Source organism: Panthera tigris, chromosome C1 (genome assembly GCF_018350195.1).
Source record: "Panthera tigris isolate Pti1 chromosome C1, P.tigris_Pti1_mat1.1, whole genome shotgun sequence".
NCBI lineage: Eukaryota > Metazoa > Chordata > Mammalia > Carnivora > Felidae > Panthera > Panthera tigris.
The window spans coordinates 122,167,840-122,239,928 of record NC_056667.1 but is presented as its reverse complement, the minus strand read 5'-3'; the positions used below and the strand labels follow the sequence as shown (position 1 = coordinate 122,239,928).

Genomic DNA, 72,089 nt, shown 5'->3' with positions numbered 1-72,089 from the left:
CCTGACAGAGGCATGGATTTTATGTGTTTTTTGTATTTGTTATATAAGTGATAACAGCAGATAATTTGGTTATTGAAATTATAGCTGTATATGTGGCAAAATATCACTTCAAAAGAAGGCTCTTAATATTTTGTCTATTCTTTTTTAACTGAGGATTTGGTATACTGGCCAATATACATGGGATATTTATCTTTGACATTAAGATCTGAAAAGATTATTTGAGCACTTAGGGAAAAATGTATACTTGAAGAAATAAAAGAACTTGTTGGATGCTGAAAAACAGCAAAAATATTTTTGCTGAAGGATATAATAAATTTTGCAAATTAATATAAAGTAAATTATTACATAATTTTTATCCTACAGACTAAAAACAAAAAATTTGTTGTGGCCCAGTTAGATTAAGGAATCACTTAAAATCTGTACAAAAATCCAAACTTTAATGACCTGGAAATATAATCCATCAGCATGTCTGTTGAATTGGTTTTCTCAGTCTGTCCACTTCTCTGCAACTTGACTTCTATTAATCTAACCCAAATTACCATTATCTCTCTCTTAAAGTCACTGCAAGAAATAATCTTGGTTAGTGTTCTTCTAGCATCATTTCTCAACTCAGCAGCCAAAGTGATCAATTAAAGATGTAAATCCAATCCTTTCATTCCCCTGCTCAGACTTTCCACTGGCTTTTCATTACCCAGAAAAGTTAAATCCAACCCCTTATTATCCTAACAGGTCTTGCTACCTGTGGTGCTATCCCCACCACCTTGAGCCCCACCACTCTCCAGCGTGTTCTCTTCAACACTCCTGGTCACCTTGCTTCCCCTACCTGGAAAGCTCCTTCTCTAGACCATGGAAGGTCGTGTTCCCTCACTTCCCTGTATTCTCAGTTCAAGTTCCATCTCCCCTCAGAGATCTCCTGGACATACACTGTCTTAGCACATTTCTTTGCAGAAATTTTCAGTATCTGATATTTAATTAATTAATTAATTAATTGTCTTACTTCTCACTACATGCAATCTCTGCAAAAGCAGGGCCTTACCCATCTTATTCACCAGTCTTTCCTCAGTTCCTAGAATAGTGTCTGGTACTCTGTGTGTTCTCAATGCATATTTTTGAATGAGAGAATGAATGAATGGCCTTAAATATATTCCCGGAAACTTGAGGATTTTTTCTCCACCTGAGTACAATACAGCCTGGTCATAACTCAAATCACTAGAATATATACTCTCTTCTCTAATATGTTGATTTGAATTCTTAACTGGGAAACACTTTTATCCAATTGAGAGTGGCTAACTATAAAATAAAAAGGGGTGATATGAAAACTTTTGTGATATTAAAATCAATAACATTTGTTTATTTTTGGTGAAATGATGACTGAGAGTTATTCTCAATGTGTTGTAGATTTCCCATGACAACAATTACCCTGTGAACATGATACCCCTGATGTGTTTTGATTTTGAAGCTTCACATTGGGAGTCATGATCATCTATTGGATTCAGGGTTTATTATCCCACATTATTTGGTAGACTGATAGGATCAAAATTGTGGCCAAGATTCCATCTGCACACCACCCAAGGTGCAACCCCATCCTACATGCAGATGCACCTCCAATAGCCTATTAGTTTTTTTCTTGTCCATATTGATAACTTAGGAACTTAGGCTTTGAGATAGCTGCCTGTTCTTTCTTTTATTTTTTTTTTTCAAGGTTGAGGCCATCTTTCTTTTTTTTTTTATTTATTTTTTATTTATTTTTTATTTATTTTTATTTTTTATTTTTTAATATATGAAATTTACTGTCAAACTGGTTTCCATACAACACCCAGTGCTCATCCCAAAAGGTGCCCTCCTCAATACCCATCACCCACCCACCCTCCCTCCCAACCCCCATCAACCCTCAGTTTGTTCTCAGTTTTTAACAGTCTCTTATGCTTTGGCTCTCTCCCACTCTAACCTCTTCTTTTTTTTTTTTTTCTTCTCCTTCCCCTCCCCCATGGGTTTCTGTTATGTTTCTCAGGATCCACATAAGAGTGAAACCATATGGTATCTGTCTTTCTCTGTATGGTTTATTTCACTTAACATCACACTCTCCAGTTCCATCCACGTTGCTACAAAAGACCATATTTCATTTTTTCTCATTGCCACGTAGTATTCCATTGTGTATATAAACCACAATTTCTTTATCCATTCATCAGTTGATGGACATTTAGGCTCTTTCCATAATTTGGCTATTGTTGAGAGTGCTGCTATAAACATTGGGGTACATGTGCCCCTATGCATCAGTACTCCTGTATCCCTTGGATAAATTCCTAGCAGTGCTATTGCTGGGTCATAGGGTAGGTCTATTTTTAATTTTCTGAGGAACCTCCACACTGCTTTCCAGAGCGGCTGCACCAATTTGCATTCCCACCAACAGTGCAAGAGGGTTCCTGTTTCTCCACATCCTCTCCAGCATCTATAGTCTCCTGATTTCTTCATTTTGGCCACTCTGACTGGCGTGAGGTGGTATCTGAGTGTGGTTTTGATTTGTATTTCCCTGATAAGGAGCGACGTTGAACATCTTTTCATGTGCCTGTTGGCCATCCGGATGTCTTCTTTAGAGAAGTGTCTATTCATGTTTTCTGCCCATTTCTTCACTGGGTTATTTGTTTTTTGGGTGTGGAGTTTGATGAGCTCTTTATAGATTTTGGATACTAGCCCTTTGTCCGATATGTCATTTGCAAATATCTTTTCCCATTCCGTTGGTTGCCTTTTAGTTTTGTTGGTTGTTTCCTTTGCTGTGCAGAAGCTTTTTATCTTCATAAGGTCCCAGTAATTCACTTTTGCTTTTAATTCCCTTGCCTTTGGGGATGTGCCGAGTAAGAGATTGCTACGGCTGAGGTCAGAGAGGTCTTTTCCTGCTTTCTCCTCTAAGGTTTTGATGGTTTCCTGTCTCACATTCAGGTCCTTTATCCATTTTGAATTTATTTTTGTGAATGGTGTGAGAAAGTGGTCTAGTTTCAACCTTCTGCATGTTGCTGTCCAGTTCTCCCAGCACCATTTGTTAAAGAGACTGTCTTTTTTCCATTGGATGTTCTTTCCTGCTTTGTCAAAGATGAGTTGGCCATACGTTTGTGGGTCTAGTTCTGGGGTTTCTATTCTATTCCATTGGTCTATGTGCCTGTTTTTATGCCAATACCATGCTGTCTTGATGATTACAGCTTTGTAGTAGAGGCTAAAGTCTGGGATTATGATGCCTCCTGCTTTGGTCTTCTTCTTCAAAATTACTTTGGCTATTCGGGGCCTTTTGTGGTTCCATATGAATTTTAGGATTGCTTGTTCTAGTTTCGAGAAGAATGCTGGTGCAATTTTGATTAGGATTGCATTGAATGTGTAGATAGCTTTGGGTAGTATTGACATTTTGACAATATTTATTCTTCCAATCCATGAGCAGGGAATGTCTTCCCATTTCTTTATATCTTCTTCAATTACCTGCATAAGCTTTCTATAGTTTTCAGCATACAGATCTTTTACATCTTTGGTTAGATTTATTCCTAGGTATTTTATGCTTCTTGGTGCAATTGTGAATGGGATCAGTTTCTTTATTTGTCTTTCTGTTGCTTCATTGTTAGTGTATAAGAATGCAACGGATTTCTGTACATTGATTTTGTATCCTGCAACTTTGCTGAATTCATGTATCAGTTCTAGCAGACTTTTGGTGGAGTCTATTGGATTTTCCATGTATAATATCATGTCATCTGCAAAAAGCGAAAGCTTGACTTCATCTTTGCCAATTTTGATGCCTTTGATTTCCTTTTGTTGTCTGATTGCTGATGCTAGAACTTCCAGCACTATGTTAAACAACAGCGGTGAGAGTGGGCATCCCTGGCGTGTTCCTGATCTCAGGGAAAAAGCTCTCAGTTTTTCCCCGTTGAGGATGATGTTAGCTGTGGGCTTTTCATAAATGGCTTTTATGATCTTTAAGTATGTTCCTTCTATCCCGACTTTCTCAAGGGTTTTTATTAAGAAAGGGTGCTGGATTTTGTCAAAGGCCTTTTCTGCATCGATTGACAGGATCATATGGTTCTTCTCTTTTTTTTTTGTTAATGTGATGTATCACGTTGATCGATTTGCGAATGTTGAACCAGCCCTGCATCCCAGGAATGAGTCCCACTTGATCATGGTGAATAATTCTTTTTATATGCTGTTGAATTCGATTTGCTAGTATCTTATTGAGAATTTTTGCATCCATATTCATCAGAGATATTGGCCTGTAGTTCTCTTTTTTTACTGGGTCTCTGTCTGGTTTAGGAATCAAAGTAATACTGGCTTCATAGAATGAGTCTGGAAGTTTTCCTTCCCTTTCTATTTATTGGAACAGCTTGAGAAGGATAGGTATTATCTCTGCTTTAAACGTCTGGTAGAATTCCCCTGGGAAGCCATCTGGTCCTGGACTCTTATTTGTTGGGAGATTTTTGATAACCGATTCAATTTCTTCACTGGTTATGGGTCTGTTCAAGCTTTCTATTTCCTCATGATTGAGTTTTGGAAGAGTGTGGGTGTTTAGGAATTTGTCCATTTCTTCCAGGTTGTCCAATTTGTTGGCATATAATTTTTCATAGTATTCCCTGATAATTGTTTGTATCTCTGAGGGATTGGTTGTAATAATTCCATTTTCATTCATGATTTTATCTATTTGGGTCATCTCCCTTTTCTTTTTGAGAAGCCTGGCTAGAGGTTTGTCAATTTTGTTTATTTTTTCAAAAAAGCAACTCTTGGTTTCGTTGATCTGCTCTACAGTTTTTTTAGATTCTATATTGTTTATTTCTGCTCTGATCTTTATTATTTCTCTTCTTCTGCTGGGTTTAGGCTGCCTTTGCTGTTCTGCTTCTATTTCCTTTAGGTGTGCTGTTAGATTTTGTATTTGGGATTTTTCTTGTTTCTTGAGATAGGCCTGGATTGCAATGTATTTTCCTCTCAGGACTGCCTTTGCTGCGTCCCAAAGCGTTTGGATTGTTGTATTTTCATTTTCATTTGTTTCCATATATTTTTTAATTTCTTCTCTAATTGCCTGGTTGACCCACTCATTCGTTAGTAGGGTGTTCTTTAACCTCCATGCTTTTGGAGGTTTTCCAGACTTTTTCCTGTGGTTGATTTCAAGCTTCATAGCATTGTGGTCTGAAAGTATGCATGGTATGATTTCAATTCTTGTATACTTATGAAGGGCTGTTTTGTGACCCAGTATATGATCTATCTTGGAGAATGTTCCATGTGCACTCGAGAAGAAAGTATATTCTGTTGCTTTGGGATGCAGAGTTCTAAATATATCTGTCAAGTCCATCTGATCCAATGTATCATTCAGGGCCCTTTTTTCTTTATTGACTGTGTGTCTAGATGATCTATCCATTTCTGTAAGTGGGGTGTTAAAGTCCCCTGCAATGACCACATTCTTATCAATAAGGTTGCTTATGTTTATGAGTAATTGTTTTATATATCTGGGGGCTCCGGTATTTGGCGCATAGATATTTATAATTGTTAGCTCTTCCTGATGGATAGACCCTGTAATTATTATATAATGCCCTTCTTCATCTCTTGTTACAGCCTTTAATTTAAAGTCTAGTTTGTCTGATATAAGTATGGCTACTCCAGCTTTCTTTTGGCTTCCAGTAGCATGATAAATAGTTCTCCATCCCCTCACTCTCAATCTAAAGGTGTCCTCAGATCTAAAATGAGTCTCTTGTAGACAGCAAATAGATGGGTCTTGTTTTTTTTATCCATTCTGATACCCTATGTCTTTTGGTTGGCGCATTTAATCCGTTTACATTCAGTGTTATTATAGAAAGATATGGGTTTAGAGTCATTGTGATGTCTGTATGTTTTATGCTTGTAGTGATGTCTCTGGTACTTTGTCTCACAGGATCCCCCTTAGGATCTCTTGTAGGGCTGGTTTCGTGGTGACGAATTCCTTCAGTTTTTGTTTGTTTGGGAAGACCTTTATCTCTCCTTCTATTCTAAATGACAGACTTGCTGGATAAAGGATTCTCGGCTGCATATTTTTCCTGTTTAGCACACTGAAGATATCGTGCCAATCCTTTCTGGCCTGCCAAGTTTCAAAGGAGAGATCAGTCACGAGTCTTATAGGTCTCCCTTTATATGTGAGGGCACGTTTATCCCTTGCTGCTTTCAGAATTTTCTCTTTATCCTTGTATTTTGCCAGTTTCACTATGATATGTCGTGCAGAAGATCGATTCAAGTTACGTCTGAAGGGAGCTCTCTGTGCCTCTTGGATTTCAATGCCTTTTTCCTTCCCCAGGTCAGGGAAGTTCTCAGCTATAATTTCTTCAAGTACCCCTTCAGCAACTTTCCCTCTCTCTTCCTCCTCTGGGATACCAATTATGCGTATATTATTTCTTTTTAGTGTATCACTTAGTTCTCTAATTTTCCCCTCATACTCCTGGATTTTTTTTATCTCTCTTTCTTTCAGCTTCCTCCTTCTCCATAACTTTATCTTCTAGTTCACCTATTCTCTCCTCTGCCTCTTCAATCCGAGCCGTCGTGGTTTCCATTTTGTTTTGCATTTCGTTTAAAGCGTTTTTCAGCTCCTCATGACTGTTCCTTAGTCCCTTGATCTCTGTTGCAAGAGATTCTCTGCTGTCCTGTATACTGTTTTCAAGCCCAGCGATTAATTTTATGACTATTATTCTAAATTCACTTTCTGTTATATTATTTAAATCCTTTTTGATCAGTTCATTAGCTGTTGTTATTTCCTGGAGATTCTTCTGAGGGGAATTCTTCCGTTTGGTCATTTTGGATAGTCCCTGGAGTGGTGAGGACCTGCAGGGCACTTCCCCTGTGCTGTGGTGTATAACTGGAGTTGGTGGGCGGGGCCGCAGTCCGACCTGATGTCTGCCCCAAGCCCACCGCTGGGGCCACAGTCAGACTGGTGTGTGCCTTCTCTTCCCCTCTCCTAGGGGCGGGATTCACTGTGGGGTGGCGTGGCCCATCTGGGCTACTTGCACACTGCCAGGCTTGTGGTGCTGGGGATCTGGCGTATTAGCTGGGGTGGGTAGGCAAGGTGCACGGGGGCAGGAGGGGCAGGCTTAGCTCGCTTCTCCTTAGGTGATCCACTTCAGGAGGGGCCCTGTGGCAGCGGGAGGGAGTCAGATCCGCTGCCGGAGGTTTGGCTCCGTAGAAGCACAGAGTTGGTGTTTGCGTGGAGCGAGCAAGTTCCCTGGCAGGAACTGGTTCCCTTTGGGATTTTGGCTGGGGGATGTGCGGGGGAGATGGCGCTGGGGAGCACCTTTGTTCCCCACCAAACTGAGCTCTGTCGTCCGGGGGCTCAGCAGCTCTCCCTCCCTTTGTCCTCCAGCCTTCCCGCTTTCTGAGTAGAGCTGTTAGCTTATGACCTCCCAGACGCTAAGTAGCGCTTGCTGTCGGAACACAGTCCCTCAGGCCCCTCCGCTTTTGCCAGCCAGACTCGGGGGCTCTGCTTGGCCGGCGAGCCGCCCCTCCGCCCCGGCTCCCTCCCGCCAGTCCGTGGAGCACGCACCGCCTCGCCGCCCTTCCTACCCTCTTCCGTGGGCCTCTCGTCTGCGCTTGGCTCTGGAGACTCCGTTCTGCTAATCCTCTGGTGGTTTTCTGGGTTCTTTAGGCAGGTGTAGGTGGAATCTAAGTGATCAGCAGGCCGCGCGGTGAGCCCAGCATCCTCCTACGCCGCCATCTTCCCTCCCTTCCACGTTGAGGCCATCTTTCTAGGACCTTTTTCATACTCTTTGACCAACATTCAAGTTACACCCATTTATTTCCAAAAATTTCCCTCATATGTGTTTCCACACCTGGGACAGTTGGTGGCTTTTACAACTGATGGTTCTCATTTAGTACTGAGGATGTTGGTTGGATATCCCTAAAATACTGAGTGTCTTGGTTCTTAGAAGTTCTAGGAACTCTGTTATATAAGGCAGAAGCACAGATTCTTTGTGAAGAATGAATGACAAATGAAGTAAATAAAAGAAATCTAATATAAGTTCTAGGAAAGGTCTATATTTATATCATCACATTGATGGGTTTATACCAACTGCATTTATTTGGACCTAAACTTATTCTTTAAGATTTCCCCTCAAATTCACTGAGTAAAAAATTCTCCATCTCTGAATGGTGTTGTTTACATGGTCATTTGGACCTGTGATTTCAGTTGGGTGTCCTCTATATAAATTCATGTCAATAGTATTCCACTATGCTGGGTTCATTTCATATCCCTGAGTCTCATAGGATTTATAAAATCTCTTGAATATTTCTAAGAGATTCACTGACATTAAATCATATTTATACTATTGGTAACCAAACCATATGGTACAGAAAAGTAATGAACTGACAGATAGATGAAACAAAACACAGATTCTAGAAAAGATCCCAAGAATATTTGGGAGTTTAGCTTTTAAGGAGTGGAGAAAAGGTGAATTATTCAATAAATAATTATTTAATAATTTATGTTGAAATAAGTGGCTAAGCATTGAAAAAGCTGAGACCTTAAAATAGTTCTAGATGAATCAATAACTTAAATGTAAAAATCACAACGTATAAATACTAGATGAAAATATGGATATTTTGGTTATTTTGAGGCTGAAGAAGGGCTTTTAAAGTATAAACCACAAAAGACAAAGATGACAGATTTGACTACTTAGATGATAAACTTTCATATGGAAAAAATCTCATGAAACAAAGTTTGAAGAATGAAAAAATGGGGAAAGTATTTGCAATGTGGATCAGGATTAATTTCTATAAAATATTAAAAAACCACAATTCTTATAAAGCATTAAGAAAAAGATTACTATCTTCCTAGAAAAAAGTGTATAAAGGACAAACAGGTAATTTACAACAGGATAAATAAAATGGCCAATAAATACAGAAAATATGTTTACTATTCCGGATAGTCTAAAAAAACAACAATAGCTTCCCCCCACCATGTGTTAGATTTGCATATAAAAAAGATTGATAACACAATATGAAGATAGAATACAGAGAAATGGACACTCTCATACACTGTTAGTAGAGTACAAATTAGTACAATATTTCTCAGGGGCTGTTTGTCAGAAGGCACCAAAAGAGAAAATTTGAAGCCTTTATGAAATAGGAATGGTTGTAAGAAAATAATGAGCCAAATGTCAAAAGATAAATGTTTAATAATGATCATTATAGCACTGCTTATAATAGTATCAAAGAAAATACGAAGTTTCAAGTTCAGTGTCCATGAATAAAGAAACAATTAAATTAGATGTAGTACATATGTTTATTGAAGAATAGTACACAGCTATTAATAAGGATACTAGGTGACAGTAAATGACATAGAATAATAGCTATATAACATTGAATGAAAAAGTTAGCTGCCTGATGACATGTATGATATGATACCATTTATTTAAAAAGTATGAACATACACATATGTGTGACCAATATGACACATTTTATGAGCTTATGGTTCAAAATAAGATGTTACATTTCCTTATAAATTCTCAAATTAAAAGGCCCAAGTCTCCAGTTGGCCTCTAACCAGGAGGCCTTTTCCTCTTGCTGGGGTTTCCTTTCCCTTGATGGCCTCAGGAAGTTACCAAGGTTCTTCTTCTCACCCACAGGGTCAGTTACAAGACTACTTCTGACTCATAGCCATGTTCCTTTGAGGCTGAAGATGCCCGCAAATATAACTAAAAACTGATTCCTTTGTGATTTAAGTTTATTTATTTTGAGAGAGAGAAAGAGATCACTAGTGCATACATGCAAGTAGAGAAGGGGAGAGAAAGAGGGAGAGAGAGAGAGACCCCAAGTAGGCTACACGCTATTAGTGCAGAGCCTGACTTGGGGCTTGATCTCACAAGCTGTGAGCTGAGCTGAGATCAAAAGTCTGACACTTAATGACTGAGCCACCCAAGTACCCTAAAACTGAATCCTTTGGATATGGCCACCAGTTATGAAGCCAAAGACTTGGGGGTTGCAGCTTTTTTCTGGATGGTTGACATTGTCAGATCCACAGCTAAAAAACATAATTCCATTCAAGTCTGATGTGACCAAGACTGAATCTCTAGCTCTAGTCACTTCTCCTGGCCCTAGAGAAAATTCTTTCAAGAAAGCACAAGTGAACCTCTGGGTAAGTAAAAGAGGAATATTACCAATTATTCAGCTCTGGACAGCTTCTCAACCTGAGCCCCCACAGCCACTTGTAGAGCAAGCCAGGTGTGGTGGGTTCTAGTGTCTACCAGTTGCTAGCCCAATCCCTGGTGCCTGAAAGCACCAGGTCTTGTTTTTGTCTATCCCCACAGGGATTTCTTTACAGTGGTCTTGTTGACCACACTGGATCAACCCAATAGGTTTCTGTATCTTTCAATCTTAATGAAAAGTGTCAAGCTTTGAAATTTTGTCTCCAGAAAGCTCTATTCATAGCATTTTTCTTCACATATCTCAATAGTGATCAAACTATGGGTACTAGTAGTATGTTTGGCAAAGAAAAATTATAACTAAAGTTTTGATTGACACCTATACCCTCCAATGGGAGAGCAGGGCGTTGGGGACAGAGTGAAAAAGAAAGAGTTATTTAGAGATACATTTTCACCCAAAATTCTATTGTATTTTTTCTAGGTGATAAGATTTCCATTGATTTTTTTGTAGTATTTCCCCTTCAGTTTAGTTTAAAAAATGATCATGTATAACATTTAAAAAATAAAGATAAACTATATGCAATTTCTCAAACCTCTTCATGCATATTCTTTCTACCAGAGCTTAGGCAGTCATTCAATGTTTCTAGGCTTCGCATATATGAAGTGGAAGGGTATGATTATTTGTCTATAGTTCAAAAAATGTCCCATTTCCCTAAGAGAAATAATTGACAACAGTACCAATATGGCAGGACATTCAGAGATGGACCATATTTTGAAGTGTTCACTTTACAGAGGAGGGGACAGAGCTCCAGAGAAGGTGAGCAGCTTCCTTAAGGTAATACAAGTTACCAGGTTAGAATTAGGACCACACCCAAGTCTTCTGGCACCCCCAGTAGGTGACACTGCATTCCATCTTTCTCTGTGCCTATGTATTTTTCACTTTAAAAAATAAGTAGTTTACAAGATCGTCTTCAAGGTCTATCTCTGCCTTAAAAGTCAATGACCCTTGAAAAATTTAATGATCTAGAAGACGCATGAGACAACTTGGAATATGTTGGCATCACTAGTTCTTATTGACTTAAATGATCACATTTAGTCTGACCTACTTCAGAATAAGATCTTTTGTTTAGCAGTTACAGAGATTTATTTCTTTTTTTTTCCTAGTTAAAACGCATTGGAAAAAATGAGGCCAGTCCCTCACTATTCAAGGGAGCTCTTATTTCCCTCTATTGCCTATTAGACTGAGGAAGGTTGTAGGATTTTCCATTGCTATCACTTAGGATATATTTGTAGAGCATATTTTACCTAGATTGCTTCAACAAACTCTTCAACCCTCCCAGCAGTCATTAGCTTATTCTGATCTTTTGCTTGACTTGTTCTATTCTACCCTCCCTACCTGAGACCACATGCAACTGAGATGGCTTGATATGTCTGGCCACTCTTTATTGGTTTCACTCAGATGCTCTCCAGGGAATTCTTTTCACAATGATCTGTTGGGGGCATTCTTTTGGTCTGTAGATTTCAACTAAAGTCATTCAAACTCTGTTTCATCTTAATAGTGGATTTCTCTCAAACATGCACATCATTATAATACTAATATCATCCAAACTTTTCAAAAATGAAAGCTTTCAAAACTTACAGTGTTAGGATTGGAGATTGGAGGGCAGTGCTCAGGAGGAAACACATGGTGTGGCTGGGACAGTTGGTCACCCTATCAGAACTCAGATGTAGCGAAATTCGGATACCAATCCTATGTTCTACCCTCCTCCATCATTCTCTCCTCCCTCTCTCCCTTCTTCCTTCCCTTAACTTTTTTACTAATTTAAAAAATTCAAACTGCATGAGAATAACAGGAATAAATGTGAAATCAAACTTCAGAGGGTCCTCCATACTCCTTTCTTCGGTTGTAGCCACTAGCATTCTGATATGTATCTTAGCAACAGATTTCCTATTTATGTCATCTATATATATGTATAAATGTATATAGAGGTTTTCCTTTTTGTATTAAAGTAAATTGTGATACACGTAGAAATCTATGACTTTTTTTTTTCATTTAATAAGCCTTGGATTTTTTGATAACTAGATATAGATATACTTCATTCTTTTTAATCCATCCATGATACAGGTATACTATATTTAGCCATTTCCCTAATAATGGATATGCAGTCTTTTTTCAGTTTCCTTTATAAAAAATAATGCTACAGTAATTTCCATTAAGCACATATGCAAGTCCTTCCTTACAATTGTGCTGGGTCAAGTTTATGTGCCTCATCAGGTTTGCTTGGCTATAGTTTTCAGCTGGACGCTGCTCAGTGACCTTCTAGCTAGCTTGGCACTAACTGTATTCTTACACATCAGTGCCAAACAGGGGATATTATGGACGTGATGGATAATTACTCTCCCTTTTTCCACTTGATGGATTGTTGCCAGGTACAGTGCTTTCACATGCCCTCTCAGGAGATGTGTGGTGTGACGGAGCAACCAGCCTTTTTGGTAAGGCTGTGCTGTGGCCAAATTCATAATATATCACTCTTTATTTGCTTTCCTCCCTTCTTCATCTCATTTCCTTTATTCCCTATTCAAGCTTCCTTGAGATTGTACCCCTGATAAATCAGTATATGTATATTTTGTCTCAGGCTTTTCTTCTAGAAAACTTGGGTTTAAAAAAATATATATTGTAAAAAAATAGAATTACTGGGCCAAAGGTATGTGGATTTGTGCTCATTTCATTACACCACCCTACTTTAAATTAAAAAAAAATGTTTATTATTTTTGAAAGAGAGAGTGTGGTCTGGGTAGGTGCAGAGAGAGAGGGAGACACAGAATCTAAAGCAGGCTCCAGTCTCTGAGCTGTCAGCACAAAGCCTGATTCGGGGCTTGGACTCATGAGCTATGAGACCATGACCTGAGTCGAAGTCAGACTCTTAACTGACTGAGCCACCCAGGTGCCCCTATACCACCCTACTTTATAATCAGATATATCAATCACAAATATACAAGTGTTTTTGTTTTCATTTTTCATTAATTCATAAGATTTCCATCATAAAAAGAATTATATTATTGTTACATATTGTGAAATAGTATATTATTACTTTTTTGAGCATTCGGTGGTGATAAAGAGATTCTCTTTGCATCTTCAGGTATAATGTTACATGAAATCCTTAATTTTGTAGCTAAATAAAAACAAAGTTTGAATTAGTTCTTTATTCTTCTCTGAATTATACCATAGAACATTACTGCTCCCCAAAGAAGCCATCTTTCAGAAAATATGAAGTACCTTAAAAGAACATCATGAGGATGCTCTGTGTTATATTCCTGTTGCTGGAAAGATATTTGGTAGTGTACACTTTCATAAACTGGTGATGGAAAGAACTTGGTTAGTCTTTGCCCAAGTTTTAGTACACTGTGCACTGATAAGAAGGATGTTTTTCATCTTACTTAGTGTCCCAGAGTGGAGTGGGTATAAGCAAGGGTATAAGCAAGTGGTTAGAATCTGAAATATCTAGAATCTCTCAAAACCTGGACATCTGAGGCCGATCTCTGGCTTGCCAACTCACCATTGTGTTCTTAGCACCATCTCCAGCGATTCTGACTGAAATCCACATTTGTAGCTTCTGGCAACTTCCTGGCAACAAGGAGTATGGTGCTTACTCCACCAAATTGTTTACATGGTCTCGAAGGGGCTAGCAGTCCCTCTATGAATATATTTTCAAATGAGCATATATGATTCAGAGTATTTCACTTTCTGTGTGAATTTTGGGAGCATCAGATAATCCTTAAGTTAGGGACCCGGATCTAGAGTATGACAGGCTGGGTCAGACACATTCCTCATACACTCATCCTGTATCATTGTTTGCCATTCCTATGGAGATCGGTTCATAAAGAAAATTTCTATTGTGCCATAAAGGCCAATTTTATAACCTCTCATCCATTCCCTCTATGGCTGCTTTTTGGAGTTGGCCTCACAGTTGGGACTCTGAAACTTAGCTGGGCAGGGGCTGGAAGGAAGAGCCTGGATATCTGGGAGTGTCTCCAAGGGATGCTTATTTAGATGAGGAGAGTGGACATTACATTAGATGAATAAATGGAAATTATATTGGATTTCCATAATTGCTTAAACTGGGAAAATTGATTATGTGCTGCTTTGGTTGATTCTCGAAACCAGTGCACTCAGCCAACTATGAGTGGGGGATCTCAACACAGATGTGGGAGGAAGGGAAATTTTTAATGGAGTGTAAATATGTCAAGAATGCTTATAGTTGCCAGCAAGCCAGATACACCTGTGTTGGCTTAGAATGAGATCTGCATGGATTTGCAAAATGGGAAGGAACCTCATTTGAATTCTAACCAGACTTAAAGACTCTGAGGAAGCCAGGCCAATTTTATCCTATAATTGGGAAAACTAGGGCTCTCTTCAGCAGTTACCGATGAAGCACACTGCTTGCATTGCTTTATTGAGAAAACAGGAGCATTTATCTAACTGCTATCATCCTGGAAACTGTGTCTTGCATCCAGAGAGTTGTCACTTCTCAAATTGCAGTTTCCTGCTGGTGACTTAGCCAGCCAGGTCATATAGCAAAGGAGAAAAACTAAAAGAGCAAAATACGCTTTCCATGATTCAGCATTCTCTCTGACCACTTCTTGTTTCTGAAATAAACAGAAACTTTATAGTAAAATCTGAAGAAAATGCCTTTATTTTTTCTCAAAATAATTCATGTACATGGTTACAGAAAACAGAATGGAATGGAAGGGCTTATAATGGAAAACAACATTTTTCACTGAGGTATTAGCATTTGTGACTATTCTGGAATAATTATATATGATGTATAACTTGAATGTATGTACTTTTGGCATTCTATTTTAGGGAATGTGATAAATTAAAGATGACTGACACTGGTATAGGGGTCTATATCTATACATCTTTCTTTTAAATCTGGGTGGGTTCTATGACTGCTCTGAAGAAGTAAATATGGTAGAAATTATTCTGTACTGGTTTTAGGGCCCACATCATAAGAGATTATAATCTTATATTTCCTGTATCTTAGCATAATTTTCTTGGAACTCAGTTTTCATACTGTGAGAAAACTCAATCATTCCAGTGCAGACACCCATGTAGAAAAGAACTAAGGCCCCCAATGGGTGGTTCTAGATGAACTTCCAGCTAGCATTGACTTGCCGTGGTGTGAATGAACTACCTTGGATGTGAATACTTTACCTGCACATGAACTGCCCCAGCTAATAACATGTGGAGAGAAAGAATTGCCTAGCCACAAAATTGGGAGATATAAGAGAGGTGGCTTTTTCGAGCCATTGGATTTGGGGTAATTTGTTTTGCAGCAGTAGATGGCCAGAACAGGAGTCTTGGTATAGTAGAAAAGTATAGATCTCAGGGACTTAGAGATTTGGTTTCAAATTCTCACTTCAACATTTAATAGGTTTGTGACTTTGGCAATAGCTATTAAGCACCTCTCAGCCTTTGTTTCCTTATCTGTAAAATGGCAATAATAATATATCTTTTAGAGACTGTGCTGAGAATCAGAGATAAAATATGTAAAGCGGCTATAAAATTTCCTAGAAAATGATAATAACTCAACATAGAAGCAATTATCTGTTATTCATCAAATAGTTAATCCACTTCTTTGTACCTTCTTTTGCTTAAGCAGTTCTTCCAGATCAGGATATAGCTAAAGGGAATATAATTTTTGAAAATCAATTTGGCAGTCTGATTAAAAGCTTTAAAGTGTTTATATATTTTTCATTAAGTAGTTCCAATTTATGACCCTATTCTAAGGAAATATTCCTAAATACTGGCTATAATATATCCATCTATAAAATAAGATGCTTATGTAATTTTCTGATCTCTGCACAGCACTTAAAGAAATTAATCCTGTGTATACATTTTTTTTTTCAAGGAAGTTTCTGGACTGGAATGGCTGAACATCTCTCCTCAAGGTAACACCACCCCCAACATACTCATTTAGAAAATGTCAATAACTATTAGGAAAGTTAAAAACATATAAAATATTTTAGTAAGAAGTGTAGCACAGATCCTGGAAAGACTGCTTGGAGGAGGTAGAGTTCAAGGTGAGTCATGCAGCTTAAAAAGCTGCTTAAAAGAAGCTTTTAAGAAGTGCCTCTCATTCAACAAATATTTATTGAATACCAATAAAGTGCTAGACTGTGGGTAAAATCTTAGGTGAACAGATGAAACCAGAGCTTCTGCCCTTTCCTGGAGAATCTGGTGAGTGGCCATTTTGGGTATTCAACCCTGGTTCTCATAATTTCTATAAATGTCTTCACCTTGATGTCTGTCTTGTCACAGTCTTTCTACTCAGAATAAACTCTCAATTTTTCCAGTCAAAGCATTCTGCATGACTCAGCATGAACTCTATCTCCTGCAAACAGTCTTTCTAGGATCTGTGCTACACACTTTCTAGTTCATATGTGTTCCCATAGTGCTGACTTCTTGCAGTACTCAATGTCTATGCATCTATGGCTTGTCTATGTGGTTAGGTAACTTTTTAAATGTCTGTGTGCTATTTTCACTAGATTGAAAATTCTTCATCTCTGCATCTTGAACATAATGTTTATGTACATATGAAATATCTAGGTTTCTTAAAATACAGATTCTGATTCAGTAAGTTTGGGATGAAATCCTAGATACTTCATAGGTAACAAGCTTTCAGGTGATAGTCTTTGCTATTGGACCTCAGACCACACTTTGGGTAACAAGTAGCAGAGTTGTAGAGGGTAGTTACCATCGTATTGCTGTTTCTCTAGCACTTTGAACAGTGCCTTGGATATTAATACATCAAAGGTATTAAATAAATATGTATGGTTGTGTGGGATTAAGGGAAAGAATACAGACCTTGGAATAATACTGATCTAGGTTACCATATCAGTTCCACTACTCAATACTCTGAACAACCATGGGCATTGTACTTATTTATAAAACAACATTGCAGGGTTTTTGTAAAGTCAAAATTAAATTATGCATTTTAAAGCACTTGGAATAATAATAGTGTATAGCAAGGGACTGATTAAAGATAGTTCCTCTTAATGGAGGACATTTGACCTTTTCTAGGCTTAAAGAGATTTTTTCAGTGGTCTTTTTCCTGGTATTGTACCAAAAGAAATATCTTAAGCATAAAGAAGACACTAACATAAGTTTTGGTGTGATTTTTAAAGATTGTTGCATGTCTGTTTATCAGTGCTGACATATATCCTAAGAGATACAGGGAAAGAAATCATGTAAAGTGAAAATGTGCCAGGTGGGCTACCACATGTTGCTTCTAGTCCCTCACAATGTCAAGCTGCCTCAAAGACAATCAGACCTGATCAGTAACACCAAAAGAGACAACGTCACTGTCAGTTCCTGTTACACAGGTTTCTACACAGTCTGCTTGGTACAGATAATGTCTAGGTATTCTCCACATGAAGCCCTGGCAAAGGCTCTCAATAGGATGACTCAGAGGGTGAACATGAGGAGGGTTGGCATGAAGCGTTCAGTGCTCAACTAATTGCATTGGAAAAGGAATTGCATGCTGAAGAAATCCCTATGCTATGCTTCCTGAGTCAGCTTCCCTTATTCACTGGCAGAGGAAATGGTTGCAATGTTTCTCAGATTCTTAGTTTGTATTTTGTTTTTTTTAAATGTTTATTTATTTATTTTTGAGACACAGAGAGAATAGGATCAGAGAGTGAGGGAGAGAGATAATCCGAAGCAGGTTCAGCACTGTCAGCGCTGAGCCTGATTCAAGTCTTGAACCCAAGAACTGTGAGATCATGACCTGAGCTGAAATCTAGAGTCGGACACTTAGCCGACTGAGCCACCCAGGTGTCCCTCTTAGTTTGTATTTCAAGTGAGAAAGTCAGTTGTCTTTCTTGCATGAACTGCATTTCAGAGCAGGAAAATAATTGGTAAAGGAGAGTTATTTATTTATTTTTTTAAAAGAATCCTAGGTGAAAAATTAGAAGAAATGATAGAAATAGAAAACCACATTTACAAACCTTAATGGATCTAGATGGTGGACATCAAAAGTTGCTAAAACCATTAGATAAGAAACATTAGATGAAAAACTTTGTAATAGATGGATCAGCCTGTCATGACCTGAGTCCACTAATTAAATCTTTGCATCACTAAGAGGGGCAAACAGAACATTACCTTTATTTTGGTGTAAGGCGAGAGGAAGTATACAGAAACATTATTTAATATTGTTAACAAAAGAAATAAGCCATATCTGATCCAGCCTCTAGGTCTAACTCCCAGTTTAGAGAAAATATGGAGAATATAGGCCATGTTAAATGACATAACAAGAATTTAATCAGCCAAATACAGATATTCTATAAGACAAATGATTTAGTTTTTTTCAAAAATGAAATAGCACAAGAGAGAGAGAGAATTGTTATATATTAAGAGAGACTTATGGTACATATACTCTAAAAGCAATGTGTAGACATTGTTTGGATCCTTATCCAGCAAACCAACTTTTAAAAAATGTTTTAAATAAGGGAACATTGAACTTGGACAAGTTGTTAAGATATTACAAAGAAATTACAGGTATCCCCCACTTATCAAAAGTTTGCATTACACTACTTTGCTTTTACAAAAAACCTACATTAGTACCTGTTTTCTATCACCTAAAGAAATCCAAAAAGCATCTTAGCTTTTACGAAAAAAGGTGAAAAGCAAAAGTAGTGGTCAGCATTTGTTCTGCAGTGAGCTGTTGTTAGTGTGCACCTAAAGCAGTGAGAGTGGCCCTGCTCAGCTCCTTCCTAGGAACGACACTCAGCATCTCAGCATCAAGCTGCCAGAGTTTTGAACTGTGTGAGCATCTGTGCTTTATCTTGATTTATTCTGTGCATCTGATAGCAAGATGTGTCCTTATGCTATCAGAAAAACCTAAGGGATTATGTTTTGGGTCTAGGAATGCTCAAAAAAATTCCATATAAATTAATAGTAATTGCTTCTTTGCTTTAACCTGTTTCAGTTTACAAAGGTTTTCTTCAGTATGCTCTAGTTTCCAATAGCAGAGGAAACCTGTATTGTTAATTTCACAATAATATTATTGGAGTCATATTTAAAAAATAGTTTTTAATGTTTATTTATTTTTGAGAGAGAGAGAGAGAGAGAGAGAGAGAGAGAGAGAGAGAGAGAGAGAACACAAGTGGGAGAGGGGCAGAGAGAGAGGGAGACACAGAATCTGAAGCAGGCTCCAGGCTCTGGGCCTGGCTCAGGGCTCAAACTCACTGACTGAGAGATCATCACCTGAGCTGAAGTTGGATACTCAACAGACTGAGCCACCCAGGTGCCCCTGGAGTCATATTTTTTACAAAACAAAACAAAACAAAACAAAACAAAACAAAACAAAACAAAACAAAACAAAACAAAAACCCTTACCTGTTGAAATGCCTAAGGAAGTATTTATTGATAGAAGATTTCCATCTTTACTAGGGATCACTAATATACAAATTCATGAAAATAAAATACTTCATTGGTTATATTAGTAAAAATTAAAGTATTTGTGTTGCCATGTGGTAGAAATAATGGAAGTAGATAAAAGCTCATGTTCTTTGTGGGAGTTTAAATAGTAGAACCATTTTGGGGAGCAATTTGTCAATATTTAGTGAAGTTGAGGTTGCATGTCCTCTATTTCAGGAATTCCAAGAATTTTCAGAATTTCCTTTCCAGCTTTGGGTCAGGTCACTTAGGCCTGGACTTCCACTTAGGGTTGAAGCTCTGCCTTCTGCTATGGGTCTTGCCGGACTTGGTTCCTGATTTAGATTCAGGGTCAGATCTCTGCCATGTTTTTAGTTTTTTTTTTTTATCAATAAATTTTATTTTTTAGAGCAATTTTAGATTTACAGAAATAGTACTGAGCCCATATACCACTCCTCACATAGTTACTATTTTAAATAGCCTATGTTAGTATAGTATAGTAAATTTGTTATAATTAGTGAGGCAATACTGACACATTGTTATTGACTGAAATTCATAGTTTATCCACATTTCTTTAGTTTTAACCAAGGGTCTGCTTTGTCTTGCAAGGTCCTATCTGGGATACCATATTACATTTAGTTGTCCTGTCTCTTTAGGCTCTTGGCTGTGACAGTTTCATAACTTCCCCTAGCTTCAGTGTCCTTGACAGTTTTAAGGAGTTCTGGTTGGGTGTATTACAGGATGCACTTTTACTGGAATTTTTCTCTTTTCTTTTTTTTTATGATTAGATTGAGGTTATTGATTCTGGAGAAGGAGTTCACAGAAATAAAGTGACATTTTCACTGTTGCTTAAATTGTTACAGCTTTGGCTGTTGGGAGCTCTTTCACTTGTCTATTGTTGTGCCTCCTAGGGGTGATTGGATATTTCGTTTTCTTTCTTTCTTTGAGCACTTTCTTACTTTCTGGGTTGTAAGAGGCTCCAGGCTCATCTTACATATTTCCTGTCTTAGTGCTAGAATCTGCCATTTCTACAATACACCTCATCCCTTCTTGGAAAATGGTTTTAGAAACCAAGATCTGGGTACTAGGTGTGCTCATTTCTACTGTGGTGTCATTTCTTGTAGGCCCTGTTAACTGACAGAGCAAAAATATATGTGTGCATACTAACCAAATATTTATTCATATATGTATAAATATTTTTAAATATAATGAAGTATATCTTAGGTTAAACCTTAGTTCTTTTGGAGGTCTCCAACTCAAATCCATTACCACACAGGTCATGCTAGCTAGTTCCTCTGGCTGATAGGCAACCTTCTACTCCTTCTTCTAAGAAAACTGGCTCCCACCATCCACCATCTCTTTGATGTTCATTTTCATTGGACATCCACAGCCAACTCAGAATTAATAGCCCATATCTTGTGGGACACAAGGTAACTAGAGTGCAGTGCTTGTGTTCAATTCCTTTTGCCTTTAGTCTTACAGACTCTACTCATTTCCAAATTTACTTTGGTCAACACATTTCCCCCTAAGCCTTTTCAATGTTTGTTTCATGTATTTTTAATACAATTTTTTTAGATTTTTTAGATCTCTAGATCTCAAGATCTAGATCTTTAGATCTTTAGATCTCTAGAATTAGATTCTCTTGTCATGGTCTGCATGGATTCTTGGGATGCCCCAACCACCTAAATGAATTGTTAAAATTTGCTTTAATTAAGGCTCATTTTTTGTGTTGTAAAGTTTTGTGGATTTTGATAAATGCATAATGTCATGAGCTGTCATTACAGTATTATACAAAATATTTTCACCACCATAAAAATGCTGTTTCACTGACTTATCTCTTCCTCCCTTCCTCTAAACCCTTAGCAACAACTGAACATTTCATTGCCCCTATATTAGTTTTGCCTTTTCTGGAATGTCGTATAATTGGAATCCTATAGTATGCAGCCTTTTCTCTCTGGCCTCCTTGCCTTAGAAATATGCATTTAAGTCTCCTCCATGTCTTTGTTGCCAGAAAGTTTGTTTCTTTTTATCACTGACTAGTGAGTGTACCATGGCTTATTTATATATTCACCTATTGAAGGATATGTTGGTTGTTTCCAGTTTTGGGGGAGTATAAACAGAACTGCTATAAACTTTTTTGTTTAGGTTTTGTGTAGACATGTTTTTAGCTCATTTGGGTAAGCACGACTGCAGAGTTACGTGGCAAGACTGTAATTATCTTTGTAAGAAACTGCCATCTTTTTCTAAAGTGACTGTAGCATTTTACATACCTACCTGCAATTAATGAGAGTTCCTAGTATTTTGCATCCTTTCCAACATTGCATATTTTTCTTTTTTTGTATTTTAGTTATTCTAATAAGCATATGCAGGTACTGCATTTTAATTTTCCATTTCTTAATGATAAATGATGTTGAGAATTTTATGTGCTTATTTGCCATCTGTGTATCCTCCTGTGTTTGTTCATATCTTCTGCTCATTTTAAAATAGAATTATTATTATTTTTTATTATTGAATATTAAGAGTTCTTTGTATAGTCAGTGTTTTGCCAATATTTTATCCTAGTCTATGGCTTATCTTTTTTGTCGCTAAGCACCGATTTTATTTACTTCTGGGGCTCCATGATGGATGATACAATTACGTGATATTTTTTAATAGCAATGGCAAAGCCTAGAGAGAATATACCCAATCTTGCAATCTCATTAGAAACCCCAGATTATGTCAATTTTGCTAACATTACACCGAGCAAAGAAAGTCATGTGGTCAAATTCTGCATTAATGAAAAGGGGCAGCACACTACACAGGCAGAGGATGGGCGAGAATAAATACTTGTTGACAATAGTATAATCTGTTATACCAGCCATGAACCTTTAATGGCTCTCTGCTTCCTCATTCTGTGTTTTATTAAAAAAATAATGTTTATTTATTTTTGAGAGAGAGAGAGAGAAAGAGAGAGTGTGAGCGGGGGGGGGGGGGAGCAGAAAGAGAGGGAGACACAGAATCTGAAGAAGGCTCCAGGCTCTGAGCTGTCAACACAGAGCCTACAGAGCCCAATGCGGGGATTGAACCCGTGAACCACAAGATCATAACCTGTGCTGAATTCGGGTGTTTAACCGATTAAGCCACCCAGGTGCCCCATGTGTTTTATTTAATGATGAGTAATTCCTCATTCTGTCCAGAACACCCTAATGTGAGAAAGCAACAAAATCTTTACTTATTTATTTTGCACAATTTTCATTCCTAGACATTGTTCTGTTTGATTTCTTTCTCTCTTCTGAGTGTTTTAAGTGTTTACTTTGTTTTATCTGTTCAACTGATTGTAGGAAGCAGCTGCAAGGAAAAAAACCTCCCTAGCCACACCAGAACCTGGCACCTTGAGAAGACAGCATGGCTGTGATTTCTTTCTTTGTCCTCTTAACCCCATAGAAGAGCAAGACTTCAATGCCAATGCCAATAGTCTCTCAAACCCCTGGCTTGCTGTCCTAAATAAGGGAATTCTACTTTGGGCTCTACAAGGTCTTGCTTATATAACACAGAAATTTTTCTGTCATGTGGGAACAAAAATATTTTTGAGTATTTCATATCTTTGATAAAAACTTAACATATGGGTTATGCATATTTTCTAACTTCAGTGAGGATGGATTTACCTCCTTTCCAACTCTCTTGTTCTCTCCCTCTCTCACTGTTTTGTTTTTGCTTGATAGTAGACATATCTTTATTTCGCTATTTCTAACTAGATGTCTCCCTGTTTAAGCTTTATTAATCTATGTTTCTTCTAGATTTGGGGAGTATAAAGAAAAATTCTACACAAGAAACTTGGAAAAACATCAAAGCACAGAGATAAATGAGTAAGTAAGCCCATTACCTTCTACCTAGAGATAACAGTGCATATATAGCATCATACCTTAGTGGTCTCATAAGTCATAAAAATCCCTGTAGGAAGGAAGTCTGCTTAGTTTAATTTAACCATATATTTAGTTGTTCACCTGATGACAAGAAAAATGCAAAATATAGCCAGATACAAAAATGATAAGTTAATTGATAAATCAAGAAATATCAGTCTAAGCCTATTAGAGATATGAAAATTGCTAAAAGAAAACAATGAAAAAACAGTTAAGGAAGACAAAAATGGTTGCTTCAGGTAGAGGAAAGGGAGAGGTCAGGTAGGACTTTTTTTTTATCCTAAACTTTTCTGTGTTATTTGATTTTATAACCAAGTAAATTGGTTACTTTGATGAGATAAAAATAATTCATTAAAAGTAAGAATTCAAAATAAATTATTACTGAAAATAGGTATAGTTTTGTATGTATGTGCAAATCCTTTACATTTTTTGAAATACTTCTGTTATCATAGACTTCCGCTTTTAAACATTACATTAAGTTTTATAATAGAAATTAATAAGGAAGAATGCCTGAACCTCTATTTTTGTTCTATATTTAAACAACAGCATTTCTTGACATCTCTTGATATGTTGTGCCTTGTTTCCCTAATTGTTTCTGATTCTCTGGGTTCTAGATCACATCACTTAGGTCTTAGGCCCTTGGTTATGTTAGCTTCAGTACATAAATTTGCCATTTTTGACCATATACATTTCCTTTTCTGTTTCTCATAGAATCTGTCTGGGAAACATGGAAAGACTTCTTCATACCTCATGGATGCCCATGTCTCCAGATTTCTAACACTAGGTTTTCCAGGGTCTTTTGCCACTTCTCTTGGCAGCCCACAGAGATGTACTTTCTGGCTATACTCCTCATCTCCCAGGGGAGGACTCCTGATATTGAAAGGAAAAGAGAACTGGTGTAAGTGATACACTTTCCAGGTCCAGATATCCAGCAAGTTTTGAGCCTCCTTAGACCAAACTTCCTTCATTTACACATGCAGTGTGTCAAACTGTGTTATTAGGAAGGTCTGTGGGGAATCTAAAGTGCTCAGACTCTGTGAAAAGGTGGGAACAACATCATCTATGTCATCCACTCTGAATTACCCAAACAGTGATGCAGATTATTTAAGGCCTGTATGTCACATCTCTGTTTGAAAAGGGTTGTTGGGATCACACAGATGCATTTCTACAGAGTCCTTGGAATGAGAGGGGAAAGTGGACATGGATGTCATTGGAAAGGGAAAATGCAGAAGCAAGATGGTTGGGTTACCATCACTTTCTGAAATATAAAGATGTAGGAGTGCTTGGGTGTTGCTGGAGTTGGAGAAATAAATGGGAAGTTTATCCCACAAATCCAATCTCTTTAAATATCTGGAGAGACTCCAAGATTCCTGGGGGCGGGGAGTATAACCCAACTACTTGCTTAACCTGCCCTTCATTCCAGGAGCTCCATAATTAGAGCCAGGCATGAATAATGAGGAGCTCTGCAAGGGTTACATCAATCATAAAAGGAAGATAAATTCAATACCCCACCCTCTGCAAAAGCCTGTAGCAACAGGCTGAGGCTGTGTCTCGATAGGTTTAGAGTATTTATTCCTTTGATAAGTTATTCCAAATTCAAAGAGATCTAAAAGCAAAGCGAGGCAAAACAAAGCAAAATTCTTGGCATTTGTGTTTTATTTGTTTTGTACACTTTACTATCTTATTTGTTCCTTTCAGAAATCATCTGAGGTAGGCACAACAATGATTATTATTCCCATTTAGTGGATGGGGTGGTTGAGGCACAGAGTGTGTGGCTTGCCTGAGACCATGCAGCAATTTTCATAGAGGTAGGATCAGAGGCCATGATTCCAGACCCTTAGGCAGTTTCTCCTGTCTGCCCTCATTGCGTCCCTCACTTTGATTCACTGATGTGGCTCAAAGCAGCCAGTATATATTAGGTGCCTGTCATAGACCACAGCAGAGAGTAGGTGCCCCATAGTTGTAGTTGCTCCTTTATTTTTAGCCACTTTTCTTTACAAGCTCGGCTCTCTGGAATGCACGCCTTCAGAGGGAGGAATTTTTCTCAATGATGCCCACAGTGAGACAGAATTTTAAAAAATGGACTTGCTAGGCACTTTATGTAGGACAACGTATACTATGGAGCATGCAGAATTTTGTGTTTGAGGCTAGCAAAGCTAACCCTATTCTTATTTTGCCAACCTTTTGCTCTTCGGTTTCACTTCTTCCTACTTCACTAATGCTCTCACCAAATATATGCAAACAAGATATGACTATTGGCATTAACATGAGCAAAATGTAAGTTGTGTCTTCCTAAGTAAATGAGAGGATTCCAGCCAGCATTTGCATTGCTTGAACCTTATTGTTATTTTTCCATCAACTTCCAAATGTGCATCCTCCACATGTATGCCATAGATTTGTTTTATTTCATTTTTTTCTCAATTATTTTATGTTGGCTTTGAGGCTCAGAAGTCGTAACAGTATTGCATGATTAATTTTGTTCCTCTATTACAATGGAGTTTTCATGAAATTAACTATGCTGTTTTCTTCCTAGTAATGTCCTCTGATGAATATTTTATTTTTGTCAATTGCCGTGTGGTCAGCCTTGCTTGGTATTTTATGGTACTTTTTCAAATAACAAGATGTTCCTGAGACCTTTCAGACCCTCTGCTGCAGCAGAACAGAGCTTTGTGTCTTCATGGGAAATCCAGAGGTCAGCTAAAGAAGCTCTTCCCTTAAGAGCACAGAAAATGCCCGATTTGGGGGGCCCACAGAGTGAGAACAAGATTCACCTGACCTCCCAAAGGCAGCACATTAGAAATTGCCATAGCATCAGCAGAGAGAAGGGGAAGCAAAAGCATCCCACAGTCATGGAGATGTGATTCCAGGCCAACAGAGGTCTATGTCCTGAGACTACAAAGAACTGCAAGGGTTTCCTATTTATTCTCCCATGCGCATAAATATGGCTATAGAATATTTGCTATAGAATCTCCCCTGGCAACTCCAAGGGCTGTGTATCTGCCTCTTTTTCTGAGTGGGTACAAGTTCAGCAAAAAGAAAGACCGCATTGAAGGAGTGACAAGTACAGTGCAAAGAGAAAGGAAAACAGATGGAGCAGCTACTAATTGCCACTGTCCTTGGTACTTTAAAAGTATGATCTCATTTAATTGTCAAAGTCCCCTTGCAATGGGGATATGATCCCCAGTGTACAAATGAGACCTCTGGCACTCAGGGAGGTTGAGCAACTTGTCTAAGGAGCCCAGTATGTGGCATTCAATCATTTGTTGAATCAATAAGGAATGAATGAATGCTACACAGCCAATACTGGGAATTGATAAAGGGAGCTCATCTTCCCTCTGATTTATAGGAATCAATACTCCCTGTAGCAGAGGGGAAGACTTAGCAGACTGGGAAGGGGAGCTTATTAAATGAAATTATTGGCACGAATGGCTGGCAAGATGAGAGGGTGCTGTGCCTCTGATTTCCCAGTTATGCACTCTGTAGTGTGTCATCTATGAAATCCAGAGGTCATGGCTCTTCCCACCTTCCTTCCCACCCCAACCCTGCTTGGTCTGTGTGCCTCTGGGAGCTCGAAGCACTCAGCTGTGATACCTAATGTGATCCAGTTGTACATATTATGTGTCTGGCCAAGAACTGGGCACAGGAATCGAGGTCCTAAGTGTTTTCTGCCTTGGGGCATCTAGAAGTGTGGTAAAGAGCTGGGAACTGTAGAGCTAGGTGACAAGCATGGGTGTCATATTTAAATGACATGGGCTGTGCCCAGCAGGCAGGCCTGCTCAGAAGCCCTCATTTCCTTTTCCGGCCCTGTTTCTACTAAACCTTGTGGTTTTCCAAATTGTGTTGAGAGCAAATCCCACATCCCTTTTGAAATGATTTGATTTCTGCACTTAAAACTTCTACTATCGTGCCAATGGTCTGGAGGGCAAACCACTGAGAAAGCTTCTTCCTCGCGAATTAAATGCTCTGGGGCAGGGAAAAAGAGAGTGTGAGGTTGTCGTGCCTGGTTGAAAGCAGGCAGGTATCTCCAGCATCCATATCAAAGCCTTCTGTGCCCATGGTGACGTTAATAATAAATGATGAGTTTCTTGCAGATTTTCAACTAAGCAACATTGCTTTTCCTGTGGTTAGGTCAGTTCTAGTGTGTTTGGCTCTAGTATTTCAGACATCTCTTGCCAAACAAATGCAAAAGAATTAGCATGCAATGTGGTAGTTCAATCTAACAAAATAGTTTTTAAATGAATCTTCGTTATAAGAAGCTTTTGGGGGGCTACTAATCTAGGTAACTGCTGGGGTGGTCTTGAGTTCTTTCATCTGATGTGGACAGGCCCATTGGATGGAAATGGTTGACAGAAGTTGGGATGGATGCCCCAATGGGGACCCCAAGTAGAGGTTGGGTGGGCTTCACCTCTCTGCTAGAGCAGAGGGCAGTTGAAAAATGACTCCCTCTGGTTTCCCTCTATCCCCTGCCAACCAACCCCAGCCCAAGCCACTGTCAGCTCTCATCTGATCAGGTAGAAACCTCCTGACTCCTCTCTTAGCTTCCACTTTCTCCCTGCTTCAATTTAAGAAGCTGAGGTGACCTTCTGAAGCAAGTGCCATTCTTAACAATTTACATCCCTGGTTGAAGCCTTTCAATGGCTTTCCATTCCCCTTGGCAGAAAATCCAAAATCCTACTATGGCCTTCAGTGGCCTGCAGGTGCCTGGTCTCATGTTCATTGCTCTCCCCTCCTTACTGTGTTCCAGTCTTGATGGACTTCTATCTCATCCCTGTATCCAGTGAGCTCATCCTCCTTCACAGCCCCTGCCCTTGTTTCCTTACCTCTACCTTAACCCTCTTCTTCTCTCCTTCTGTCTATCTAACCTCTACCAACCCTCCATGTCTCAGTTAAAAGTTGGTTTCTCAGAAAGTCTTCCTTGATTCTGAAATAAAAATATACCTCATACTGTTTCTTATATTTTCCCTTCATAGCACTTAAGACTAAGGCTATTTTTTAGTGTATATTTTTTACATGTGTGATGATTAAAAAAAAAAAAGTCTGCCTTCCCACTGGTTTATAAACTCAGGCAGGAACCAAATCTGCTTTATTCATGACTATATCCTTAGCACCTAACAGAGTGCCTGACACATAAGAGGTGCTATAAATATTTATTGAATGAATAAAAAACTGTCTTCTCATGCCATCTGTCAAGTTTATCTACCCTTATTTTTAAAACCACTTCACGGGATGTTTGGTTTCAGCCCTTGGATCAGCGGGCACAGCCTTATTGTGTCCTTTTATGACTGTCTCCTCTGTGCTAGTTCTGGTGGGCACGCTGCCTGCACCCTTCATGTTGGGCTTCTGCTTCTTGTCTTGATCCAAGCTGAACCCTTGGAATCTGATCTCATACTGATTGCTCAAAATCTGATATCTAACTGTCCCTACCTGATGGTCTGAGTCCTTGCTCAAAGCCTGTTTAAATGGAGCTCCTTGGGGTGCCTGGGTGGCTCAGTCCATTGAGCCTCTGACTCTTGGTTTTGGCTCAGGTCAAGGTCCTAGGGACATAGGAATGAACCCTACATCAGGCTCAGCATGGAGGCTGCTTAGGTCTCTCGCTCTCTCTCTCTCTCTCTCTCTTTCCCTCTCTCTCTCGCTTTCTCTATACCTTTGACTCTCTCCCCTGCTCATTCTCTCTCTCAAAAATAAAATAAAATAAAATAAAATAAAATAAAATAAAATAAAATAATAAAATAAAATAAAAATGGGATTCTTTAAAATCGTTATATTTTAAAGTGTAATGTTCTTTTTTTAAAAATATTTTTTTACAACATCCAGCGCTTATCCCAAGTGTCCTCCTCAATGCCCACTGCCCACTTTCCCCTCTCCCCTACCCCCACATCCACCCTCAGTTTGTTCTCTGTATTTAAGAGTCTCTTATGGTTTGCCTCCCTCCCTCTCTAGGTGTTGTATGGAAGCCAATTTAACGATAAATTATATTAAAAAATTAAAAAAACATTTTTTAAAGTTTATTTATTTATTTATTTATTTTGAGAGAGAGAGAGAGAGAGAGAGAGAGAGAGAGAGAGAGAGAGAGAATCCCAAGCAGTCTCTGCACTGTCAGTGCAGATGCAGGGTTCAAACCTATGAACCATGAGATCATAACCTGAGCCAAAGTCGGATGCTTAACTGACTGAGCCACCCACGTACCCCTAAAACTATAGTGTTCTGATAGACCCCTCTGAGGAACAGCTTTAACTCTTGATATATAGCACCACCAGAGTCAAGCCATGCCTTACTCAACTTCTTGTCTTGGCATATACAAGTAGGAAGTCCAAGTAGAAATATTTGTAAATTAATCTGCATTGAAAATATTGTGGTTGTTGCAATTTATAAGAAGTTATGTCCCTTAAAGTCATGAAACTTAAGAATATAAATGATACACTTTGGGAATAAAAATATAAATAGACGCATTACAGATATATCAACTGTACATTTATCTAACATTCCTCTTACCACTGTTGTTACTAGAAATCAAGAGAAATACCTTTTTCACAAACTCCTTGTGCTGTTGTAATTTAGAATAAAAACATATTTGGTCATTAAGACGAAGGAAACTATATATCTCACGTATAATTGGTCTTCATCCATTGTTCCTGGCTCACAGTTGCCAAAACCTTGGAATTATAAGAGGAATGGAAGCATCCTTTGTTAATATTTAACCTCTTGTCTTCACTTCCTGAAATGGCTTTAAAGCCATAAAGGTGAAGTGGGTGTGTTGTTCTTCACGACATGCACCTTTCCATGACTACTGGGTTTATGTTAATGAGGTGACTTTTGTAAGGTACCTAAGGAAGGGAGCTGGTTGCCAGAAAAACCAACCAGGAATACGTGGGAGGAATTTCAGTCCCCTCCCCTGGTTTTCTCAGAGAGGGGATGAAGGTTGAGTCAATAAATTTTATGTAATGAAACCTCTATAAAAATCCCAAAGAATGGATTTGGAGAGCTTCCATATTGGGGAAATAGAATGTTTCCATGTGCCACCATGCCAGGCCCCATACTCCACAAGGACAGAAGCTCTTTTGCTCAGGATCTTGCCCTTTGTATCTCTTCATCTGACTGTTGGTTCATGTTTTTTTTTTTTTTAAATATCCTTTGTAATAAATTGGTAAGTTAGTGAATAAATACAATGTTTTGCTGAGTTCTTTGAGCTGCTCTAGCAAATTAATTGAACTCAAGGAAGGAATGGTGGGAACCTCTGATTTATGGCCAGTTGGTCAGAAGCAAAGGTAATAAACTGGGTTTGGAATTGGCATCAGAAATGGAGGGTAGTCTTGTGGGAATGAACTGTTAATCTGTGGAAGTGTCAGAATTGAGTTGAATTGTAGGATACCCAATTGTATGATACCCAGCTGGGGTCTGAGAATTGCATGCGTGTGTTGGCAAAACAACACAACACAAAACAAAACAAAACAAAATGCCACATTAGAATGGGAGTATCCTTAGTCCTGATTCTAGAACTGTAGTACTGATTCTAAATTTTGTGCAACCATAAATTTTTTTAACTTTAATTTTCCATACTTCTCACTCAAAGTTAACCCTCTAGAAGAGCCCAGTTATATTTATTCTTGAAGTATTGTGCAAGCACTGCAATTTGTTTAATACCTACAGCCCTGTATATACCAATTCTGTTACAAAGAATTCATCATCACCTTAAAGCATCATGAGGTAAAAGGCAATGATACAGAACAGTTAAAAATGCTACTTCAATACATTTTTCATTTTAAACAAAATAATCCTCCACTTCTTATTAATAAATGTTATGCTCTGTTATAAAAGAGTTCTCTGGCTCTGATTCATCTGATGGCATTTTCTATCACTGTAAACAAAATATTAGTGAAAGGTTGAGCTTGCTTCTGCTTTCCTTTTGGCCAATTTACAAAATAAACATTTCCTGATTTGGTCATTAGAGTTTAAACTATTGAACTGAAGACAGATGTTCTTTGAACAAAGATTGAAGAGAGAAAAGTGATCAGAAATTCTCCCAAGGCCAGAACTTAAAACACTGATGGTTATAACTTCTCTTGTCTGTCACCAGAGTCTTTTGAAGAAAAATATGGTTCTAGATTATCTGAAGGTGCAGACAGTGTACACCATCCAACAGATTCTGGAAAACCCTTTTGTTACGTTTTCTTTTATTAAGAAGAAAATCATTTCTGAGTCTTGCTTTGTAAACTAAACTTTGCCAAACAAGTATATGGAACTGATGCATAATTGAAAGCCTAAGTCCCTGTTCATTTTAGGGATTCAGCAAGCATTACTTGGAAAACAAATTAGCTCAATGAATGTCCACACCACCAAAAAAGAGATTATAATGAAGTAAAATTCTTCTCCTCCTTACCTTCTCCTTTTCCTTCTTCCCCTCTTCCGCCTCTTCCCCCTCCTCTTCCCCCTCTTCCTCCTCCTCCTCCTCCTTCTCCTAATATGCATGAAAAAGGAGATATTATTAATAGGAGAAAAAATAAGTGCAGGGAATGAAATATTTCTGGTGTAGTCAAGCTCTGAAGACATTGAAAATGTAAGGTGGGTAGGTGGCAATTTTCTTCAGGACTGAGAATCATATTAAAAACTAGGTTTGGTTGGAGAGATTACACACAGTATGACTATTTCTGTACTAAAATCATGGCTTTGTGTCTTATTCTCATTAGTTACAAAACTAACTAACTAACCAAAAAAAAAAAAAAAAAGCATATCACACAAATGCTCTTGGTGCCTAAAACTCCACCATAAATGTCCATTATTTTGGGAAAGTCAAGTTTGTTGGTAGACATCTTGGTTTACAATGTCCTTCCTAGAAAATCACAAACAATATGTAGGGGTTGGTGAGAGTAGGGGATGGGAACTGGTGTGGGAAAAGGGGAGATAAAATTGGAGCCAAAGGAGAGATGGGAAGGAGTGAAGAAGGACCATGTTGGTGAGGCACACACTCCTGAGGGTAAGTTGGAGAATGAGGATGCACCAATCACAAGGCCTAAGTCCTTCCTGGTTTTGTCAGAACCATTTCCAGACATTTATCTGGAAATTTATAGGGAACTGGACATTTATAGGAAATTAATACTATCTCTTTGGCCTCCCTAGAAATGTTCTGGAAAACTGGCCTTAAAATGTTGGGAGAAGACGCAGAGAGGACAGGTAATTCAAATATAGGGTAATTGAATTTCTTTGTTAGCAGTGAGCTTTATACACAAATTTACCATACATTTGATAGGAAATTTGCTTTGTGTGATAGCACTTTCCATTGAGGAAAAAGAGTTCTTGGGGACATCTGCTGGCCATATATGTAACGCCTCCAAAGCACTGTAAGAGGCACAGTAGGGAGAGGGTGGTGCAGTTAGACCCTGAGACCAGAAAGGGGCCCACCCATTGTTCAGACAATGCAACATTGTCTGAACTAAACAGAAGAGAGGACATTTGGAAAGAATAGCCACATCACAGATCTAGACAAAAGGGGAAGTTTTATGAGTTGCCCGTACTCTTTCTCTTTTACTTCTGTGAATGTTTACAGAAAATTATAATCCTGTTCTGTATTTTGAGAGAGAATGTAAACTACCAGCTCCCAACATGTCATAGCCACCATTTGCCACTGCCAGCCACCTATGGATTTCCTATAAGCAGGGTTCATTCATTGTGAAAATTAGGTAATTGAAACAATCTATCTGCTTCAGACTGCTGGCTTTAGGGGTGGTGCTTGCCTGTTGCCATGACAAGTAATTTGCAGAGTGAGATTTTAGCCACAATAACTCATTAAACAGTATGTTGTTGTACTGTTCTGTTTATCAGGAAGACAGGAATGTTTTAAAGATAAAATTATTTATTTATTTTTATTGGCTACTGGAGATGATAAAGCAACCTCCTGCCAATTAGTATTCTAGCCAGCCCCCTTTTATTCGGCATTATGATCATCTCCCTTGCTGCAAAGTAAGATATGATAAAAGAGTGCAACTCTGTTGGTGGCGGTCATCTGGAATTCCTCAGTCATACCTTCTGGATGGCAGGATATTGATTATAGTGCAGGTCTTGAAGGGATGAAATCAGAGCAGGTGGGAAATCCATAGCTGTGTTGCTTTGCAAATTTGCATGTGGCTTCTTCATCCAGGGGTTAATTATATTTCAGTATCTTTCTAATTAGAAAGAAAAGTCTTAAAACAACAGTGATGCAGGCTTGGGAAAATTTTTTTTGTCTGCGTTTTATAGGATTAAAAGGAATCAGCAAAACCAGAGAGATCAGTAGAGGGTATGAACTCTGTGAGGGCTGGGGCCCCCACTCCTTTTGGTCTCTTCCTTGTCTTGAGTCTGGAAGAGTTTGTGGCCCATCAGATGCACTTGATAAATATTTTCTGAACAAATGAATGAATGAATGAATGAAACTACTCTCTCCCATTTCACTTCAGACACATGGGATTTTAGTGTCCTTCCCTTTTTCCTTAGCATCAAAACCTGCTCTTCCAACTCCATTTGTATTTAAGCACAATTCCCTGCAACCTGTTCCATGAAAAAAGGGTTATACTATGTTCACATAATTTTGGGAAACCGTGCATGCTAGATTCTCTCCTTGGTAAATGAAAATATGCATTGGAATACTTAAAGGCTCTTTCTCTTGCAGCTAAAAAATCTGGTTAACTATGTCTAAATCAACTTTCCCTAAACTTTATTAATTTATTTCATCTGGTAAATATTAATTGAACATCTACTATGGGCCAGGAAATGGTCTAGATACAGGGAGTAAACAAACTGAAATGAGCTCCTGTCCTGTGGGATTCCCATTCTAATGGGAGGACAGAGTTAGCCTATCAAATCATGGTAAGCGCAATGCAGAAGAATAGAAGCAAGAAGCATAAGGAGAAGAGTGATGCAGAGTTACAATTTTAGGTGGAGTGGTTATCATTGAGCAGATGTTGGAGCAAAGACCTGAATGAGGTGAGAGAGCTAGCCACTAGGGGAAAGGCATTCCAAGAAGGGGAAGCAACAAGTGCAAAACTCCTGAGAAAGAGCATGTCTGGAGTGTGTGAGGAAACCAGTATGGCCAGGGCTATTGGGTGAATCTAGGATGGGAAGAGCAGTAACAGAAAAGGCCATGGAGTTGAGAAGAATGAATGGGTAGATTGTATGTAACCATAAAAGTGTTATATTGGCTTTTAAGTAGTGTCTCTTGAAATGAATTGCCTTTGCTCAGAACCCTCTTTGATCTTTTCACACATAACTAAACACACACACACACACACACACACGTATAAAAAGCAACTAGAACCTGTTTCCTCTCCTCAACTGTAAACTGGGGAAAATAATAATACCTTCCTTTCAAAGTTATTTTAAGAATTAAAAAATAATTTAATTTAAGTATTTAGTTAAGGCTCAATACATGCTATATTTCTGCCTTTGTTCTCTTTTGCACTCTATCTCCCACAAACCATGCTGCCTGTCCACTCCATTATCATGCTGCTATAGTATATAAGCAATATACACAAAGTGAAAAATCAAAGTCATAGGACAGCAAGCATCGAAGGTGGACAGATAAAAACTAAAACCATCATGGACAAAATGCAGATTTCACTAATGAAAAAGATGAGGAGAAAAAGGTCTAACACTAAAGTATCAAGAAAGCGGGCTGGGCCACAGGGATCAGGATTCTGGGCCGTAAATTCTGGTTTCTCTTTCTTTGCTCTGTGAGGACACAGAAACCCGGGAGGAGGGTTCTCATCAGGAACCAAATCTGTCAGAACATTGATCTTGGACTTCTTAGCCTCTAGAGTGGTAAGAAATGAATTTATTCATTCTGTTTAAACCACCTGGTCTATGGTATTTTATTATAGCAGGCCAAAAATATTAATGGACTTTGGTACTGAGAAGTGGAGTTCTGTTGTAACAAATACCTAAAAATGTGCAAGCAGGTTTAAAACTGAGTAATGAATCAAGGCTGGTGGAATTTGAGGTTCATACTAGGAACGTAAACGTGAAGGGCGATTTTGCTGGGGACTCAGAGGTGAATAAGGAATGTGTTATTGGAAAATAAAGAAAAAGATCTGTGCCATAAAGTGGCAAATAGCTTGGCTGAACTGTATTCTAGTGCTCTGTGGAACGTAAAATGAGTGAGTAAATTGGATGTTGAGGTCTAAGCAAAGTGTTGAGGGAGTGCCTTGCTTCCTCCTGACTGTATATAGCGAAATTTGAGAAGAAATGAATTGGAGAAGGACTTGTTAAATGAAACAAATTCAGAACTTAAAAGATTTAGAAACTTCTCAGTTTATCATATTATAACACTTGAGAAGTTTGTTGTGAAGGGAACACTAAGGGTGTGGCTGAGCAACCTCTTGGTAAGGAGATGATTATGGTTGTGAAACATGGATCTAATCAGCCTCACTATGGAAACACTGTTGGTTTGGACTGAGGGGTGGAGATGAGACAAAATGAGGAAAGGCTGTCAGACTTCAGAGATCCTACAGCACCAGACCATAGAGCTATCTGCCTATGAATATGCCAGTGCTTCAAGACAGGGGAAGAATGACCCCAGAAGTAATTCAGAGATTATCAGAAAGGCCTCCTTGGTTTCAAAGTGGGAGGCTTTTGCCTTGGTTTCAACAGGCCAGATAGCGGTCTTCTGGAGGCTTGGGGGTGCAATTCCCACTCGACAGAGCCACGGAAGTGGGGCTGTGGCCCCATTGGATCTGAAAGGCAGATAATTGAACCAAACAGGATTATTCTCAACCCTTAAGATCTAATGGCAGTTTTCTTGCTAGGTTTTAGACTTGCTTGGTACCCATCATGCCCTCCTGTCTTCCAATTTCTCCCTTTTAGAATGAAAATGTCTATCCTATGCCTTTTGCACCATTTGTATTTTTTGTTTTTAATTTATTGTCAAGTTAGCTAACATACAGTGTATACAGTGTGCTCTTGGTTTTGGGGGTAGATTCCCGTGGTTCATCATTTACATACAACACCCAGTGCTCATCCCAACAAGTCCTCCTCAATCCCCATCACCCATTTCCCTTTCCATCCCCCCCATCAACCCGCAGTTTGTTATGTGTATTTAAGAGTCTCTTATGGTTTGCCTCCATCTCTGTTTGAAACTATATTTCCCCTCTCTTTTACCCCACGGTCCTCCATTAAGTTTCTCAAGTTCCACATAGGAGTGAAAACATATGATATTTGTCTTCCTCTGGCTGACTTATTTCACTTAGCATAATACCCTCCAGTTCCACCCACGTTGTTGCAAATGGCAGGGTTTCATTCTTTCTCATTGCCAAGTAGTATTGCATTGTATATATAAACCATCATTGTATTTTGAATGCACATAACTTGTTTGGTTTTACAGGTTCACAGCTGGAGGAATTTTGTCTCAGAATGAATTGGACCTTGAGTCTCACTTGTATCTAGTTTATATTAGAGGTCTCCTCTAATATAAACTTTAGACTTTAGAATTGGTGTTAAGAAGTTGGGATTGGAATGAATGCATTTTGCGTGTGAGGACATGAATTTTGGGTGCCAAGGACAGAATGCTATGGGCCGAATGTTTGTATCACCCTTAAATTAATATGTTGAAGTCCTTACTTCTCATTATGATGGTATTTGAAGATGAGGCCTTTTGGAAATAACTGGGTTTAGAGGAGAGCATAGATTGGTGCCTCATGATGAGATTAGTGTCCTGGATTGAAGAAGAAAAACCAGAGTCTTCCTTTCTCCCCATCTTGTGAGAATACAGTGAGAAGGTAGCTGACTACAGCCAGAAAGAAAACCCTCACTGAGAACTGAATCTAATGAACCTTGATCTTGGACTTCCCAGCCTCCAGAGCTGTGAGAAATAATGTTCTGTTGTGAAACCACCTTATCTATGATGTTTTGTTATAACAGCCCAACCTGACTGATACAGAAGGTATAATACTAGATTTGTGTTTTTAATCCACCATCTTAACCTGGAACTTCCTTGACATGTCAATTTGGGGAAGGGGCAGAAATTGGGTAAGATCCAGAGAATAAGACACTTTTGAGAGCAGAAGGCTAGAGTGTGGTTAGGGTGGGGAGTTCTGGATAGCTTGAGGGAAGCATGGTGACCAGGTCCCTGAAAAAAGCAGTGCGACTCATCAAAGGCAAGCTTCACCTGCTTCGACATTTAATTTGATGTCATTCCTCCACAGCCCAAGCAATGCTCCAAACTTTCAGAAAACTGAGAGAGACAGGATGTTTTCTGCTGTGAATATGTTCCAAAGAAGATTCCACTGTCGTTTTTAAGAGAAAGTGGCTACATTTAAAATGAGGTTTGTTTGATGTAGGTCTTGTGATGGGTAATAAATGGTTTAGCATGTAATCTCACAGCTCCTTGTGGCAGATTTTTAAGTACTGTACTTGCAGATGACCTTTTCCAGAGGTAAATTGCATATAAGGGGCTGTAAGTGCCACATTTAATAATGCTTCAGGGATATTAGGAGGAAAGTAACAGTTAGTATTCAGTGATAGGGTCCCATTATTAACTTACAGGCTGCTTGCTGAGCAGTGGATCTAGCTTTAGCAACAGATGTCTTCTTCTCAAGCTTTAAGAATTGATCCCAACTGGCAAAGCTATGCTCAATAAGTTGAGAAGGAAAAAGTAGAAAAAAACAAGGTATGAAAGGAAAAATTCTTGGACTAAGAAATCTAAGTTGCTCACTTTTAGGGAAAAGCAGCGATCTTTAAACTGGAATGGGATATAAGGGAATCCTAGGTTTTACCTGAGTTGGTCCATTTCCAGTTTTCTCTCTGATGCAACCTGAAGGTAATTTTCCTGGAGATTTCCAGTTTAGTTCAACTGCATATACAGCTGCTAAATTAGAATCACACCTTCATAATACTAGTAAAAGACCCTTCTAACATTTTTTTTTCCTTCTTACAGAATGAACTGCACATTCTTTGATCTGGTAATCAAGAGACTATAATTATAATGTGGACTTTCCAACCTGACACTCCCCTCCCCCCACTCCTTACTTTCAGGGTATCTTGCTTCGAGTAGATTGCTTTTCTCTCTGATGTCTAATATATTATAATTATTCGTAATTTCCTGCTTTTGTTGTAATATTCTTCCCTTCTTCCTGAATTAGTGTAGTCCAGAGATCAGCAAAGTTTTTCTGTGAAGGGTCAGATAATAAATTTTTTCAGCTTTGTGGGACATATGCTCTCTGTTGCCACTACTTTATTCAGTTCTGCTGTCGCTGCATGAAAGCAGTCATAGATGGCATGCAAACAAATGGGCATGGGATGAGGGCCAAGAAGGTGACATAGGGGCTCCTGAACTTTCTTTGCATGGATGCACTGATGTACAGCTACCCATTCAGCAATCCCCTCTGAAGGAAATCCAGAAACTACATGAGCGATTCCTACATATCTGGCAAATGAGAAAATACCCACATCAACATGGGTAGGGAAAGGCTGAGAAGACTCTCACCATAAAGCTCACTCCCAGAACAGCAGCAGATACTCGGGAGGGAACATCTAATTCCTGGCTTCTCCCCAAAGAGTGAAGGATTTGGACTATACAGCTAGCATCTTAACTTTAGGACTGCCACCAGAGGGATGGGCCCTCAAAATACTCTGCTCTGAAAGGCACTAGAGCTTACAGCTTGCATGCACGAAACACAGAAGTTATAGCAAATAAAGAAGCAGTTCTTAATGGGCACTTGAACACTCACTGGAGATTTCCCCCAAGGTTCAGTATGGATGGAGAGAGCAGGCAAAAATGGCCATTTTCCAGTCTTTCCCTAAAAGGAGTCTAATTGCATAGTTTACAAGGGGGGAAAAAAGGGTCTCAACCCAAGTTTATACATCAAAGAGCTAGAAAAACAAAAAGCTCAAAGCTAGCAGAAGAATGGAAATAACAAAGATCAGAGTGGAAGTAAAATAAATAGAGACTAAAAAGACAATAGGAAGGGAATCAGCAAAACCAAAAGCTGTTTTTTTTTTTTGAAAAGATAAAATTGGCAAACCTTTAGACTGAGAAAAAAAGAAGACTCAAATAAAATCAGAAATGAATGAACAGTCATTAGAACTGACAACAGAAACACTCAAGATCCCAAGAAACTGCTAGGAATAATTATAACTCAACCAATTAGATAACCTAAAAGAAATGAGTAAATTCCTAGAAACACACAATCTACCAAGATGGAATCATGAAGAAATAGAAAACCTAAACAGACCCATTACTTATGCAAAGATTAAATCAATAATCAAAACCTTTCTAACAATGAAAACTTCAGAACCAGATGGATTCACTGATGAATTCTAGTAAACATTTACATCACACGAGGACACAAGTGTAACCCTTAATACTGTAACTTAATAAAGATGATATATCAACCGACTCATCAGGCATAAATACACAACATTCTGTTTGGATAATGGCACAGGTGCCTCCTTTCAAGGCAGTAATAATGCCCGACGCCATTTTATTTTGGAGAAATGCTAGTGGAAAAAGGTGTTACTGATTTTGGTGATCATTGTTTTAACCTGTGTTTTCTCTTGCATCTGCCTCCAATGCAGCCAGATGGCTGCTTAAAGAGCCACCTGCGCGCTAGTGAAATCCTTCGCTGGCCACTCCCAGCAAACTATGGAGGGGCGCGCATGAGTTTTAAGAGCCGGTCAGGACCAGTGGAGTGTTGAGAGAGATCTTAGAGAGAGAGGGCACTACCACCCGTTGACCTGAAAGCCGAGCTCCCAAGAACTTGGGAGCCTCTACCCGCTTTGGGGAGTGTGGGTTCCCCTTGCCTTCTCCTCTTCCAGATGCTGCCCCAAGGACACAGCCTTGAGATAGTGATGTGGTGTTGAGGCTTTTTGGACGGACATGTGACTGAACTCAGGTAAGGCTTCTATATAAACTTTAAAATTTGTCAGCCAGGTGTGGCGGTCTCATTTTTGTGGCTGTGCAAGGCAAGGCTCGTAAGTTCCAGTGCTTACTAAACCAGCCGTCTACCAATTGGGAGTGGCCTGCCTGTTTCTTTGGCCTTTCCCTGCTTTCCACTTATGGGGGCCAATTACACCTGGGGAGCCCCCAGGGAGGTTGCAGACTAACAGTGGAATCGAAAAAATATAGCAAACTCACAGAAGTGGATAGAAAGGTGGTTGCAAGGGGCCGGGTGAGAGAAATAGAGGCTGGTAAATGGCTACAAAATTTCTATAATAACTAAGGTCTGAGGATTTAGTATGTAACATGGTGACAATGCCGTATTGTATAGCTGGAATTTGTCAAGAGAGTAAAACTCAAGTGTTCTCATAAAAAGGGCAAATGTGACTGATGATGGATGTATTGTTTAACCCAATGGCAGGGATTCTTTCACAATGTGTACGTAAATCAAATCATGGAATTGCCTGCTTTTAAACAACTTAAGATTTTATTTGTCAATTATACCTCAGGGCTCAAACAAACAAACAAACAAAAACCCAAACAACTCAAATATGTGTGGCTGAATTTGGCCCCTCTGCATGTAGTTTACCAAACTGCTGCTCTGGTCTCCTGGGTCTTTACTGTTTTATTAATGACGAACCCACGCCCTATGCCCTCTATAAGACCTCAGTCTGAATTTCCACTTGTGGTCTTTAAGTTTGCTGCTCAGTGTTAGCCTGGTGGACTGTGCTTCTCTCATCCTTTTTTTTTTTTAATTTTTTTTTTCAACATTTTTTATTTATTTTTGGGACAGAGAGAGACAGAGCATGAACGGGGGAGGGGCAGAGAGAGAGGGAGACACAGAATCTGAAACAGGCTCCAGGCTCCGAGCCATCAGCCCAGAGCCTGACGCGGGGCTCGAACTCACGGACCGCGAGATCGTGACCTGGCTGAAGTCGGACGCTTAACCGACTGCGCCACCCAGGCGCCCCTCTCATCCTTCTTAGGGTTGGTTCTTTCTCAGTTTCCTGGCCTTCTGTCAGAAGCTGAACCAGAACTGGAACGGAGGTGATTTTTGTTTGTTTTCTCCATTTTCTTCACATCACATGGCTTAGATATGTCGAGCTGAATCAAATCAAAGAAAATTGAGGAGCTCCAATTACTGTCTCAAGTTCACTTCCTTAGTTCTAAGTTCAACATTCTCTCCTGACTTAATGTTATTCATTGAGACACGAAAATAGAATCTCATAGGGGTTCCTAAGAGCTGACCCTGGGATCAAGTCAGGGATAGAGGTACAGAGAAATTCAGGTAAAGAAAATAATCTGTCTTCTCTTCATCTTTTTTTTTTTTTAATATTTTTTTAACGTTTATTTTGAGAAAGAGACTGTGAGCAGGGGAGGGGAAGGAAGAAAGAAAGGGAGACATAGAATATGCAGCAGGCTCCAGGCTCTGAGCTGTCAGCATTGAGCCCAATGCAGGGCTCAAACTCATGAACTGTGACATCACAACCTGAGCCAAAGTCAGACGCTTAACTGAGCCACACAGGTGCCCATCTTCATCTTTCGACTAAACAAAAACAAAATAGTCATGAAAGACACAAGAAAACCCTCACCAAATCTACTTTTAATATTTTAATAATATTTAATATATTTTAATAAAAAATCAAAATATTTTAATAATATTTAAAACAATACTTCTGTGCTTTCTTCTATCACCTAATAGATAGAAGGCTTGAATTAATGGGTCATTATCAACCAGCAGTAATTATTGTAGATGTTGTTAGCCAAACCTGGATTCTTTGTGATTCTGGGGTTCAAATAAAGTATTTAACATTATATTTTTCTGTTCTTGTTCTCCTATTCTTTTTTTTTAAACTTTATTCATTTTGAGAGAGAGAACGAGAGATCACATGCATGCAGAGGAGGGGCAGAGAGGGAGAGAGAGAATCTCAAGGAGGCTCTATAGTGGAGGTTGATACAGGGCTCAAACCTACAAACTGGGATCATGACCTGAGTTGAAATCAAGAGTTGGACGCTCAGCCAACTGAGCCACCCAGCTGCCCCAGTTCTCCTGTTTTTATGTGATATTCCGAGTATGTGGACTCAGGCAGTGGCACATGTTATATTTGCTGGGTGAGACATTTTTTGTCAGTAGTTACCACTGGGAAATTTTAGCTTTCCATTATTCCATTTAGAAAGCTGTCCAGGTATTCTATGAGAACTTAAAGAAAATAAATTTCAATCAAGACATACCCACAAAATTTAGTAACATAAAATATAAACATATGAGAGTCAAAATGATTTATTCATCGTTTTAGCTATTAGGTAAAACATGAATGTGGAATTAGCAAATTAAAATAGATTGATATCTCATCTGGTTAGTAACATAGTATTAATAGCTCAGTTAAGTCCATTAATTATTTTTACACACCCTATGACTAGTTCTTGTTTATAAGATGGCCTGTGAGGGAAGGAAATACAGAGCCATCCATTACCAACAGGCAGAGATTCTGTGACTTTTTAAGCACCGAATGGAGTCTATGAGCCACATTAACATCTGATAAGGAGAGTTTCGGGTCATAATTAAAGTCACTGAAACAGGGTGTGCTCTACAAGAAGGACAGCCTGTTATAATAATAGTTAGAACAAGGCATAAAAATCCCTCATCTGACTTCCTCCTGGGTGTTTTCTATTAAAACTCCCACCTGCTGCCTAACTTTTTATCATATCATTACTCAGAAAAATGATTGTAGTGTGACTTGAGGTGAAGCCTTTTGAATTTTCATTAAAAGAAAAAAAATGGTATAAAAGAAAAAAATCATTATTTTGTCAGTATTACCTCTCTCACTTTTTCTTAAAAAAGATATGAATAATTTGGGAGAAACAGACTGATTGTGTCATACTGGGATTTCAATATTATATCACGTCGAAACTGAATGGAATTGCCATTTTTGAAAGTCAAAAAGAGTAGAATACCAGCAATTTCATTTTCTTCAACTTAATAATGAGAACAGTTATGCATTGATTTTTTTTTTATATGTCAGGCACTCTGCTATGTAAAATCCATATTTTCTTATTAATCCTCATAATAATCATGAGAAGTGGTAGTAGTCTCCATCTGTTCCCGCCCCCCATTTTTGCCAAAGCCACTGAAATGGATCTTGCCAGGCAAACGAAGTTTCAAGATCAATACCCTATCTTAATCCTGCACCTCCTACCAGATCACCTCACCTCTCTCTTTGTAGAAACTTTTGCAATAATACTGTTGAAGATACAGGCATTGCTATCATCGTACATGCTTGACAGATGAAGAACTGGAAGCTCAGAGTTTAAGGGAGGAAGAAAGCTGGAACCTAACTGAGGCAGGATTTGACCCCAGTCTTCTTGACTCAAAATTTTGGGCCCCTTTCACCACTGTCCTTTTATCCCTGTTTTATGACTCAGTTGTCTATTATGAAGTATGATGGGGGTGACCTAACTCATTTGGGTCAAATTGTTGAATTTACCTTGTTTGTGTACTTCAATTGAGATGGATAGAGGTGGTTTCTCTGTCCTTGTTTTTATATGATGTCAAAGACAGTTTATGCTATCCGTTCTATCTGGAACAACTGGTTCTCAAATGTTACTATGCTTTGGTGTCACTGGGGAAACTTACTACAAGTGAATGTTCTGGCTCTCTTCCCCAGAGATTCCAGACTGAATTCTGGGTTGCTTTGAGAAAATTATATATATTTTTAAAGTTGATTTATTTTGAGAGAGAGACAGAGCAGGGGAGGGTCAGAGAGGGAGAGACACAGATAGAATCCCAAGCAGGCTCCATGCTGTCAGTGTAGAGCCCCCCTGAGGGGCTCAAACTCATGAACCTTAAGATCATGACTTGAGCTGACACCAAGAGTTGGATGTTTAACCAGTGGAGCCCCCCAAGTGCCCCAGAAAATTTCAAGTTTCAATAAGCATCCCAGGTGAAGCAGGTGAGAAACTTCAGGAAAAAAACTTGGATAAACATTAATTTAGTCTATCTGCCTTACTCTATTTACAGATGAAGAAAGATAAGTCACTCAGAGACGTGAAGCTACTAAAACTCTGCTTGCAGCATTAGTTCCAGGAACAGAACCTGGGTCTTGATACTCTTAATGAAGTATAATGAATCCTAAAGTTAAGTCACAGACCTCAAAAATACATTAATGCACAGGGCATTACTTGGGATTTAATAAATATACATGCAATATTCATTAATACGTACATGAATGGTTTTTAGCACGACAAATTCATTTAAAAACACTACTGAATTCAGACTAGTGTTTTCCTCATATATATTATCCATCATCAGCCTGCAGAGTCTGTTTTCAGTGTTAAATAAGGTTACTCATAACCTGAGCAGAGTGGGAACCATGGTCTAGGGTCCTTTTACTAGCTCAGGCAGCTGCTGCATCCTTTATAATAGTCAAAAGTAGATGCTGTAATTAGGCCTTCAATTGGCAGCTCACTTAGATCAGCTGGGGACATTAGAAATCAGCTAAGGCCTAAAAGCAATCAAAGGGAAGATTGGATGAGACTTCTAATGATAACTTCAAACAGAATGTTTCCCAGAAGTCACCATTTCCAGACTAGCCAGGATTGGAAACCCTGACTTCAGCTATTTAGAATATACACATACATTACATCCTCTGTGAAAATGGACCTAAAGGAAGCCTGACCTCTTAAGACATGCTATATGTTTGAAAAAGATTTTGGATTTACCCAAATATCTATTGGGCTGGTTTTGTAGCAATTCCATGCATGTGGTGAATAGGCCGATGAGGAATATAGAAAAAGAGATGTGGGGATTAAACACAGGAGTATAAAAAATCCTGTCTCTACCACCACCCACACCAACACCATGTGAGTGGAAAATGTGAGCTCCTTGCACTTGGTAAAATTTTCACACTGTATGTGTTGCTGTACCTGCACCTACACAGGTGATTTGTAGAGCTGCAGGGTTCCCCCCTTTGTGTGGGATCATGCTGTGTGGTCCTCTGTCAATGTTGCTATCTCCATCCATTTTCATATACTATTCATAGAACATATTTGCATCCTTTAACTCTGCTTGTGGGTGTCTTTCCATCTATCATGTCTCATGGTCCTGTTTTGACAACCGTGTGCCCTATTCCTTAGGTCCAATAAAATAAAAGATAGGGAGTAACAAGAAAAGTTAACAGTAATAATGATGGCTATTTGGACATGTCACATGTGCCTACTTCTGCAAGTCTGTAAAAAATTTAAGCCAAGATCTTAGGATGTCTACTGGTATCCTGTGGCAATTTCCCCTGAAGCCAGGTGTTCAATCTCCAAATCTGTTTACTCTCTATTTCATTTTCCTCTATCCTGTTGATGCTCACTTTCTTGGTCAACATTTGGTTTGTTAGTCTGTTTGGTGGGCATCTATTGTTTAGGCTTCTAAGCCTATCTGGAAAGCCTTCTTCCTTTATTTGGCTTAAATGGCTTAGGTTACCTTCATAATGCTTTATATCAGGCAATTAAGTCACAAAATATAGAGATATTATGACATCAGTGAAGGAGCTCAACATCTTGAGTCAAGATGGCCTGGGTTCAAATCCTGTCTCAGTTATGTTGAAATTCTCTTTCTTCCTCAAATCTCTGAGTTTACATTTCCCTTCTGTCAAGACTTGAAGAATGACATGCCCCTCTGCTACTGCCTGCTCAGAATGGCCTAGGTCAACAGATATTCCTTATTATAGTTGGTGCCTCCCTTCCTTGCTTCCTTGGTTAATTGTGCTCAAGGGCCTATCCAAGTAGGTCCCCTGTATGCCCTGATATCCTCTAATTCTCTTTCTACAAAGACTTAAACACAACATGAATAGTTTTGAGGTACAGTTGCAACCAGAAAAAAAAAATCCCAGTTGCTCTTTGAATTGACTTTTGAGAAGATTGCATGCAAGAATGTTATATTTTCAGATGTTAGATTTCCAGTCAAGTTAGTTATTTCTTAGGAAATGAAGGACAGCATTTTGGTAGGACCTCAGAAATGACTTATTTCCATGATGGAAATTACTTGAAAGCCTGAACTAACCACTTACCACTCACTACAACCCAAAATTAAATTTAGAAATACCAGGTTATCCACTTGAAAAAAAAAAATCTCTGTAGTGCTTAGTACTTGGGTCACTTCTAGCCGCCAATGTAGAGAAATAAAACTCTTCTTCTAACACTGATCATCATCTTTGCCTCCACCTTGCTCTTAAGCATTATATCTCACTCTGATGCTCTGTATTTATTTTGGGATATTTTCCAAGCCTTTTAGTATTTTCTGGCCCTAATCCTGTCCTGTCCTTATGTGACTGTCTACCTAAGAAGAAAAAAAAATTAGTTCATATTGAATGTATTGAAGACAAATGACTTACCCAGATATCAGAGGATTATTATGAAATCAAATCAAGCCGAATAGACATAAAAAAAATCAGATCTAATAGTCCTGGAGGGATTGGAAGGTAGGATTTTGAGTTTTAAGTGGGCTGAAAAGATTATCATAAGCATTAATAACCATTTTTGAATATCAGGCAACAGTATGATTGCTTGATTTTTGTTGCATGCAGCCTAGATAGACCCCTTGAAAAGCAAAACCATACACAAAGAGCATGGACAGTTTGCAAGTATAAAAAGAAAACCTTAATGTGGCTGGAAATACCCCAACTAAAGAGCCTATTTCTGAGAGATGGGTAAGAATTTTGAGAACAAGTTTCTTTGAAATATAAAATTGTGCTAGTGAGGAGAGCTATCAGATCCTCTTGAAATTTTGGAGTCCTATAAACTGAGTGATCTCAATATAGGGACAGTTGCATTGTAATTTGTAAATGCATTAGGGTCTTTTATTCCCATTCCCATGGGAGTGCATTGTTTGGGAGAGATGTGTTTGGGCACATGTTTGGTTTGAGAGGGGCTTGTATGCTAAAGGGTAGGTTTGCTTCTGCTTTGATTATTGTGATGTCAACATACTTTCATTTGATGCAAACCTAGTGACTCTTGATCAGGAGGCAAATGGGCTTGAGTAATGAGAGATTTTTCTGGATGAAGGAAGAAATATACAGCAGCCACAGATTTTCTGCCATATTCTGAAATAAAGATTAAAATGTTTGTCCTTTCTAGGATGCTACATTGACTCTAGGTGTTTACATGCAGTTTAGAGAAGACCCTCCAAATGTCAGTGAACTTCCAGAATGCTTTACATCTTAATTTACATCTTAATTTAAGAATTACATTCTTAATTTAATTCAGGGTACCACCAGCAGGCAGGGAGAAAAAAAATAGATGGGTTTCAAAATTGCTAGAATGGATGACTGTGATACTGAAGGGGGTGTTGACTTTATTATAGTTTGAGGGGATGCACTTGAGCTAATGACACATTCCAGTTCCATAGATTTATAAATGCTACTTGATTTTCTCAGAGGATTAATTAAAGTTTCCCAACAGGAAATTAAAATGAAAAGATTCTGAAGCTTCTTGGGGAGAAAGAACTATATGATTTCAGGACTAGAAGGAGAAAGGGGAGAAACACATTGATTAGGCAGGCACCTAGCATAGGTCAGGAAGCAAGCTCTGTGCTCAGAACCAATTCTTGCAGTTAATTCTCAGAGCTATGTTACAAACTTTATGTTGTTATTCTCAAGTTACTGAAGAACCTGAAGGTCAGAGTAGCCTTCTCAGAATCACAAGTTAATAAGCATGTGAAAAGCCTTCTTACTACCTCTAAGAAGGCTCAAAAGTAAGTTGAACTCCCAGGCTCAGGGGCAAGTGCTTAAAGACAGTCGGTTTTCATGGACAAACAAAACTGGGTGCTCAGGGATGTGTCCTTGGTACATGTGTGTCCCAAGCTCCTGGCTTCCCTGGGTGGCCCACTCCATAGGACAAAGCTTCCAATGAGATCCCTCTGTCAGTTAAGTTTATTAGCCTTATCTAGGGCTTTAATCACACCCCGTGGACTATTGGAATCCTATTTCCCTGTCAAGCTGTTGGCCCTATTTCCTCTTCTAACTGTCCTAGGTGGGTGGGGTGATTGGTTATTTATTTATTTATTTATTGTTTCCAGCCACCCTAAGATTCCACTAAAAAGGTCATAAAAACTGTCCTAGGGTTATTTTTTGCTTGTTTCTATCTATCCCAAGGTTCCACTGAAGAGCTCATAATAGCTAGTTCCTTGAGCTCATGCCAATGTCCCAGTCTGAATGTTTCCTAAAGAAAGTGTCTGTCATCCAGGTCTACTGAGCATGAAAATCTCCGGTGAATAATTCCCTTTGGAAATTAAGACGATTTGTGTTGTCTGATCTTTGAAATTAATTCATTATATCGGGCCCCAGTACATCAATCTCCCTGTAGCTTTCTCCCTAGTAGTTTTAGTTCTCAGAAAAGTAAACTGATTTTTTCTTTTTTTTTTTTTTAAACGTTTATTTTACTTTTGAGACAGAGACAGAGCATGAACGGGGGAGGGTCAGAGAGAGAGGGAGACACAGAATCGGAAGCAGGCTCCAGGCTCTGAGCCATCGGCCCAGAGCCCAATGCGGGGCTCAAACTCATGGACCGTGAGATGGTGACCTGGGCTGAAGTCGGATGCTTAACCGACTGAGCCACCCAGGCACCCCTTAACTGATTTTTTCAAAGGCTACCCGCAAGTAAATGACAGCATTCATCACCATTCCTCACTACTGCAAACGAGCAGGATTATAATTGAATTAAGTTCCCAGGCTCATACATTCATTCATTCATTTATTCAAAATCTGCTTTTTGAGTTCCTACAGGTGCCAGGAAGAGTTCTAATTGTTTGGTATTTATCAGTGGACAGAAGCCGTGAGACATAGCTAAGTATAATCCATATTCCACAGGAAAAGACTTTAAATCTTTGAAGACAGTTATCTTATTGCCATCAAGTCATTTCCAAGCTTACAGGCTTACTATATCCAGTTCTTTCTGTACATCATCTGACGCCCTCATCCCTTACAGGGCACCTCATGAGAATATAAGTGCCCACAGAAAATGTGCTGTATTGTTTTGCTTATTACATCCTAGTGTCTAACAAAAAGTGATGCAATATATAGTTGTTAAAAAATATGAATATATCTTGCTTCTGGACCTCTTTGAGTTTGGGTTGGCATTTTAACTGAACCTCTTTTAGCAAGAATTTATAAATTTATTTCCTGAGTAATGCTAGAGTATCTTTTATATTATGGGAAAAGATCGATCATAAGGTGTTGCTTTAAGGAAACTACAGAGAATATTGGAATAAATGGACTACTCTTGTCAAAGGTAGGCATTGCAAAGAATTAAGCTTACAACTACAGATGAATCAGAGATCCTGGAACCAGGGGAAATGAGAACTACAACACATCAAAAGGTTGCAGGTATTTGGAGCTTTAGGTTTATATGTCCAAGTGAAGAATTTCCTGAAAGAGCAAACCCCATTATAAATGATTTTATTATCAATGGTAGATCTTGAAATGTAGCTCTAACCAGCAGAATCTGCCATTTCTGCGTGAACATATTTTAAATAAATATTTTCAATAAATATTTTCATTCTTTGAACACCTAACATTTAGTGCCATGCCAATTATTTGTTTACTGGCATCTTTTAAAATTTTACATATTTTTACCCTATTTTACTTTTTTCTGTTTGCACTGTTTTCTTTGTCTCTTTATCCAGAGAAAAATTACTTTTTGCAAGAAGGGCAATATTTTTCATGTCTTTATGGATCTCAGAAAGTCTACATGAATGCTGTTGTATTAGTCAGACTGGGCCAAAATGCTGTAACAAATAGACCCACAGATGTATAATGGCTTAAATGTACTACATTTTATATCTTGTATCTTACCCATTTAACCAAGCCTGGTGTTTCTTTTTGTGAGCATGTGAATTCAGGGCCCACAACTTTCAACGTGTAGTTCCTCCTTTTCCAGTTTTACTGCCTCCTACATCAAGCTTGCAGAGGCTAAGGAACTTAGAGGAGCTGCATCCCATTCTTAAAAGTTAACATAACAAACATAACAAACATAATTTCCAGTCAATGTTATTGGAAAGATGAGTCACGTGGCCACACCAGAGTCTAGGGGACTGGAGGATGTAGTCCTTGCATGAGCAGCCATTTCCCAGACAAGCCTAAACTCTAGAAGGCAAAAATGAATTTTGATGGACAGCTAGCAGTCTCTGCTAAGCACAAAGTGGGGTTTAACAAATATTTGTTGATGTATTTATATTAGTGATAAAGATTACATTGCTTTTATTTTTCCTTGGAACAGTGCTATTAAACATCTCTCAGAAATTTTTACAAAATCCTATAGTGGTGTGCACTAGATTATACATTTCTTCAACAATGATTTGAAAGATTGCTGATGTTTATCTAGGGAGATGAGAAGCAATTTAATATTATTAATTGCTAACAAACGGGTAAGATTTACCAGAATTGTCAAAGCTTAAAGCTCCAAAAAATTATTCCTCACACAGGAAAATTTATTATGCCATTATGCTTATTTCTATCAGGGTTCCTATAGTGCAATCACTGTTTGCTATTAAAATTTTATTGCACATTTAATTTATTTTTCCCTCTAGTGGGGAAATGTATTAGAGAATTCATTTGACACCAGTATCTTCTCCCCTTGTCTTTTTCTCACTTCTGCTCCCCCTGAAATAGACAGGAATATATTTGTATCTGGGTATTAATTATACAGGAGCTGAGGAGAACAATGCTTGCTGCTGCCTGAAGGGAATTAGCCAGCCAGAATTAGCTTTATGGAGAACCAAGTGGACTACCATTATGCACATCCATTTTCAGTGGTTTATAAAGAATTCTGGAAAAAATCCATTTATATGTGAAAGCTCGCTTTTCATTGATTAAAATAGAAAGCAACTTTGGTTTCCAAGTATTAAAGGCGGACTTCTTGTTAAAGGTTGGAATTAGGGGGCTATTTAGTTTATAAAGTACTGTATTGAAAATAAAGTTTTATGTTTCTAAAGGTATAGCTTTAATGTAAAAAGCTTGACAATCTTGTTCCCTACCCCTCTGACTGCCCCAAGAGTTACATACGGTTTGATCAAGAGGAAAACAATGATATAGGACACAGAAAACCCCTTCTCCATCACCAGGTCTTTTTTTCTTAATAGGGCCAGAATCAGTGGAAACACCATCAGCTGCCGTACAGTGGAATCTTTCTCTTGACTTTCAGAAAGATTTCTAGCTCTTGGGCCTAATTCACTAAGACAAAAGTCAGTTTGTATTATTGATTAATCTGAAGCTTTGGTCTCTCATAGGATTTAATAACACAGTGCAACTATTTTTCTCACATTGAACAACTACCAAAGTTTTGTTTGTATTTTGGGTAAGAGGCTGAACATGACCAAATATCAGTGATCCCATTTCTAATGTGTAAGTAAGGTTGTGTATTTTTTTCTTTTGACTGGACACTGAAGCCTGCTAAACTCAGAAGGGAAATGTAAAGCTGTCCTACCTTTCCCAGGAAGAATTTCTGAACCCTCTGAAGGCTGGTGGTTATGACTTGAATATGCCTTTATTCACTGAGAGGATTTTCCCCCTGGATCACACTGAGTATAATTAATTTACATATTTACCAATAGCTATAGTTTTCTGTTTCCTTACAGACTTTGACATTAATGCTTTGAGGACAGTGTAATTAGTTCTCCAGAAGAAAAGGGATTTAGATCTAACACATACAGGGTTTTGATACGGGACAGTAGCATGGGACTTAATAGTTTCGGAGTAATTTTTCCATCTTTCCCTTAATACCTGAATGTAACAGCCAGTCAAGGAAGACTGAGCATGCCGCCAAAATTGAACTGCCTTCCCCATTCTTCTTCAAGGAGCACTCTTTTGGAACCTCATAAATTGCATTTAGCCTTAGCACACCATCCTGTGGGGCTTCCATTTTAGTCATGGTATACTCTTGCAGACACCCTGACTGAAGTCTTCGTGTCCGCCTCAAAGTCACCTGGAACAAACTTTGTTTCATTGCGGATCGTTATTGTGTAGAATACCGGGGCTTTGGCACCATTGGCCTGAAAGTTTTGTATGTTGTGTACAGCCAGCACACAATGCTTAATAGGTATTCATACATGTTTGTATCTGTGTTTTTTAACACTTTTATTTGTTCCAAAGACTTAAGAGACCCAGCTGACAACCTTTTTCCTTGAATGGATTCCCTCTTCCTTCCTGTGGAAACCTACCAGAAACACACACGCCACCCTCCCCAACTGGCGTTAACACTATCAACACTATCCCTGGATGTACAGAATGGAAGCCTTCTCAAGCTAGTCCATGGTGATGGAGGTGACTGTTTTAAGATTAGAGCAGGCTGCAGAAGTACAGGATGTGGCCAGCTGGTACCTGAGCCTGCCTCTCCCATCTTTCCTGGGCTTCTGGGCACTCCCAGCTCAGGCTTCCTCTACGTATTTGCTTCATTTTCTCAGTTTTTGTCTGAAGAACAACTTTCTCAAGCTCACCTCTTTTCTGCTTCCAAATTATTTTAACTTGGAAGTAACTTGGTTTGCATGGTTCTGACTGCAGCTCCGACTCTACATGAATATTTGCTTTAATCATACACCCTCAACTGCATTTAGTCTGCATGTTCTTTTGTTAAATTCTTAAGTTCAGACAGTGAAAGTAATCTGTAGCCTGCCAACTACAGTCTTCTGTAGTCAGAGTCTGTTAAAGGTAGTTGACATCATTGATGAGGGCTAGGTAATTTACTTTATTCTATAATTTTTAAACCATGAGTAGTTTTATTATTTGAGGATTTATAAAAGAAAAATTCACAGGAACTACCAAAAAGGAGGGTTCTTTTTCCAAATGTTTTTAGGTAGAAATAAAATGAAGGAGGACTTTTCTATTTCTTGTGTTCTGAAAAATGTTTTGGGTAGAATCTGATTTATACTGTGAATTTAAATTAGTGATAGAATTTGTATAATAGAAAACCATTTCCCCCCTTCATTAAATACATGTTGAATAAATATTTAAAGAATAGTGGTTTGAAAGACTATCTAATGATAAGTCTGCCCAGGGTACCTGTGTCTTTCAGGCTGGCCATGGTTGAATCTCGCACTCATAGCAAGTTCTGGCTAGTTGTGGCAAGTTCTATCTCTAGAAACTATGTTAGGAATTGGCCCAACTTCCTGCGTAAGGAGATTTAACCCTGGCTGCCCTGAACTGCCAGCCAAGTCCCTCCCCTGGTCAAGGAAAGCCTTGGATGGAAGAGAAGGTATCAAGATAAGGGGTGGGAGGAAGGGAAGAGGCAGCAGCAGACCACACTTTGCCTCAGCCAGCATGATAACTGCCACCCTTCCCCAGTCATGGGGAAAATAGACCCCTGGACTGAGCAGAGGTTCATCCTTTACCAGCCTGTTCTGTATTTTAGTTTGATTTCCTCTCAACATGATGCCTCCCTACAGAAACACATAATGCCTTTCTAATTTGGTTAGCATTAATTTAGGCAGCATTAATCTAAAGAGTATGTTTTTTTTCTTTTTCTTTTTCTTTCTTTTTTTTTTTTTTTTGGCTTGATGAAGTCCTGGTAGTTCATGTTTGCCTCTGTTTCCTTAGCCTCTGGAGACAGGTCTAGTAAGAAGTTGCTGCACCTGAGGTCAAAGAGGTTGCTGTCTCTGTTCTCTAGGATTTTGATGGTTTCCTGTCTTACATTTAAGTCTTTCATCTATTTTGAATTTATTTTTGTGTATAGTATAAGAAAGTGATCCAGGTTCATTCTTCATTTCGCTGTCCAGTTTTCCCAATGCCATTTGCTGACCGTCTTTTTTTCCATTGGATACTCTTTCCTGCTTTGTAGAAGATAAGTTGGCAATACATTTGTGGGTCAATTTCTGGATTCTCTACTCTGTTCGATTGATCTTTGTGTCTGTGCCATTATCATACTTTGTTGATGATTACAGCTTTGTAATAGAGCTTGAAGTCTAGAATTGTGATGTCTCCAGCTTTGCTTTTCTTTGTCAACATTACTTTGGCTATCCTGAGTCTTGGCTGGTTCCATACAAATTTTAGGATTGTTTGTTCTAGCTCTGTGAAGAATGCTGGTGTTATTTTGTTAGAGATTGCATTGAATGTGTAAATTGCTTTGGGTCATATAGGCATTTTAACAATATTGGTTCTTCCAATCCATAACCATTGAATGTTTCTTCATTACTTTGTGTCATCTTCAATTTCTTTCATACACTTTCCATAGATTTCAGTGTACAGATCTTTTACCTCTTTGGTTTTTCCTTGAATGGATTCCCTCTTCCTTCCTGTGGAAACCTACCAGAAACACACACGCCACCCTCCCCAACTGGTGTTAACACTATCAACACTATCTCTGGATGTACGGGGATAGGTTTATTTGGTTAGGTTTATTCCTAGGTATTTTATGATTTTTGGTATAATTGCAAATGGGATCTGTTCCCTGATTTCTCTTTCTGCTGCTTCACTATTGGTGTATAGAAATGCAACCAATTCTATAGCAGTGCTATCAACAACAGCCAAGTTATGGAAAGAGACTACATATGCATCGACTGATGAATGGATACAGATGTGTGTGTATGTATATTTCTACATTTATAAATTATAGATATACATATATATGTGTGTGTGTGTATATATATACATATATATACACATATATACACATATACACATATATACACATATACACATATATACACATATACATATATACACATATACACATATATACATATATACATATACATATATATACATATATATACATATATATACGTATATATATACACATATATATATACATATATATATGTGTATATATATACATATATATATATATATATATATATATATATATATATATGGAATATGACTCAGGAATCAAAAAGAATGAAATCTTTAAATTTTCAACAACACAATAGAACTAGAGTGTATTCTGCTAAGTGAAGTAAGTCAGAGAAATACAAATATCATATGATTTCACTCATATGTGGAATTAAGAAACCCAACAGTTGAACATAGAAAAATAAGATAAACAGTGATGGAGGCAAACCATAAGAGACTCTCAAATACAGCAAACAAGATGAGGGTTGCTGGAGGGGAGGTGGGTGGGTAGTTGGGCTAAAAGGGTTGGGCACTAAGGTAGTTGGGGCATTAAGGAGGGCACTTGTTGGGATAAGCACTGGGTGTTATATATATGTGATGAATCGCTGGGTTCTACTCATGAAACCATACTACACTGTATGTTAACTAACTTGAATTTAAACAAATAAATTTAAAAAAAAAACAGTGTGTTTAATAGCCTGGGCATAGTCATATATATGGGTGTTTGTCTCTTCCTCTCCCTCTTCCTCTTGTAGCTGCTGAACTTTGTTAATCCTGGAAGCCTTGAGTTTGCTCCAGCCTTGCTTCAGCCTGGAGCCCATATTCTCCTCCCAGATGCTTTGTATTTGCAGTTGCTGCCCACCTGACACTGCTCTCAGTGGCATTCTAACTCAGCACAACTGTCTGCTGTCACTGTGGAAGTAATGCATGTGGCCCAGAAGGGAAGTCAGCAGCACCTCCAGGCAAGCTGGCTCCCTTGCTAACTCATGGCTGCCTTATGGGGTCAGACTTCTCTGCTCCCCAGAGCAGTAACTTTCCAGGAGGGGCAATTGGTCTCAACATAGCAGTGATGGATTGCACTGGGTGAGAATTCCTGGCTGAAGTGGCTGCCAAGTGCATTGAGAGCCACTGTCATCCATGCAGGGAGAGCAAGCAAAGGGCTCACCTTAGAAACCAGGCACATATTTTTTTCCAGACTTGGTGTCACTTGCTATTAGCACCGACAGTACATGGCCATGGACCTTTCCTTCTGACTTCACTATTCCATGAAGGCTACCCAAGCTCTTCTCCCAGCCAGAAATTTGGACTTGAGTCTTCATGCCTTCTGATTCCTCCCTATCCCACGGACTTAATCCCAATAGTGACCCTCTTTCCTCCTGGCACAATATTACTTTCTGGGCAACATGCTTTCCTAAGCAAGGCCCTCTTCATCTCACCCAGCAAGCACTGAAAAGGTAACTATAGGGATCCAATAAGAGGAGATTTTTATATAAAAAGTCAATCTCCATTCTTAATTCAGAGGTGACTCTGAAATAAGGCATTTTACTTAAGGGAAGTGCTCAAAGCTCTGTCACTTTTGGTCTAGACTGATTTCTTTTTCTGATAATTTGCATGGTGGTTTCCTGAGGTACTGCTTCTCAATACAGAATTTATCAATTATAATTCCCTCCATCCCCAATGGGCCCCCTCCCCTGCCCCAGTGTTCAAGGTTTATGCATTAGAAGTTGAGTTAAAAGAAAAACAAAATAAAACAGACAGCAGGAAAAGAATTGTGGGGTGCAAATTCCAGCCACTCTACAAAATTCATTTTGCTTCATCTCCAGAAAACTATTGTTCTAGCTTCACACACTGATATTGTCTTCTCTAATAGCCATGGATGCTACTGTTGTAATGTCAATATGTGTCTTAAATTATTGTGTAGCCTTAAGCTGTTTTCTAGGTCTTTAACTATTGGGATACTTTTTTCTCTAAATTGGGGTATAAGAGCTTTAGAGGCAGAGGCCATATCTTCCTGCAACAACCTGAGAATGAGCCTTGAGCAATTTTCAAAGCCTCAATTACGAACCCTAAAACAAACATGAGAGAAAGCATATTATTGGAGTGTTATTGATGTTATGGAAAGCATTATTGACTTATTTATGCCTCTAAATTGTTCTTGAAAGTGATTGGAAATAGCTCATCTGTCTTGTTTCTATCTGCATGCATACAACGGGATAGATTTTTAAAAAAAGGTGAGGAAATGTCAGCATAGAGACAATGAAATCAGGAAAATAGAATATATATATAGAGAAGGTTTGATAACACATAATGGATATCATAAGACACTATTCAACTGCTGGAGATGAGCCTCAAATTCGGCTGTAAGTTAACCAGCATCTACAACAAAGAAGAAACACAATCCATTAAAATGAAAACTAAGCAAAGTCGGAAAAAATCTGCTCTTTCTGGTTCTGAGATCCCAGTGACCTTCAACTCCTGATTCCTGAGAAGAGGCACTGACTTGATGCTGTCATTGCCAACATTCTATCATTGCTAGAAACTTCAAAATGTCGCAAGTTTCTCAGCATCCCCCAATGCATGTTAGTAGCATGTAGTTCAGTAGAAATAGTTGTATGAGGGCTCAAACCAGTATGCAGTATTTTTCTTGCTAAAACTTGAGAGTACAGTAATTCTATGCAGTTTGTGCATCAATAAGCATTGGTAATCAACGCAGTGGAGGACAGGTTTGACAATCACTAAAATTATGGATGTGTACTTGAGTACAAAACCGTAAAATCTCTCCAAGAGAGGAAACCTGAACAGGGGTGTAAAGATACAGGTAGGAAAAGTATCCCATTTGAAACAACTGCAAAATAATTATAAAGATTTATGAACATGTGTTCTATACTAGCAAATGAAGAGAAAGAGTCACATTTTAGCTTAATTAGCTTAATTGCACATCTAAAATCACCTCAAGGTAAAGAATGAAAAATAGAAAATGTTGACTTACGGTTTTGATGAATCCACACTTCGGAAATCAGTTTGGTAGTTTTGTTTTGTGTTTCATACGTTGGCAGTGGCAGACTAGGTAGTCTCCCAAGCTTTCAGAATATGGTGGGAAGCTGGGGAGAAAAAGGGATAACTTGGAAAATATTTACAGAATTACAGTAGGCTAAGGAAAATAAGGCATTTGCTAAAGAGAAGGGAGAATAAGTCTGATGGTGGGAGAGAGGGAGAGGAGGAGGAGAAAAGAAGGAAGAACATGGAGGAGAAAGAGAGGGAAAGAGATAGACATGTGAGGGGTACAGAGAGGGAAAATGGGGGAAGATAAATGATGTTCTAACCCTTCAGCGGAGGTCAGCAACTTAACTTTCATGTGGAAAGCTGTCAAGAATAAAAAGCTTCCTCTTCAGAAAACAGGAGGTAAAAAGAGAAATGAGAGAGACTTTTCCTTTCCTCTCTTCATCAATCTTCTATCTGCCTTTTAGGTTTTGTCATGCCTCAGTACTAAATGGCACACTGCAGGTGTAGGATAGCCCTATCCAAAGGGAGAGCTGGAAATGAGTTAGTGTTCCAGAACAATGCAGACAGTGCCTAGAGGTGCTCGATTACCCATGGCCTTGTAAACTCTGATAGAGTCTGGATTTTGTTTCATAGTGTATGTGGGGCCATTACAGGATTTTACATAGGTGAGTAATGGAATCACATTTTCATTTTAGAGATCTTATTTTGGCACATCATAGGAGATTGATTAGAGAGTTGCCTTAATTCTGCCTCCAATTTTTTTGTGTGATGAGCTCTCTGATTCTTGGTATTTCATGCCACCCTAAAGTGGTGAGCATTCTTTCTCTGTCCTCTGTTACTCCAAGAATGGTCTTATTAAATGTTAAAAGTACACTGTAACGGATACCAAAGAATAACACGCCAGCCCACTTTTTCTAAAATAACATTTATCTTGAGTCATTTCCTGCCCTCAAACTTGAAGTTTCTAATTCTTAAGAAGGCTCACTTATTAGCCTAACATCTGCAGACTCCTCACTCTGATGTCACCCTGTGCCTGAGGTACTTACCATCCATCTTTCCCTAACTCTGCTGTCTACTGAAGTTGGTCTACTTATTCCCCAGATAGGTATGCTTTACTGACGCTATTTTCTCTTTGTGGGGTGCTCCTTCCCCTTGGCTTTTCTAAGCCAAGCACTACCCAAACTTTAAAGTCCATATCAAATGTTTGCAGCTTTCAGGACGCAAAATAAATGAGGAGAAATAGTCTGATCCCCGGATTGTATTGGAATTCAATGTATCTGGATTCAATACCAGTTTTACTGTTTGTCAGCTAACTACTACTACTAAGTTATCACCAGGATGTTGACACTGATACAGTCAAAACAGAGAACATTTCTATCACCACAAGGACCTCCTATTGCCATTTTATAGCCGCATCCACTGCCTTCATATTCGAATTCTCTCCTTGACCCCTGGCAACCAACAATCTGTTCTCTGCATAATTTTAAAACTGTTATATAAAAGGAAATATATAGTATATAACATTTTGGGATTAGATTTTTTCATTTAGTGTAATTCTCTGGAGATTGTTCCAGATTGTTGCTTACAGCAGTTGTTCATTCCTTCTGTTGAATATGTATTCCACGGTATGAATGTAACACAGTTTTAACTTTTTCCCCACTGAAGGACCTCTGAGTTGATTCCAGTTTGGCTAATACAAATACAGCTGCTATAAACCTTTGTGTGCAGGTTTTTACATGAGCATATGTCTCATGTGTCCGGGATAAATACCTGAGAGTACAGTTGCTGAGTTGTATGGTAGTTGTCTGTTTTTGGTTTTGTTTTTAAGAAACTGCCAAACTCATTTCCTTAATGATTGTATCATTTAATACATTTTTTTTTTTACCAACGATGTATGAGTGGTCTAATTTCTCAACATTCTCACTAGTATTTAGTGTTTTCACTATTTTTTATTTTAGACATTCTGATAAGTATATAGCAAGATCTTGTTGTTACATTAATTTGCATTTAGTGATGGCTGATTATGTTGAATCGTGCTTATTTTCAATCCTATCCTTTGTAATGAGATGTTTCTTCCTATCTCTTGCCCCTTTTCTAATTGGATTATTGGCTGTTTTTGTGTGAAAAGTTCTTTATATATATATCAGTTCTTTACCAGATATGTTCTTTATCAGATATGTGACTTACAAATATTTTCTTTCCATGTGTAGCTTATCCTCTTAACAAGGTCTTTCACAAATTAAAAGTTGTTTTTTTAATGAAGGCCAGTTTATTAATTTTTCAAAATCAACTGTGATTTTGCTATCAAGTCTAAGAACTAGCCCTAGATCCTGAGGATCCTCAACTATGTATTTTTTGAAAAAGTTGTATAATTTTTTATTAATTCTACAGTCAACTTAGAGATAGTCTTCATATAAGGTGTGAGACTTATATTGTTATAAAGTGTGAAGTTCATATTTTTGCTTTGGATGTCTAGTTCTTCCACTGCCATTTGTTGAAAAGGTTACCCATCCTCGATTACATTGCTTTCATACCTTTGTCAAAAATTAGGCATATTTGTGTGGATCTATTTCTTAGTTCTATCTTCTGTTCCATTGATCTGTGTCTATTCCTTCATCAATACCACATAGTCTTAATTACTGGAATTCTATAAGTCTTGAAATCAAGTAGACTGATTATTGCTACTTTATTTGGTCATTTTTTTCTTTTTTCTTTTCTTTTTTTAGCTATTCTGGTTCCTTGGCCATTTTATGTAAATTTTAAAATATGTTTTTCTCTCTTTAAGATCAAAATCTTAAGGTTTTGATTAGAATTGTGTTAAAACTGTGTATAATTTGGGGAGGATTGATGTCTTTATTGAATCTTCTAATCCATAAATTTGTCTCTTCATTTATTTAGATCTTTGATTTATTTCATTCGCATTATGCAGTTTTTAACCAATATATTTTATACATGTTTTGTTAGGTTTACATCTTAATATGTAATTTTCTTTTGAATGATTGTAGGTGGTATTGTCTTGTAAGTTCTTTTTTCCATATGTTCATCATTACTGTAGAGAAATGCAATTGATTCTTGTGTTGATCTTGTATTCTATGACCTTGCTGTATTTATTAGTTCTAGAAGGTCTTTTGGGGAAAATTCCTTGGAATTTTCTAGATCAGCAATTCTTTGATCTGAAAATAGGCACAATTTTATTTGTTCATTTCCAATTTGTATGTCTTTTATTTCTTGCCATATTGTCCTGGCTACAACTTCCAGCCCTGTGTTGATTCAGAGTGATGAGAACAGACACCCTTGCCTTATTCTTGATCAGAGGGGGAAAGACATTAGTCTTTGATCGTTATGTGCATTGTTAGTTGTAGGTATTTTGGAAGATGCTCATTATCAATTGAAGATGTTCTCCATTTCTTATTTTTTCTTCTATTTTAAAATGTTTTTCAGTATTGAATTTTATCAAATGCTTTTTCTATATCAATTTATATGACCATGTCATTTTTCTTCTTTACCCTGTTGATATAATCCATTACACTAATTTTCAAACATTGAATCATCTAATTTCTTTTATGTATCATTGAATTCTATTCATAAATATTTGAGGACTTTCATAAATATATTTGTTTTTAATTTTTCTTTGCTATACTGTTGTTATTTGATTTTGATACCAAGGTAATACTACTTTCATAAAATGAGTTAAAAATTCATCTTTTCTGGGATTGGTAGTGTAAATTGATGTTAATTGTTCTTTTAACAATGGTAGAATTCTCCAGTGAAATTATATGGGCCTGGACGTTTCTATTTGGGATATTTTTATTATAAATAAAATTTCCTTAGAAGTCACAACCCTATTTGAATTATTTATTTTGTTAATGAGTTGAGGTAGTTTGTGTTTTTCAAGTAATCGATCCATTTTGTCTAGATGTCAAATTTAAGTGTCTATAGTTGTTGATAGTATTCCTCTGTTGTTTTGATGTCTGCAGGGTCTGTATTAATATCCCATTTTGTTTCTGATATTGGTAATTTATGTCTTTTTTTTGTTAGTGTTGCTAGAGATTTGTCATTTTATCAATTTTTACATCATTTGTGTGTGTGTGTGTGTGTGTGTGTTCATCTGTTAATTGCACTGATTTCTGCTTATTTTATTTCCTTTTTTGTTTTTTGGTTATTTTGCTTTCTTTCTTTTTTAAATGAGAGTTTATATTATTGAGACTTTTTGTTCTCTGTTTAATATATAATTTTGGTGCTATATATTCCCTCTCAGCACTGTCTTATTTTATCCCACAAATACTAATTTTTTTTCGTTTTCATTTTTATTCACTTAAATGTATTTTTTTGATTTCTCTTTAGATTTCCTCTTTGGCCCATGTATTATTTAGAAATATGCTGTTTAGTTTTCGGTTGTTTGGAGATTTTCTATCTTTTTGTTATTGAATTCTAGTTTGATTCCATTGTAGTCAGTGAAAACAGTCTGCATGACTTAAGTTTTAAAAAATTTGTTGAGGTTTGTTTTATGACCAGGATATAGTCTGTATTGGTATATATTCCATAGGTACTTGAAAAAAAAATGTGTGTTGTCTGGGTGGGATATTTTATAAATATCCAGTTTGAACTTGTTGGTTAATAGTTACGTGAATTATTCTATATTGTTGCTTATTTTCTGTCTAGTTATTCTATCCATTGTTAGAATTATTCAAGTGTTAAGCTAGAATTGTGGATTTATCTATTTCTTCTTTTAGTTATATTAGTATTTGCTTTACAAATATTGCCACTGTGTTGTTTGGTGTATACACATTTATGATTGCTATGCCCTCTTGGTGGATTGACACTTTCATCATTATATATATCATCTCTGTCTCTGGTATTTTTCTTTGCTCTCAAGTGTATTTTATCTGATGTTTATGTAGCTATTCCTGCCTTCCTTTGTTTGCATGGTATTTTTTCCATATCCTTACTTTTCATCTATCTGTGTTATTATATTTGAAGTGTGTTTCTTTGTTAAATTTTTAATGTGTGTTTTTGAGGGCCGTGGAGAGAGGGAGAGTGCGTGCATAAGTGAGTGGGGGAGGTGGTAGAGAGGGAGACACAGAATCTGAAGCAGTCTCAAGGTTCTAAACTGTCTGCACAGAGTCCAACGCGGGGCTCAAGCCTCCAGACGCAAGATCATGACCTGAACTGAAGTTGGATGCTTAAACAACTGAGTCACCCAGGCACCCCTGAAGTGCATTTCTTTTAGTAAACATACAGTTGTGTCATTTTTTTTTTTTAAATCCACACTACCAATGTTTGTCTTATAATTGATGTATTTGGACCATTTATACTTAAAGTAATTGTTGATGTTAAGCATTAGGTCTGCCATCTTATTTTTAGTGTTCTGTTTTATGTATACTTCATTTCTTGGTTTTCTTTTTCCTGCCTTCCTATGGGTTACTTAGGAAGAGTATTTTAGAGAGAGAGTATTTTAGAAAATTTTAATTCTAAAATTACTTATTTTAGAGTTCTATTTCTTTTTGTCTGTTTTGAGTGTATATCTTTGTATAATATTTTTAAGTCATTGCTCTAAGTATTGTATTATTTATACCTAATCTGTCACAATCTGAGTGTCATCATTTTATCAGTTTGATTGGAATATAGAAAACTCACATCAGTTTATGTCTCTTTACCTTCCCACTTTATAATAAATTTTTTCTAAATATTTCCTTTACATACTTTGAGAACCATGTGAGAGTCTTATAATTTTTGTTTTGATTATGTCTCAAACATAATTCAGAACATTGAAGAGAAGTAAACCTTATAGCATTTACTCATATTTTAGCTTGTCATGTTCTTTTACTTTTCCTTTTTATTTAGAAAATTTCCATTAGCCATTCTTTAGGGTAGGCTGTTAGGGATAAATTTTTAATTTTCCCTCATTTTATAATGTCTTGATTTTTCTTTTATTCCTAAAGAATGTTTTTACTAGGTAGGATCCTGAATTAATAGTTCTTTCAGCACGTGAAAAATGTTCAGCCACTTCCTTCTCATCTCCATAGTTTCTGATGAGAGATCTTTTCACTAATTAATTTTCCTTTGTAAATAATATGTTACTTTTCTCTGGCTGCATTTTTGGTGTGGATGTTTTTGGGATTTTCTTGATGTCTTGAATCTGTGGGTTTATGTCTCTTCCCAAATTTGGAAAGTTTTCAGCCATTATTTCTTCAAGTTCTCTTAAATTCTGCCCTTTTTCTATTCTCCTTTCAGGACTCAGATGGCATGAATGTTAGTTTTTTGTTACAGCTCCACAGTCTCTGAAGTTCTGTAAATTTTTTTTCAATTTTTTCTTCATTGTTCAGGTTGGGTAATTTCTAGTGTTCTATCTTTAAGTTAATTGGTTATTTCCTTTGTTCCTTCCATGCTGTTAAGCCCATTCCTTAAGCCTTTTCCCCTTTAGTTACTGTATTTCTTTTTAATTAAAATTTTAATTTGACAATTTATTGTTAAGAGTTATATAAAATCTGCAAACATAAGATGTTGATAACTGTGTGTGTGTACATGTATGAATACACATTGATTTTTATTTTTTATTATCAGTAAACTTTTTTAGAGCAGTTTTAGGTTATAGAAAAATTGAGTGGAAAGTAGTTTCCATATATCCTGTGTCCCCACACAATCACAAACTGCTCCACTATCAACATCTCACACCGGAGTAGTACATTTATTAAAGTAGATGGACCTACACTGACACATCATTATCACACAATATACATACTTTACATTAGGATCACACTTGGTATTGTGCATTCTATGGGTTTGGACAAATGTATCATGACAAATACTTATACTGAAGTTTGTGCTGAATAGTTTATGGTTCTAAAAATCCTCTGTGGCACCTCTTTCTCCTCCCAACCCCTGGCTAGACTACTTTTTAAATAGTTTATTTTACAGAATGTCCTAACTAAAGTCATACAGGGTGTAGCCTTTTCAGACTGGCTTTTTTCACTTAGTAGTTTGCATTTAAGTTTTTTTTTTTTTTCATGTATTTGCATGGCTTACTCATTTCTTTTTAACACTGAGTAATATTCCATTGTCTGGATATATCCCAGAGTATTTATCCACTCACCTACTGAAGGACATCTTGATTGATTCTAAGTTTTGGCAGTTGTGAATAAAACTACTATAAACAACCATGTGCAAGTTTTTGTGTGGATATATGTTTTCAACTCTTGGGTAAATACCAAGAAATGGAATTGCTAGATCATATGGTAAATGTATGCTTAATTTTTAAAGAAACTGTCAAACTGTCTCCCAAAGTGACTGTACCATTTTGCATTCCCACCAGAAATGTGTGAGAGAGAGCTCTTATTGTTCTACATTCTCTCCAACATTTAGAACTGCCAGTATTCTGGATTTTGGTCATTCTGATAGATGTGTATTTTGCCCATTTTTTATTGAGTTGTTCATTTTCTTATTAAGATTTAAGAATTCTTTATATCTTTTGGATTATAGCCCTTTATCAGATATGTCTTCTGCAAATATTTCTCACAATCTGTGGCTTGTCTTTTGATTTTCTTGACCTTGTCTTTCACAGAGTATGAGCTTTTATTTTAACAAAGCCCAGTTTATCAATTCTTTCATGGTATATACTTTTGGCTTTGTGTCTCAGAAGGTACCACCATATATAAGATCATCTAGATTTTCTCCCCAGTTATATTTTAAAAGCCAAACTTTCCCTTGGGGTCATCTTTATATCTTCTATTTCTTTGTGGTGACTTTCTGTTTCATTGCTAAGGTTTTCTTTTTCTTTTTAAAGAAATGTTTATTTATTTTTGAGAGAGAATGAGAGAGCAAGCGAGAATACACAAGTGGAAGAGAGGCAGAGAGGGAGGAGGAGACAGAATCTGAAGTCGGGTCTAGGCTCTGAGCTGTCACACAGAGCCTGACATGGGGCTTGAACCCTCAAGCCATGAGATCATGACCTAGGCTGAAATGAGACACCTAACCAACTGAGCCACTGAGGTGCCCTGAGGTTTTCTTTTTCATTTATCTGAGGCATATTTATAATGCATCAAAGCATTTTTTTTCTGGGTGGTTGCTTTAAAGTTTTTGTCAGATAATTCCAACATTTCTGTCCTCAATGTTATCGTCTATTGATTTTCTTTGGTGACTTAGTTTGACATCTATCTAGTTATTGGTGTGATAAGTAATTTTTGATTGAAATCTGAACATTTTCATATTTTGTTACAAGACTGGGTTTTATTTAAACCTTTGGTTTTAGCCAGCTTTCTTTATCTACACTCTGTCTGGAAAAGGGAGTGATGCTGCCTGGTTACTGGCAGCTGGAGGTAGAAGTTCAGTTTCCCTGTTTGTTTCTATTTACACTTGATAGGCTGGACTTCTTGTTACCACCAACTGAGGCTAGGAGTTTTGGCTCTCCCCATAGTCTCCATTGTCTAAGCAGTGTGGTGGTCTTGTTACTACTGGGTGATGGTGAGGAGCCTGATTTTCCAGTAGACTTCTGATGAAACCACCACATTACTGCCAGTGGAGATGAAGTTTAGATTCCCCATAAGGTTTACACTGACACCATAGTGGTGATGACTTAATAACAGCTGGTGGAGATAAAAGTTCAGACTCCTATTGGCCTTTCTGCCATCACCTTGTGGGTTTTAGAGTGTTTTATTACCACTTTGAGTGTGGAAGCCTAGACTCCCCATTCATTGTTGGTGCATTGTGGGTGACACCATGGTTTCTCTGTGTATTTGGCTGGAATAGAGTAGCTATTGTCAAAAATTTTACTATCTTGCTAGACTTCCTTTTTCTTTTGTGACTTGGCTAGGGACTTTTATTTGTTGGTGCGTTTCCTCATCTGAGTCACTGGTATTTCTGCATTGCTGATGTCATCAGCTCCAAGTTTGGGACATAAGAGATGGGAAGAAAACCTACAGAGCTCACCAGTGTGGTGTTCTTTGGATCTCAAAGTCCCTAGATGGTCTGCCTTATTCTCTCATTGTCTTATATTGGTTCTGTATAAAGTATCCAGGGTTTTATCTACATGAGGTCCCAATAGTTCATTTTTGCTTTTAAGTTCCTTGCCTTTGGGGATGTGTCAAGTAAGAAATTGCTGTAGCTGAGGTCAGAGAGGTCTTTTCCTGCTTTCTCCTCTAGGGTTTTGATGGTTTCCTGTCTCACATTTAGGTCCTTTATCCATTTTGAGTTTATTTTTGTGAATGGTGTAAGAAAGTGGTCTAGTTTCATTCTTCTGCATGTTGCTGTTCAGTTCTTCCAGCACCATTTGTTAAAGAGACTGTCTTTTTTCCATTGGATATTCTTTCCTGCTTTGTCAAAGATTAGTTGTCCATACTTTTGTGGGTCCTATTCTGGAGTCTCTATTTTATTCCAGTGGTCTCTGTGTCTGTTTTTGTGACAATACCATGCTGTCTGGATGATTACAGCTTTGTAGTAGAGGCTAAAGTCTGGGATTGTGATGCCTTCCACTTTGGTCTTCTTCAAAATTACTTTGGCTCTTCGGGGCCTTTTGTGGTTCCATACAAATTTTAGGATTGCTTGTTCTAGCTTCGAGAAGAATGCTGGTGCAATTTTGACTGGGATTGCATTGAATGTGTAGATTGCTTTGGGTAGTATTGACATTTTAACAATATTCTTCCAATCCATGAGCACGGAATGTTTATCCATTTCTTTGTATCTTCATCAATTTCCTTCAAAAGCATTTTATAGTTTTCAGTTACAGATCTTCTACATCTTTGATTAGGTTTATTCCTAGGTATTTTATGCTTCTTGGTGCAATTGTGAATGGGATCAGTTTCTTTATTTGTCTTTCTGTTGCTTTATTATTAGTGTATAAGAATGCAACTGATTTCTGTACATTAATTTTGTATCCTGAGACTTTGCTGAATTCATGTATCAGTGCTAGCAGACTTTTGGTGGAGTCTATCAGGTTTTCCATGTATAATATCATGCCCACACTGAGATATCACCTTATGCCAGTCAGAGTGGCTAAAATGAACAAATCAGGAGACTATAGATGCTGGCAAGGATGTGGAGAAATGGGAACCCTCATGCACTGTTGGTGGGAATGCAAACTGGTGCAGCCACTCTGGAAAACAGTGTGGAGGTTCCTCAAAAAAATTAAAAATAGATCTACCCTATGACCCAGCAATAGCACTGCTAGGAATTTACCCAAGGGATACAGGAGTGCTGATGCATAGGGTCACTTGTTCCCCAATGTTTATAGCAGCACTTTCAACAATAGCCAAATTATAGAAAGAGCCTAAATGTCCATCAACTGATGAATGGATAAAGAAATTGTGGTTAATACACATAATGGAATACTACTTGGCAATGAGAAAGAATGAAATATGGCCTTTTGTAGCAAAGTGGATGGAACTGGAGAGTGTTATGCTAAGTGAAATAAGTCATACAGAGAAAGACAGATACCATATGTTTTCACTCTTATGTGGATCCTGAGAAACTTAACAGAAGACCATGGGGGAGGTGAAGGGAAAAAAAGTCAGGGAGGGAGGCAAACCATAAGAGATTCTTAAAAACTGAGAACAAACTGAACATTGATGGGGGGTGTGAGGGAGGGGAGGGTGGATGAGGGGTATTGAGGGCACCTGCTGGGATGAGCACTGGGTGTTGTATAGAAACCAATTTGACAATAAATTTCATATTAAAAAAATAAGAAAATAAAATAGAATTAATAAAAATTAAAAAAAATATCCAGGGTTTTAGTTACATTTAGTGAGAAGACTAAGGGAAAGTATGACTATTCTATCTTCCTAGAAATGCAAATTTTGTATGATAATACTTATAAAGTGTCTGTCAACTAGCTTCAGCTAAATAAAAGTGTGCCAGGATCATTTACTAAAACATTAACTTGTATTTCTCCTTCGTGTGTGTGTGTGTGTGTGTGTGTGTGTGTGTGTGTGTTTAACTCTTCCTCATTTCAATGTGATTCCCTTGTTAGATCCCTGAAGACATCACAAGCTTTATATTTTATGAATGAACCATTTGCTAGACTAAAGGTAGGATCCATAAAGGAGTTTCTAGAATCTGAAGATCAACAACAAAGGACCAGAGCAAATGATCAGAATGTAGTTTGATTTGTGTGAGTCATATTAAAGACAAAAAAAAAAAGATTTATTTGGATAATGGAAGTTGCAGAAACTGGCCATTGATTTGCTTGTTGAGTTTTTTTCCCCCATTACTGCCAGTTTCTCCCCTTTCTTCTGTTTTCAGTATCTCTTGCCAGACTTTCTGAATTTTTAGAACAATGTTTTTCTGTTATCTTTAATGTATCTTACATAAATATTTAAATATTATCTTTGCTGCTAAAGTCTTAGTTTTCTGTTTCAGTATTATAATACAAAATTAATCTCCCAATCTGATTATCAAAACTAGAAGTGGTCACATGATTAGAAACATGTCAGAAAGGGGATAAAAAGTAAAAGTCAGGTAGTAGTGAGACTTTTTTAAAGTTTATTTTGGTTGAACAGTTTTTTTTCAGTAGGACAAACAATTAGGCAAAGCCTGAAATCATAGTATGAACAGCATTTATTTTTGTGTATTTTCATTCTAATTCAATTCCTGCAATTTAAAAATAATACCTATTCCTTCTCTTAAACATTATAGATATGCCTATGTTCATTGTGGAGAATATGAAAACTATAAAAAGGTACAAAGAGGAAACATTAACAAAAACCCCTGATAATTTACCCTTTTGCTCCACAGACAAAAGAAGTTTTTGAGAGAAGGCAGATGACACTATGGGTCTATACGGCCAATAAGTCTAGTTCTTAGCCTTAAAATTTCAGGCACCTGGTTTTCTTAACACACTCAGAATGGGCCTAAATCTTAGGAAGAAATTTAAATGAAATGTTTCTGGAAACCTACTGTAAAAAATCAGAGTATCAGTTGACTGATTTCCAAAAAGAGATGTAGAAGAGACTGGAATATTGCCTCCCAGTTTGTTTGCTCGAAGGGGAGGCAATACATAAGCAGATTGCTTTGTGAACCTAGAGTCCAAACATAGTATTTGAGTTACAGGATTTAAATGTTGAAAGAAATCAGGTTACCCCATTCTGATAAACTCATCCTTTCTGTATGTGTACCCCACACTCGCAAAGTGGTAAGAGAAGGCAGTTCTTTTATTGTTCATTTTTTTATGGACTATATTTTCTGTTTTATTTTCCTCTAAATATTTAAAAAATATTAATTTATATCACATTTTTAAATTTTTAATTAAAAAATAGGCTTCCAGTTTAAGATAGTGTATTAAAAGCCCATGCTTCTCTTCCCTCTTTTCTGCCATTCCAATTAGAACTATGGTAAATAATAAAAAAGGCATAGAGCCAGAAGATCAAAGAGGTCTATCTGCTTATGATAAACTCAGTATAATTGCTGGAAACAGGAAAAGTGTTTTCTGATGATAAAGTAGAGAAAGATGCAGAATGAATACACATAGGAGTTTGCCTTAGTGGAGAGTGTCTTTCTGCTTGGTGGAATTTCAAGAAAGGACCAGGTTTGAGACTTGGGAAGTGGAGTTGTCAAGTGGCTTGATAGTTTGGGGGCTCAAAGGTCAATGGACAGAATTTAAAAATTGGCATCCTCCCACTCATGCCTGGTGTTTACAGTGGAGACAACCCTGGCACTTTCCCAGGAAATCCTTCTCCAGTGACCAAATGACCCACTTGCCACCATCTCACTGTGAAACTTTCTGCTGACCCAGCCATGTGCTGAATGCCAGTCCACTCACTTCTTCATCTGTGAGCACAGATCCCAAAGATGGAAGGCAACTGAAGAAAACATAAAGCCTGAAAGAAAAAGCAGGGGACAGGATTTTAGAAGATCATGTGAACTAGATAAATTCTTTTATAAAGCAGAATTAACAAATGAAATCAAATATTGAAAAATCAAGCATTAAAGAATAAACGTTTACATTGAAAATATATAGACTAAAATGTAGGAAAACAAAACTGAAACTGCCTCTAGGTACTGAAATCAGGGCAAATTGAGATAATAAGATATTACTTTTTTTTTTTTAACATTTATTCATTTTTGAGAGACAGAGACAGAGCATGAGCAGGGGAGGGGCAGAGAGAGAGGAAGACACAGGATCCAAAGCAGGCTCCATGCTCTGAGCTGTCAGAACAGAGTCCCACGCAGGGCTTGAACCCACAAACAGCAAGATCATGACCTGAGCTGAAGTTGGACGCTTCACCAACTGAGCCACCCAGGCGCCCTGATGAGATGTTACTTTTGATTAACACTCTTCGGTGCTGCTTGAATTAAAAAAATGAGACCTTATTTTGGATAAAACCTCACTAAAATATTTAATCTGCAAAACAAAATTAAAAATAGGCTACCAGAATAAAACATATTGCACTTACACTTCTCTATTTGAAGCTTAAAGATAAACCACACTGTAAGAGGAGCATCTAACAAAATCTGACACTTAGTAGGTGGTCAAAAAGTATTTGCTGAATGAAGTTAGCATTTTTTAAACTTTTTGTGCTCTCATTTCACATATTTCTTAGATTTTTGTTAAAATAATTTGAAGTTTTAGATCTGGATTATTTGTATTCTAGTGTGTGTGTGTGTGTGTGTGTGTGTGTGTGTGTGTGTTTTAAACTTGTAAACTCAGTGGTTAATTCATTTCAGTGATCCTAGCTCATCGTTTTAATTTTTTTTATTTTTGTTTACTTTAATTTTTTTATTTTAATTTTTTATTTTTCATTTTCTTAATTTTCAAATTTTTATTTATTTGTAATTTTTTGAGAGTGGGAGAAAGAGTGAATGCATACACAAGCTAGGCAGGGGCAGAGGGAGAAGGAGAATCTTAAGCAGGCTCCAATCTCACCAGGGAGCCTGATGGGGGCTTGAACTCAAAACCATGAGATTATGACTTGAGTCAAAGTCAAAAGACGGAGACTTAAGTGACTGAGCCGCCCAGGTAATCCTTTTAAAATTACAATAAAAAACACCATTTATTTCTTCCTGAATGTTGATTTTGAATAATGTTTCCACTGGCTGGTGTGTATCTTTCAGTAACTTTCTCAGAAGATATGTAGGTATGAAAATTTTTGATTGCTTATATGTCTGAAAATAAAAAAAATTGTGTTATTTCCACACAAATGACAACTTGAATGAATATAG

General features: G+C 37.8%; 4 long non-coding RNA genes across 7 annotated transcripts; 2 read left to right on the top strand and 2 right to left on the bottom strand.

The window, feature by feature from the left end:
• Positions 1–14,557: 14,557 nt before the first annotated feature.
• LOC122240893 lies at positions 14,558–24,285 on the bottom strand. The gene is made up of 3 exons (XR_006220657.1): positions 24,204–24,285; positions 15,764–15,802; positions 14,558–14,765 (listed from the first exon to the last, which is right to left on the bottom strand). It is a non-coding gene; the product is annotated as an uncharacterized LOC122240893 (long non-coding RNA).
• Positions 16,028–32,624, top strand: LOC122240891. The gene is made up of 4 exons (XR_006220655.1): positions 16,028–16,070; positions 23,334–23,402; positions 24,168–24,354; positions 32,571–32,624. It is a non-coding gene; the product is annotated as an uncharacterized LOC122240891 (long non-coding RNA).
• A 443-nt stretch (positions 32,625–33,067) lies between these two features.
• Positions 33,068–44,017, bottom strand: LOC122240890. 4 transcript variants are annotated; one of them, XR_006220653.1, is made up of 5 exons: positions 43,564–44,013; positions 41,279–41,457; positions 38,445–38,584; positions 37,960–38,042; positions 33,068–33,613 (listed from the first exon to the last, which is right to left on the bottom strand). It is a non-coding gene; the product is annotated as an uncharacterized LOC122240890 (long non-coding RNA). The 4 variants fall into 4 exon arrangements; XR_006220651.1 differs by having other exon boundaries at positions 37,960–38,584; positions 43,564–44,017; XR_006220654.1 differs by lacking the exon at positions 37,960–38,042 and having other exon boundaries at positions 43,564–44,010.
• On the top strand, positions 35,207–38,415 carry LOC122240892. Its single transcript, XR_006220656.1, has 3 exons — positions 35,207–35,243; positions 37,622–37,741; positions 38,353–38,415. It is a non-coding gene; the product is annotated as an uncharacterized LOC122240892 (long non-coding RNA).
• Positions 44,018–72,089: the final 28,072 nt, after the last annotated feature.